Source organism: Mixophyes fleayi, chromosome 2 (genome assembly GCF_038048845.1).
Source record: "Mixophyes fleayi isolate aMixFle1 chromosome 2, aMixFle1.hap1, whole genome shotgun sequence".
NCBI lineage: Eukaryota > Metazoa > Chordata > Amphibia > Anura > Limnodynastidae > Mixophyes > Mixophyes fleayi.
The window spans coordinates 38,302,641-38,374,729 of NC_134403.1; the positions used below are offsets into that span (position 1 = coordinate 38,302,641).

At 41.0% G+C, this 72,089-nt stretch overlaps 1 protein-coding gene across 1 annotated transcript; it reads right to left on the reverse strand.

Moving 5' to 3' along the window:
- Positions 1-5,214: 5,214 nt before the first annotated feature.
- On the reverse strand, positions 5,215-51,439 carry ALKBH8 (alkB homolog 8, tRNA methyltransferase). Its single transcript, XM_075198822.1, has 12 exons — positions 51,416-51,439; positions 43,408-43,548; positions 32,797-33,037; positions 31,533-31,655; positions 31,073-31,168; positions 30,011-30,115; positions 29,336-29,406; positions 22,841-22,947; positions 18,717-18,868; positions 12,725-12,978; positions 7,319-7,468; positions 5,215-5,848 (listed from the first exon to the last, which is right to left on the reverse strand). Exons 1-12 carry the CDS (start codon positions 51,431-51,433, stop codon positions 5,384-5,386), a joined length of 1,923 nt encoding a protein of 640 aa, XP_075054923.1. The 5' UTR covers positions 51,434-51,439; the 3' UTR covers positions 5,215-5,383.
- Between the last annotated feature and the right edge of the window lie 20,650 nt (positions 51,440-72,089).

Consider the following 72,089-nt stretch of genomic DNA (forward strand, 5'->3'; position numbering starts at 1 on the left):
CAACACTTTAGTTTTTACTTCTTGCTTCAGTCTTTTTGCTTTGTGGTATTTCCATGGTAACAATTTGCTTCCCTCTTCTCTCATGAAAACTTTCTATTCCATTCAAGACTTCTCTAGAGCTGCACCCCACTTCTAGATGTCACTGCCTCTCTCCATCACTATTTCATTCTTTAAACAACCCATCAAAACTCAACCTTTTAAGAAAAAAAAAAAGCCCAATTTTCTTAGTGCTATCTAACGTGCCCCCGCATCTCTCTACGCGGTGTGCAACCCAGCTTCACTGTACAATCTTTTACTTTATTTCCCTTCACCCCTCCGCCCCCACCTTGATATTTTTCCCTTTACAGATATTTGTTTACATCATCCCATTATTGTACAACTCTGGGAAATATGATCATGCTGTATTAACTAAATAGAAATGGTAGGGTAGGTCTTCATGTTTTATTTTTTTTATATACATTTAGATTGTTTTATATACGTTTAGATTGTACGCTCCTTCGAGCAGGGCCTCCTCTCCTCCTGTTCTCCACCACCTTAACTCTCCTCTCCAGCTCTTTGTCTCCTCCGTGAGGTCCTCCTGCCCTTCTACCCCTCTAGCTACCCCGCTGGGGGCTCTCACCTCTCTTCTAGCTGTACATTGAGCTTCCGAGTTATTGTGCTTTTTGTTAACTGTTCCGTGCTGTCTCACCCTGTATCGTGTTTCTGTCTGTCCCTGTACCGTGCTACGGATACCTAGTGGCGCCTTATAAATAAAAATTAATAATAAATAATAAAAATGTATATAAATTATCATTCATGTTTTGCCTGTTCTGGTTATTCCTGCTACATTTACACTCAGTGGTGTCTTGTGTATGCCGTGAGTTTTGCAGCTTGGCTGATATGCCGAGGTAGCATCTGGAAGTAATCAAAACACCAAATACACAAAATGGGATCTTGTTTAAAAAATCCTGGAACTTAATAAGATGTTGGCTGCAGTTAGTGTGATGTGTACAGGGAGGTTGCACAGATGGAAATCACAGAAAGAAAGCATCCAGCGTTCAGTCACATCCTTAAATTATGAAGGTGGAAAGCTTTGCTGCAGCAATCAACCATGTAATGGGTTAAATGAATGGGGTATTACACGCAATAAGATCATCACTGTTCCTTACCACGGCTTACAGATGTATCGAATGGGCCTTCATTATGTAAATAAATATTACTAGGTATACCAATACATTTTTTCCACATATATTCTGTGCTACAGAGAAAAAAGATGACACAGTAAGTAAAATCTACCAACAAAAGTGGAAGCATGGTGCATAGGCAAAAGAACACAAATTGTTTTGACAGTTTCCATTGAAAAGTTATAATATTATATTAGCAAAGTTAACTCGGTACTCATTATGTTCCACCATCTTCTTAGAGGCTGGGTTACCTTCACTCATTGGGAATGAAAGTACCTTACCATTGAAAGTGCGGAGTACATGCACTCATGCTCTGCTTTTCTTCAGGATTTTGATAGGATACTTGAGTAGCCAGTCGATCTAATAGGAAGCTGCAACCAAAGATAAGAGTAGGAGTCTCATTGTGTCAGCTGTCATTGTCGCCCGAAATCACTGTGATCTCAAGCTGCGCTCAATTCTGAGTACTAAGCTTCAAGAACATCTCTGATTTTCCAACCAGGAAAAATCATTTAAAATACCCAGTATGACTCTTCTATAGGCACTCCGTGAGGAATTGGACTCCCCTCTGTATGTCCAGGTGGGTCAGTTACTGTGATTGTGTATATCAGTCTGTCAGTGTGAATATGCGTCAATTTCTGAAAAATTAAAACAGATTTAAAGTATAAATATACCCCCCAACTGTAAATTGTTATATAAATTAAAAATTACATTGGAGTTCAGTTTCTTGTATAAAGTGTCTGTTTTATATGGTCATGGAAGTCCTTGGTAACTACTAACATCCTTTTAATTTACTGTAATAACTGTAGTAACCTATTGTAAAAAAAATATTTTAATTAGCGGCACAGTGTGCCACTGTATATCATTGCAAATGTACTGAGTTTTGATATTGTGTTGTAGTTTTGTATTAGAAAAGTAGTGTTATGTTTTTTGTAACTTTTTAAAGGAAGTCCCCCATGCTAATTAGGCCTCTTCACCAACACATCCTTTAGCCTGAATGCACAGGAGGGGGTCGTTAGACTTGGTGTTAGATTTCCTATCTCTCTAAGACACAGGATGCAAGCAATTTAGGTAATCACAGATTTATGTAAATTTTGTTAAGTTTAAATTGCATTTAAATCCAAGTTTAGAGAATACATTCCATCTTGATGGTAAACATTGAGTGTAATATCTCAGACTTTGTGGTGCAGTTAAAATCAATGGACTGAGCTACCCCCTGCCAGTATATAAGCACAGCATTTTGTATTTTATCAGTATTATTCCATTTGTAACTTCTGGAGATCACTAGTACCTCAAACTAGTGTGTAACTGTCCTCATTAGGACTTCTTGAGCTAATAAACCTCACTGCTTAAGGATCCTGTTTTGATGCCTACTTACCTGCTGTAATTCCTGTGTTCCTACAGCTTAGATCAATTGAGTCTGTTATCTGGCTGTTCAGTGGTTGGGACCCAGCGTCTAGTACCAATACTCTGCCCGCTACTCTGCAGCTCTGGCCAGTGTGATAGGCCAGGGGGAACCATCCACAGCAACCCTGATCTAAAGCAAGATGTCAGGGACACCAGACACATCTACCTAAGAAAATATTTCAAAAGCATTATTTTGTTTTTTTATTTGGTGCACAGGCCATTGATGGCTTTACTAAATCATACCTCACAACTGATTTAGGCAAGACAGCCCCAATTCTGATGGACTGACCTGCCAGCAGGGGCAATTGTCGGCTGGGCAATTTCAGCCCGAGGGGCAAGATTTGGCTCAGCAACTATTTCAAAGAAAAAATTCCCAGTGTCCCAGCCCAATGTAGCAACTATGAGCCCAGCCCCCCCTCCTATAGCCAAGTCAGCCGCTGGCTCAGGAATCTTGTCTGAAGTATTGGGAGGTTTGTCTCAATCACCGCTGTTCTGCGCTGCCACCGAATGCTAGGGTGTATTTAGGGAAGGGATTGGCGGTGACCTAGTGCTTCAGAAATACTGGAAACAGTCTCGGGGGACTTTAAAACACTTATAACATGATGCCAACACACTTCCAATGTGACTTGTGACTCTTTTCCAAGTAGAATTACGCGAAACTGATCATTATTTCCAGTAGCTCACTATCAATGATATTGTACTCCATAATGTACTCCCATTCATTCTTGATCCTTGTATCATTCTCTTCAACACTGATTTTTTTCGCTCGAGAGAAAAACGCTATATTTGACCTCAGTGGTGAAGGTCTGATGAAGATTACCTGACTTTCTGTGGCACCCTCAGGGCCTGGTATATCAAGCAGTGATAATCAGAAATGAAGTGTCAATTCTGTCCTAGAAGTTTCTCTCTCTCAACATGAAAAAGGTAAAAGAGAACTATGACTGGTGTTAGCAGCTAATATTGTGATAACAGGCTATGCCCAGAGAGAGGATTGCAGTGCCCCAGGCGCTGGAAGGATCAAGAAGGGACACAGCACAGATACAGAACAGGCAAATCTTGCTTAGTTTTAACCATTTACATCCTCACTGCCTAAAATGCTCTTCCTCAACTAATTGCCAAATTATATACAAATGTACAGATAATGAAGGAGTGCTTACTGTTGTTTTACATTCCAACAATCCCATCACTATGTTTCAAAAGCAGCAACATCATCATTTATGTATTTATATAGCGCCACTAATTCCACAGCGCTGCCCAGAGAACATTTTATATGCTCATATTGATCTTACGTATCTGCACATTAATTAAAGGGACTGTAACCTCAACATTTTACAGTTGCCTAGCACAGTGAAGTGTGTATGTGTATATACTATACATAGTTTTATGTTATCTCTCTGAGCTATGAGACAGCTCAGAGGGTTCCGTCTGCCACCACATTGCTTTCTCTGACTTTTTCATTGGTCCGTTCCATACAGGGTCATGACCCCGATGATGTCCAAATACATGACATGTTCCTTTCCCATTGACCACACCTCCCCATTGAGAGAGGATTATCACACCGAGACAGAGGCACTGGCCGGTAAGCTCTTCAAGCAGACTACCAGTTGAGGAATATTTTATTACATTAATTTCCTTAATTCACATTGGACAATATAAATATAACGCTTTCCAGTCCCTTTAAACTTAACAATTTGTACTGTAATTTGGATATATTAGTAGTTGTGTTTCGAATGTAAAGGGCCATTATATTAAAAGAATGTTGGAAAAATATTATAATAAAGGTTTACTAAGCACAGTATAAGACTATGGCTCCATATCTGCTCTGTAACTGCTATGTCAAAAGGTGCAAGCACCCATAAACTAACTGAGTGTGCCCATTCCAAGAAGACAAGAACAGGAATGTCTGTACTTACACTAAAAGAAGGAAATATGCATAGAAAGAAGGGACATTTATGACAGTTGGTGCATAGGAAAAAGGTAATGTAACCGAAAGACATTGGTTTTAATATTCCAACAGGTCTAAAAATTGGTAGATAGAACCTGATTGGTTGAGTAGATTAGAAAACCTTGTTCCTGTGTACCATTTTACATAAATGCTTCCTGGCATGGGACTCCCATAATTCTGCTACCTGGGGCGGTTGGGGGGTTGACGGGGTCAGCTACAAATTATGTTTTTTTGGTGGCGTTAAGCCTCAAGCTCCCTTGCTCCATTTAGCTGCAAATAAGTCAACAAGTGAATTTAAGAAAAGGATATTAAAATCATTGTCCCTTCGAATAAAGGGTGGTCCTAAATGTCAGATATTATATGAGACAAAAATGATGACAAATTAGCAGTAAAAATGGTATTTACAAAGCTTGTGGAGGTCAAATGTGATACTTACTCTTATTTATTGATTTGGAATGTAATAGTCTCGGCTATTAACATATTATAGATATAAAATATTGCAGTTGCTATTTAATTAGGGCTACAATAATAACATATAACATTTCTAATAAATAATAATAAAATAAGGTTGGCTTTATCTGTGCCTGCCATGTACGGATGAATGTAAAAGGCTATTCTGGTACCTGTGAGTTATTTTTAGTGAGATTATGCCCCCTAGTGTGCACAGAATAATACACTCTAGAGAAATGATTGCACAATATGTTATATATTCGAATCACGAGACGCATCTCTTTATTAAATCATAAATATGTTTAAAAAATTTGAAAAATGTAAATTTTACATCAGTCAAATGTAGCCACAAAGTTTTTGAGCATGTTGGCTGGTAATTCTGTAACCTCTGGAGAGTTTCTGGTCGCCTACTTTGGATGATTCATACCTTTTGTAAAACCACGCACCAATTCCCCTGGTCGTGGTAGGAGTGCTGGACTGTGACATCACTTAGTTTTCTGCACAGTGCTTCCAGCTCCCCCTCGCAGAACACATGGTAATATCGGTGATACACTGAGCTGGGCACCAGCTGTTGGTTTTCCTCCATGAGTGTTAAGGACTCAGTGTTCCTCGCTTGACTGTTTGGCTTCAGATGCCATGGAACTAGAAGGTCCTGAGAATCAAATGCAGTTCTATTCGTGTGAATCGGTAAACTGTCAATCGAATCCTGGTTAACGTCAACGGAACTGTCCATAAGCAAAGTCTGCTTGTTAGAACTCTTGGTTTCCTTGAGATACTTTGATTTCTTTTTATTGTATTCCTGTTCCATAGCCCAGACATATATAAGAGCTTTCCCTCCTGTTTTAAGCAGACGGGTTAACTCTTGTATAGCTGACAATCTTCTTTCCTATACAAAGAAAAACATTAGACCTTTAAAATGTCTGCCCTGTTGTCTGCAAATATGTAATTAAAACAAGTTTATTAAATAAAGGAAAATTATAGTTAAAATACAGATAGTGTAGTACTTTTAGCATTTATACATTAAGTAAACATTTTGAGAACTTAGATCTGCAGAACATTTAATCCTATTGGAGGGCCTGTGGATTAACTGGGGTCCACAAGCTGCATTTATAATCAAGTCTGGGGCAACCACTACATGCACAGAGTTTTATTTGGACCTGCAGATTAGTAAGAGTAGAATGTTGTAACTCTGATTACATAAAGACACAATGAAGGTCAGACAATAGGCAGACAAGAGACAATGGTGCACGATATGGGGTGCAGGGACACAAACAGAGGCAGACACAACCCAATCTGGGTGTCTGACAAAGAAACTGAAAAGTGAAAATGTGGGACAACAAAGGGGGCAGATGGGGACAAGCAGGGGTAGGAGGCAGAAGACAAGGAAGTAGAGTATGGGCAGACAAAGGAGAAACAACAAGAGGCAAGGGGGACCCAAAAGGTCAGTAATGAAAAGATGAACAAGAGGATCAGACAAAACTGGTGGACAAAATAAAAGGTGGACAGATGTGAAATATGAAAGCATACAAGAGGGCGGATAATGGAGGCACAAGTATATTAAAAGCCTCATAATGATAGAGGTGTAGTAGCTGTTAGCAGAGTGGATGGTTGAATTGTTGCGGTCAGAGTGTGCGGGGCAGATATTTTGCACAGATGCCCAACAACCTATAGCTATGTCACTGAATAAGGCAAAAAGCTAATAAGGTGGGGTGCAGAACATGCAATAGAATATACAACATACCAAGTAATACATCAAGTGCTTCCGTTCAGCTAAGAGTGCCTGTAACTTAAAATATCTGTCTTGTCTAAGGCAAACATATATGCTAGGGTACTATTTAGTGTTCAACTACGGTATGTTACATTAATAATATGATCACAAGAAACTTAGATAGTTCCTTCATATGGAAGGAGCTAATGATTAGGGAAGAACTACACATGACTATTATAGTGGGAGCAGTGGTTGAAGTGGGGGTGTATACATAGATATGCCATACTGCCACTTCATTGTAAAACTATCAAATTCCATTCACTTACATTACTATTACCACTGAGTAGGACTATGTGATTTTAATTGCTCACTGTTGGTTACTTGACTAAAGGGTATTAATGTAGGTAGTAGTAATTGCATTGGGAGCAGAACTTGATAATTATCTGTTGCCTACGCGCAATGTGGGAAGCCATTATGTGGCCTGAACAAATATTCATGAAAATACTGCCTTTGTGCTTCGTGTGTTAGCAAGATCACTAATTCCTAGTGAACTGATAGGTTAAATATTGGGCTCAGCCCACAATATGTACAGGTAAACTTTAAGAAAATGGCCATAATTGCTCCAGTATGGACAATTATCCTGCTTACCTCTGTGGAAAAATGGTGGATCACTGCTATGGAAATACATGCATCAAATGAGCCGCTCTTGAAAGGTAATGACAATGCATCACAAATTGATGCCTCAAATTTCTTTTCTCCACAGATGTCCACAAGGTTTTTACTGCGGTCACACCCAATCTGCGTAAGGAAAATAACACTAGCATCAATAACAGAAGCAACATCAAATGCTAATATGCTAAAACGTCTCCATTTGTGGGCGACCCCGCCATGATGCCAAATGGTCTGGAAGCCATTGCCAGCTAATGAGCAGTCCTGATTCATAGTCGGTGGTCAAGTCAGTGCAACCACAAAAGAGGTGTTCAGCAGCTACATCGTTCCAAGGAGTGTGAGCCATTACAGGTGCCAGTCCTTCAGCTTGGTGGCAGTTGTAACCTTTCTACAACTGTAGACATCATGTTGGTGTGCAGTTGACACTCACAGTCAGTGAGTGGCCTGGCCAAGTGATGCCGGTAGGAGTAGTCAGTGATGAATAGTTGCTGAAAACTAAGGGAACCCAAAATGCTTGGTGGAGTAGGGTGGTGTAGTGCGTTCATCCTGTCTGTGTGAAAAGATGTGTACTGATCAACCTTAATATAGTTGGGTCTCCCCCGGGACTCTGTCCTTTATCTTAGTACAAAGGAGCACTATAAGGTTCTTAATTTCCATGTGGGAAGCCCCGTTATGATGTGTATTACACATGCTGTATTACATATGAGTTGTCTTTGTTATACCTGGCCTCATTGGTATGAGTTTCTGGAAAGAAGGATACCTAAGAGGGGCTAGGGAGGGAGAAGGGCTATTTACAAGTAATGGGATCAACTGGGGATTTGACAGTACCTCTTCCCTCTCCCTGGTACTTGCTCTGCATTGGTACGCATGCCCAACTCATTAGAGCCGATCCAAGCTGGAAGCCAAGGAGGAAATGGTATGGTCCAAGTCACTAGGGTCAATCCCCCTAAACAATCATGGACAATGACAACCCTACACTGATTTACCTGTGACTTGAACCCAGAGTCCACAAACATTTGTTACCTGTGACTCTGGGTGGGAACAACAAATAGTATAAAATCTGAAACCTGGGGAAGGGACAAGGTTCTGTGGCTGGAGACTACAGTTTCTGCTGGACTGAGGTACTGGGAGCAACACTAAGGAGTTAAGCCAAGCCAATGTAAAGGGCACAATGAGAAAGACTGGGCTAACTGCTGGTTTGGGCCCACCGAAAAGCAAGGAATACACCTGGGCTTAGCTGCTGCTTTACCTGCCAGTAGGAGACTGGAAGATGAGCTGAAGCCGATGGGAATTGAATCCAGAATTACTAAGATCACTTGTACACTTTCTTTCACTGTTTATATGTACCCATTGTATATGTCTGCTGTGACCGATGTGGCTTGCTGATTTGTTATTACATCTTGTAAGGTGGTGGCACGTGATCTCCAATAATAAATCATTGTTTTCTTTTTCCATCAAATGCTTGTTTGAGAGTACTTTCCTACCCACATCAACATACCTGGGGTATCTGTTTCCCACATAAGGGTTCAGCAGCTGGGGGTCTATTACACTAGAAGACATAAGTCCCCTGTCCTTGGTATCGTCACATTATCACAATACCATTTTCTGGATAAGAAACATTCAAGTTTATTTACAAGAAAAAGACACAAATAATTAAAGGCAATGCTAGACATTTAACAAAACTCTCATGTGGAAAATGTCCTTATAGTGTGAAGCAAGTAGGACAAGAAAAATGACCTTGAGAGTGATCTTAATACATCAAGAAATGTTAATGAATTGTAAACTAATTGAAAGGAACAAAACATATTAGTTTGTAATTTGCATCTAAATTGCATGAAATACATTTCGGCTCAGAGGCGCTTTCTGTCCTTACCTCTATTCAAATAAAAAATGATGAAGCAGGAGGTGGTGAGTTATGGGCCTCAATTACAGTTTACGAGAGTTGTTAATTATAGGTTAGTGGCTCTCATTTCCATGTCACTCATGAACTAACACAGCTTCCTCCTCTGTGGAATTTATTCACAAATGGAATTCTGAGTATGAAAGATTCTAAAAGAAATATGTATCTAACTAAACTAATGAAAATATATCTGGCAATGCCAAAAGGTGGATTCTGATGATTAGTGTAAACGATCTGAATATCACATTATGTGATGAAAAAGAGAGCAGGGAAATGGTTACCTCTAACTATCAATGATTAGTTTTCATTGTCAATGGTTACTTCTGCCTGCAAATGGTTGCTCCTGGCTGCCACAGTGCTCCTCAGTGCCACTGATGTGTCTTGGTTGTAACTGGCTTCATCTGACTGTCACTGCCATTGGTTACTTCTGATTGCCATTAGTATTTGGCTGCTCCTGACTGCCACATATTACTCTTCACAGCTACTATCTCCTCATGGTAACTAGTTACTCCTGAATATCATTGTTTGTTCCTGAAACTGCCTCTGGTTGCTCTTGACTGTCATTGGTTGCTCCTGACTGTCACTAAATGCACATTACTGAAAATGTTTCAACAGTCAGTGTTTTCTATTGACTGCCACTTGTAACTCCTGATTGTTATTGGGTACTGCTGCATCTGGTTGCCCCAGACTGCCACTGATTACTCCCGAATGTCACTGGATGCTCCTGCATCTGTGTGCCCCAGACTGCCACTGGTTAGTCCCGATTGTCATTGGGTACTCCTGCATCTGGTTGCGCCAGACTGCCACTGGTTACTCCTGGTTGTCATTGGGTACTCCGCATCTGGTTGCCCCAGACTGCCGCTGATTACTCCCGAATGTCACTGGATGCTCCTGCATCTGTGTGCCTCAGACTGCCACTGGTTACTCCTGGTTGTCATTGGGTACTCCGCATCTGGTTGCCGCAGACTGCCACTGGTTACTCCCAATTACCATTGGGTATTCCTGCATCTGGGTGCCCCAAACTGCCACTGGTTACTCCCGATTGTCATTGGATGCTCCTGCATCTGGTTGCCGCAGACTGCCACTTGTTACTCCTTATTGTCCTTGAATGCTCCTGCATATGGGTGCCCCAGACAGCCACTGGTTACTCCTGGTTGTCATTGGATGCTCCTGCATCTGGTTACCCCAGACTGCCACTGGTTAAACTGATTGTCATTGGGTACTCCGCATCTGGTTGCCCCAGACTGCCACTGATTACTCCCGAACGTCACTGGATGCTCCTGCATCTGTGTGCCCCAGACTGCCACTGGTTAGTCCCGATTGTCATTGGGTACTCCTGCATCTGGTTGCGCCAGACCGCCACTGGTTACTCCTGGTTGTCATTGGGTACTCCGCATCTGGTTGCCGCAGACTGCCACTGGTTACTCCCAATTATCATTGGGTACTCCTGCATCTGGGTGCCCCAAACTGCCACTGGTTACTCCCGATTGTCATTGGATGCTCCTGCATCTGGTTGCCGCAGACTGCCACTTGTTACTCCTTATTGTCCTTGGATGCTCCTGCATATGGGTGCCCCACACAGCAACTGGTTACTCCTGGTTGTCATTGGATGCTCCTGTATCTGGTTACCCCAGACTGCCACTGGTTAAACTGATTGTCATTGGGTACTCCTGCGTCTGGTTGCCCAGACTGCCACTGGTTACTCCCGATTGTCATTGGATGCTCCTGCATCTGGGTGCTCCAGACTGCCACTGGTTAGTCCCGATTGTTATTGGGTACTCCTGCATCTGGGTGCCCCAGACTGCCACTGGTTACTCCTGGTTGTCATTGGGTACTCCTGCGTCTGGTTGCCCCAGACTGCCACTGGTTACTCTTGGTTGTCATTGGGTACTCCTGCATCTGGGTGCCCCAGACTGCCACTGGTTACTCTTGGTTGTCATTGGGTACTCCTGCATCTGGGTGCCCTAGACTGCCACTGGTTACTCCTGATTGTCATTGGGTACTCCTGCATCTGGTTACCCCAGACTGCCACTGGCTTCTCCTGATGGTCATTGGATGCTCCTGCATCTGGTTGCCCCAGACTGCCACTAGTTACATCTGCTTGTCATTGGGTTACGTCTGCTTGTCATTGGGTACTTCTGCATCTTGTTACCCCAGACTGCCACTGGGCACTGCAAAGTGTTCTAATCAAAACACTTTAAGAGGGATTAATGGGTCAATGTAGAATTTTGATTAATAGTTCATTATTAAACATTAACTCACAGTCGGAGTCCACTACAATGATAATGTTATTACATTATAGTCCTTGCCATAGTTATCTGTCTTTAGCGTTCACATTTTTTGCATAATTTTATGCAATGCTATATATTTAAAAATTATGTCCTATAATAAAAAATACTTTTTTGCAAACCAGCAATAGTAATACAGATGATTTCATGTTTTCCAATATCTTGAGCTGCAATTCCATATTGTTCCAAGGTTAAAAGGTGGAGAAGTATCCTTGCTATATTGTTTGACACTTCAGGTTATTGCCTCCAGGAGCCTGTAGAAAACATCAGGTCGCTCCAAGCAATACAGTGACAAACACCCACAACATAAGTGACAGCTACATCAGTGTGTCACTGAGTAGATCTACACATGGTGATTTTTTTTATAAAATGGACTTTGGGTTATATTTAATGGAAAATAATCACCAACATAAGATTTATATTTGCTGTGTAAATTGTAATACATAGAAAACTGTAAAATATATTTTTGCAGAAAAGGATGCATAGATTTTTTTAAGGGTAAGTTCAGGTAAATTGTTACCCAACATCTCTCCTCCTCCCAACTAGCAGGCAGTGGGGACCCTAGTCAGAAGCCCACACAATTTGGGAAAACTTGTCCACACCGAAACCCTTCTTGTCTTAGTGTAGCAAAACAATATAGAAATAATTAGGTCAGTGACTAACGGGGCAAAGCTGCGACAATATCAATTGTTTGGAATATGTACAGAAATGTCAACAGCCAGTACAGGATGGACCGTGGCAATGCTGCCTTTGAGCAGCCCTGCTGGGAAACACCCCTAATGCATGCCAAGTGCCAGCATGGTTCAAATAGATATATGGGATAATGCCCCCTTCACTGTGAGAAATAAAGATATTAGAAGTCACTGAGCAAATTTTTGTCAAAGCAATTAAAACATTGTATTATTTCAACTACAATTATATCAAATTAGGATTTGGTGGTATACATAATTTTCGGTTCCTTGTCAGAGGATTCTGTGAAAGCTTGTCGCCTGGGAGAGGAGAATCCACCTCGGGTACAGGAACAGAGGTTGTGCAATGTGTATTATGACCAGTGTGATGTCTCGCAGAGGGATATTTGATGGAAGACGAAAACAATAAAGCACAAAAACAAAGTACTTTTAAACACTCATATATTATATTAAATATAATACATCTGGTATATAATATTAGATACTTTAAAATGAAAAATAAACTTACCATGTACAAATTTTTATTAACACCAAGATATTTTCCATTGCCGCAGCCCACGTCGGCCACAAGAGAACCTATTGGTAAACCCATGAGGAAGTCCACAATTTTGGGCCACGGAGTGTGTCTTGTGCTGCTGAAATGTCCAGCGATATCTTCATAGACCTTGTGGACATATTCTTTCTCTAGGGACTCAGCACCCAAGTCACCAACCAGAGGAGGAGAGTCCTTTTTTAGTTGGCTGTCACAGACCGATGGAAAGGCTGCAAAGATATAGAAATTATCAGCAGGTGTTTATACAAACATGTCAGTCAACAAAGCTTTGTATTTTTGTTTGCTAATGTATACCTATAGGAGGTAAGGCCTGAATGGTCTTGTAGGCAGATGCATTGTGATGGTATTTCTTCCAATGTTTATCGCAAAACTGCTAGACTTTTGCAAACATTATCCCATCCTCTGCTTTGCACAATGTAAAGATCCTTGATGGCATAATTCTGTCAAGAGCAGTAATTTTAAACCTGACAGCCATGCAGATTACATTCATGTTGACCTTAAACTTGTTGGACTAGGTGTACTCCATGTGTACCAGTATGCTGGAGGGAAACTCAATGTCCCCCATTTTCCAATTTACATTTCTTTTTATTGAGGTATATATCACAATACACAGCATTATCAGCATGTGGAAACAAGCATAGGAACATCAATGCTGTTTTTTTTATTTGAAACATGGCTATTTATTCTTCATTAATTTTAACATTCATACAGTCAATTCACGTCACTTTGCAAACCCAACTTCTGTAAGAGCGGAGTGTACTGCTCATTTGAATGTTATAGAGATATTGTGGATAGAACATAACAAGGTGGCAGAGCGGGGATGTTATTTGTTTACAGTTCAGTGTATGGTTACAATATATGATCGTTGGATACTTTAGGCAAGAGGCAGAAGGATTTGTAAAATGATTGCAAATTATGCTACAAAACAGTGCAAACAACAATATTGTATCTTAAGAGGTGTCCAACTCCATTTGCAGTATATGCGCCTAGTTTACACCAAGTCATCATCATCATCGTGCACATGCCCCGGCTCTCTAGCAGGTGCAAAAGATTTGCCTCTTAACAGGCATATACGCGTGTTTCTGCAGATCTGCATTTGTGTGAACATGCCCTATTGTACTTATCATAGATCCCCCCATTCCACCTCTCCAGTTGTAAGGAAGCGCAAGTCTGGCGCATATGCATCTGTCCTCTTCGTGAGCATGTGCAGTGTGAATCTGCACAGTTTACGCTACGCAAACTAGAGAAACTTCAACTCAGCATCAGGCTGTATATGCCTGTAAGACACAAATTAGTAACGTAATACTTGCCCTGAAACATGGTTGGGTGGGATTGGCTTGCCATGCTCCTTTTCACAATAATCAAGAGGAGTATCCATATTAGTTAAGAGAACCATATACTTAGTTACTCTCTCTTAAAATTGAAGGCAAATATATATTGTAAGTTGTAAAGTGGATGCCTGTCCGATTTTGACCCTACCACATTACATCTTCCTCAATGCCCCATAACGCCTCCCCTGACTGTGAGACAGCAGAATCCATAGCTCTGTATCTGGATGTTCCTTCTATAATTACTGCGATAAATAGACAGTTGTATGCAAAAATTTCGGGCACCCTTGGTCAAAATGCCTGTTCTTGAAGTGAAAAGTTACAGTAGCACAACCTCTGCAAGAATGTTATCTGAGATCCACAACCCACTCCCTTTAGTGAGCTTATATGAGGATTGGGTCAGTAGATATCTGGCATCATCTACATTCACTGATGATTTTTCTTACCATTCTGCAAGTAGAACACCACTCACATTATTATTCAGGGGTCATCTCCCCTACCCAACAATTTGGACCATAGTTAACAGGTTATTACTTTGTGCAGTGTGTCTTAACATCATCACACCTTTTGGCCACTACACCCATTTTGAATTATGGATCAGACATGGACAAGAAATGGGACCAGTACTTTGCTAGAACAAATCCATTGCACCCGACTTAGTCTTGTGGGGTGCCTTCCAAACATATGCAAGAGGGCTCACTTTCTATCAATACAATCAAATCTGAAGTGAACTGGAAGGAGGACATGCTGGCATACCTAGGGATGGCAAGGAATCTTATTTGGAAAATATATGGAGGTTAGCTCAGAGGGACTATCCCTCTTTTAGTGCTGCAGAAGGATAACCGGAGGCAATTTTTATTTTTTAGAAACAAAATATTTGAGCAAGGTGATGGCGTGGGCTCAGTGATAGCCTTCTGAGACAAGGAGCAGGGGACCCCCACCAGTTACTAAATATCTCTATTCCATAAGGGGAACTAGTGTAATAAGTGGATGAATTAAACTTTTTTTTATTTATTTATTATCTTCTTTTCAAATAAGAAAGCCCCTAGTCCCAATAGCCTTCAACTGGGTTTTCTAAAAAAAAAGATATCGATTGTCTGACATTTGCTTGTATGTATGAGAAAGTCTTTTCTATGCAAACGTTTCTCTCCTCAAGGACATAATCTCTAAATATTGAAGTTCCAAAGCCTGCTAAAGATCTTTCAGTTTCTGTCTCCTTTAAGCCTCTATCACTACTGATGGCTGACATAGATCCTGACATAAATCTTAGCCACCAGACAATCACATAAATAACTCCATTATACACCCCCAGACAGTTTTTTTTGCATGGTTTCCTTAGATACTGCTAAAGCATTTGACTCTGTCGAGTGGCCATAGCTTAAATCTACTTTGATCGCTTATAGATTTGGAGAAGGGTTCTTCTGATGGATATACATGCCGTACAAGAACCGCAGAGCATGTACTAATGAACGGATTCACCAGCATATTCCTTGGTACGAGGCACTACACAGGGATATTCTCTATCCTCTTTGGGATAAAGATATTGGTCCCACAGCTGACCCAGGCTGGTAATATATAGTTGTTACCTATGTGATGGTGTCCCCTTGCTTTGGTGATAAACATAACTATATATAATCCACAGTACTTACATAATGCCACTGCATATTGCCTGCTGCCATAGGAAAATCAGGTTTGAGTGCCCTAAATATTATAATCCACTTTCTCCTATACGATACTTGTATACCCTATGCTTACTGATTTTTGGAGAAAAATATCAAAGTGTATTCATTACGTCATGGACTGCCCTGTCCCTTCTGATTGAAGGATTTGCCTGCCTGGTCTCATAGATGAGTTGAACCTGTCTAGACAAGTCCCAGCATACCCTTCCAGAATAAACACACATATACACAAGGGTTACTCAGGCGCTAAGAATCATAAAAAATGGCATATAATGATGGATCGCAGCTCCCTAAAACAGATATCCAAACTGTCAATATAACATATAAAAAAAAAAGAAAAAAAAGGGGCGCAGTTTCCAACAATATTATTTATTATTCCATTGGAATGAAATATATAAAACAAATAAAATATGAGTTAATACTCTATAGATCCAACTGCACTTCAGGCGCAGTGGAAAAACTCTTAATAACAAATGTTACACACTAATTGGCATTCTCATTCTCAGAAGTTAGATTAACTAGCAATTGAATGCATCCGGAGATGGAATTAGTAGATGTAGATATCCGCTGCAGTAAGTAAGACACTGGGAATCTTATACCATAGAAAAATAACAGTCAGTCTTTTGTGTAGGCATAAAGAAATTCCCTTAAACTTTTTCAGATATTCAGCAGCCCAATCGGCATGTAAGTATACGCTGAAACAATATTAGAACAAGTGGATATCTTCTATAATGAAGCGGAAGTATGCAGTCTAATAATCAAAGGAAAAGACGCTGTCCTGGTCTTACTATGTAGTTGACGGCCAAGTGTAAATGAAATAAACGTACAGTCCAACTGCATCAGCAGTAATAGATGATTTTTGTTTAACAATCATACACTCTTCATGGCCCGTATAGACATCTGCACGGAGGCAATAGAAATATAGATCCGCTTTATCCACTTAGTCCACTTACTTGAATTGCAGCTTGATACCCCGGGGTATAGATAGAGAATGCCAGACTTAATGTGTTCGTAGAGTCAGATAGAGATATCCTTACTGCAGCGGATATCTACATCTACTAATTCCATCTCCGGATGCATTCAATTGCTAGTTAATCTAACTTCTGAGAATGAGAATGCCAATTAGTGTGTAACATTTGTTATTAAGAGTTTTTCCACTGCGCCTGAAGTGCAGTTGGATCTATAGAGTATTAACTCATATTTTATTTGTTTTATATATTTCATTCCAATGGAATAATAAATAATATTGTTGGAAACTGCGCCCCTTTTACCTTCCAGAATAAGCTGCTATATTGGCAAAGCATGCTGGAACTTGTAGTTTCACAACACCTGGAGTGTCACAGGTTAGCCAACACCAAACTAGGTCTTAGTAGGCATTAAAAGATAGAGGGCCTGAGTCATTTAGGAGAGCAAAGCAAAAACAAGAAGTAACTTTGCACCTTGGCAAAATCCTGTTGTATTAGAGGGGGAGGTAAATGTAAAATGTGGGAACAGATGTATATTTGGGGTAGGGCATGTCCTAAATGAACTTTACATTTCAGTGTAAAAATAAATCTATCAAGTGCTCGTGTGCTAGATGAAAAAACAGTCAGCATATATCTTATGTGCAACATAATAACCTGATTTGCACCCCTTGCTTTGTAATATTGTTTGCCCGGGAATAAACTTACTTTTTTTTTTTTGCTTTGCTCTCCTTACTGACTCAGGCCCATGATGTGAGCAGGGAGCAGCCTGCACCTAAACCAGCTGCTGAGTCTGTATGAAATAAATAATGTATCAGTAGGAATGAAGATATTTATGCCCTGCTGACCACTCTTCCCTATACTTCTGAAGCAAGGAGCTTTTAACTACTAAAGAGCTGTGTTGTTACCAGGTAATATAGAACACATCTGTCCACTGTAATCATGGCAGCCAGCAGCCAACAAAGACTTTTAGAAGTGATGTAAAGTAAGTATATATTGCACTGTTTTGTGTTCAGTTGAGCCTTTGATGAATGATGAATGCAAGATTTCTCTCTAGGACACACGTGCATTTCACAACAGGTGGCAATTTTGATTTCAACATATATTTCAGATAGACAGCATCCCATTCACTTGAATAAATAGAAAAATGTGCATAGCTTATAATAACAATAATAGCATGCTTGGCTGGTAAACCGTCAACACAACTACACTACACTATAACGGCAAACTACATGGCGCCATAGGAATTAAACATTCATTAAAATTGGTGCGCAGGAAAAGATGTTGTAATGCATTGTAACCAGACTTTAATTTATCCAGTAGTTTAGAAAGTGAAAGTGAATATCTGTTTCCTATATGCGACATCACATTTTCTTCTGCACCAGTTTTTATAAATGTCCACCAATATGTTTTATTTCTATGAGCTTGAATACATGTGAGTAAACCTTATAAAGGTAACATCACTCAAAAATAATATTGCCTAATTAAAATCATTATGTTTGACACTTTGACTGAATAAACACCTGATGCAGCTTGAAATTACCTGTTGATAACTCAGAAACACTGTTGCTGTCATTTTGACACAGAGGCTGTGAAGAACTCTCTTGCCTTAGCAACCTCGGCAACCAAGAAAACAAAGTGTGGGCTACACTTGTAACATGTGTTTTCAATGCAAGTCAGTTCTTCACAACCTCTGTCAAAAGCAGTGTTTCTGAGTTATCAACAGGAGATTTCATTCAGAAATCATATTTCAAGTATGAAGAGTTAATCTACTAAGCTGCAGTACCCGTCATAATGATTTTAATTAGTCAAAAATCACATTTTAATGGCGTTATCATTTAAGAGTTGCATCAGTGGATGTAGGAAACACTTCAAAAATTTATTTTTATTTAGCACAATGTGAATACAGTGCCAACCTTTTTCCATAAGTTTAATTAAATGTAATTTCAAAAAACATTAACCTATCTATAACACTTACCACATTTACACGAGCCATGTCTTATTTTTCTAAATGTAAAGGATGTCCTTACACCCCTTTTGTTTAAGGTTAACTCCTCTGTGTTCCTGCTGACTGTTCCAAATTTCTGCCCTTCTGACATTTGAACAACATCATACTTTCGCGGAGTGATGCTGAAATGAAAGAAAATAATTACACGGTATGGTGCAAGGACGAGGCTGAAATGGTTTTAGCAATAAGCAGGAAGAGTTTGAGGCAAAAGCTTTACAAATGGATTGTTGAAACTGTCTGTCAGCAGAACGGTCATTACCCAAAGGAACAAAACTGTTTTGCTATTGAAAAGTAAATGAAGTGGAAATATTTATAGAAAACTAATAAACTGCCCAGTTTATCTGCTGTTTCAGCTTACAGGAGAACCTATACTTTAGGAAGTGATAGGAACTGTAATGCACGCTGGTATTTGCAAGACCTTCTTCAGTGGTTGATTCATCTTCCTGTCATTTCATAAAGTGAGAAGAATTGTCATGGGAAGTAAAATGTTTCATTCACTGACAGAACTATGTCTAACTCATAGTTTACAGCAGACCAAGTCTCCATATTGACGAACAGATGTGCCCTGGTGACCAGATGATGTCTGCACTCATACTCCCTCTAGCTGCCACACATTGGAATTGCACTCTCCATGACAGCTCGATCTCCTTTACATTGACCAATGCCATTAGAATCCGAGTCCTTGAGGAAGATGGGAAACAAGGTACCAGGGAGAGGAAGGGTGGGAAACAAGCTACCAGGCGGAGAAAGGGTGGGAAACGAGTTACCAGGGAGAGGGAGGGTGGGAAACAAATTACCAGGGAGAGGGAGGGTCTGGAAACGAATTGCCAGGGAGAGGGGGGGGTGGGAAACGAATTGCCAGGGAGAGGGATGGTGGGAAACGAATTACCAGGGAGAGGGATGGTGGGAAACAAATTACCAGGGAGAGGGATGGTGGGAAACGAATTACCAGGGAGAGGGATGGTGGGAAACGAATTACCAGGGAGAGGGATGGTGGGAAACGAATTACCAGGGAGAGGGAGGGTGGGAAACAAATTACCAGGGAGAGGGATGGTGGGAAACGAATTGCCAGGGAGAGGGAGGGTAGGAAACGAATTACCAGGGAGAGGGAGGGTGGGAAACGAATTACCAGGGAGAGGGAGGGTGGGAAACGAATTGCCAGGGAGAGGGAGGGTGGGAAACGAATTGCCAGGGAGAGGGAGGGTGGGAAACGAATTGCCAGGGAGAGGGAGGGTGGGAAACGAATTGCCAGGGAGAGGGAGGGTGGGAAACGAGTTACCGGGGAGAGGGAGAATGGGAAACTCTTAGTATATAGGAGCGCCTTTGCGCCGTCTCCCCTGCTGCGTTGCTATGGCAACCACAGCACGATCTCAAGTTGTCTAGTGAGGGAACAGGAAGTGTTGTCACTTCATGTGAAACCAGTACAATAAAAACAGACACAGTACTGTTAGCTGTGCTCTGCATGTATTTATATGTATTATATATATATATATATATATATATATATATATATATATATATATATATATAATCATCAACATCATCAACAATTATTTATATAGCGCCAGCAAATTCTGTAGCGCTTTACAATTGGGTACAAACATTGATAAAACAATACTGGGTAATACATACAGACAGAGAGGTAAGAGAACCCTGCTCGCAAGCTTACAATCTATAGCATATATATATATATATATATATATATATATATATATATATATAAAATGCCCCTCAAAGTCTGGTAGAAGGTGACTGGAGGCTCCCCACTAGTTATATATATATAAGGGAGGAGTTTGTATGCCCCCGATAACCTGTACGGACGTCCAGAGATCCACCAAGTGCATTACCAACCTGCCTGCTTCTGTATACTGTATATACAAACATATAAGTTCAACTGTATTCAAACTGTTACTATGTTACTACTGTTGAACTACTGCTGTGCTACAAGTTACCAACAGTGAGCAGCTGCATTTATTCATCTGTTGTTATCATCTTTAATAAACAGAAACCTGTTTAAGTTACAAAAGCGTTGTGGCTTAACATCCACATTAACACCACTGAACACCTTTATTAACATCAAAAGGTATAACCAGCAGAAACAAATTACCAGGGAGAGGGAGGGTGGGAAATGAACTATGGGGCATTTAGAAAATTAGTTACATGGGAGATGGAGGGTAAGAAATGAAATACAAGGGGTGCCCACATTCAAGAACAAGATTTTGTTTTGTGAGAGAGGATATTTAAATTAAATTCAATAGCTGGAAGGGGAACCATTAACTGGGGTGTTTCCTTATTTGCAACAGAGCCTCCGCATCCCAGCAAAATTACTTGATTTTATGGGGCTATTAGGTGTCTTCATTTGCAATTAATGGAACAGATTTTGTACCATCCAGGTGCATTTGAGGAGCGTAGGCACACGTTTATTAATTATTCAAGACATGCTGTAAATTATCCTGGAATGAGCAGTATTTTAGGAGAAAATCTATATTTAACATAACTGACCGGGTGGTCCTGTAGTGATAGCAGGCAGGACATTGAGGCCACTACCAGAATGGGGCAGTGCACCCCTGTATGTAGAAGACACATTTAGGCAAATAAAAATGCACTGAAGGGTTTGCACGTTTGAAAATAACATTATACAGATCAAGTCATTTTCATATAACAAAATGTTATTGGATCTCAACAAAATTGGCAAGTAAACGACGAAAATAAAAACACCAACAAAAAAATTCTAGACACATAACACAAACAGAATTTAATGATATTCTGACCAGCAAGAGTAGAGAATCCAAAGCACAGTTAGTTTATGGGATTATCCCAGGGGAAATCAGCGAGATGGGGGTGTTATCAGCGGGATGTTGAAGACTGTGATTAATCTTAATGAATCTAATATATGAAAACATTCAATCTTGCAGCTGTGTCTCTAGCTAATGATTGCCTCCCATTAAAGAGTCTCAACAATTAATATAGTCAATTTATAAATAAAGTAACCCTTAGCACACAGTGTATCAGCAATAACTGGAGCACTTACAGACTAATCCAATGTACAGATCAAGCGCTTTTCTTTTAGATCAATAGCGTAATCCAGTAACACCTGAATTTTGGGAAAAAATGCCACATTACGCAGCAATAACCCCGCCCCCTTCATCGTATTTCTATAGTAGCAGGCGGTGTAAAATGCAAATCGAGGGATCGATAGGGTAAGAATGGCAATCAATATTGTAGTTCATTTCAAAGAAATGTGCTCCGTTGGTATAACACATATATGTAACGTAAAGTCAGCGATTTACATGTTTGCCATGATTATAGCCATATTCTGGGCAGTTATAATCATTCATTAGAATTGAGGAGTGTGCATATATCTCATATATAAACAGGAGAATCTCATTATCATCATCAGTACAGTGGTTCTAATAGATTACATGAGATCAGAGTCATGTGACCTACAGTTTACACAGCACAGCCCACAGCAATTGCTAACTTAAATAATGTCGGAATACCGTTTTATATACGATTTTCTCTAGAATGGCATGAGTTACTACCTGAAATTGCAGATAGGGTTTTATACAAGTTGTGCTATTAAAGAATTGCTCCACTTGAAACTAAAAATGTAGTTTTGGGTGGGGTTTAATGAGTTAAGATTAAAAAAAAGAATTTGCGCGTACTGTGGATATGTGCCATTTGCCTGTTCCGCTGGGGTCCCTGTAGGCTTTAGCAGTCTCAGCCCATCTGAAAAAGATTAAGTGGGAGTTGCAGCCTCTTTCCCCATCAACTTGTCCTTTACGAGAATGGAAACTTTTAGAGGAGGGGCATCAAAAACCGCTTGGCCGTGCCAATTTCCAGCAGGGGAGAGAAGAGTGTGGCATGAGACTTTACAGCCACCAAGGGCTCTAACAGATCCAACAAACTGTGCATTCACACCAAGGACTATTTCAGTTCTTATATTGAACTCCGCACACAACTACATCTTTAATATTACATTTGCAAGTACACTTTATCGGTTCCCATCCAAAAATATAATATGTAATAAAATCATTAAAGACACTAAATACTCCATACAATGGCAGAATAAATATGTTTTTATTCATACATACCCATGTGTCCACAGGTATCTAGACTCTCCACTCATTACCAGCAAACTGCGCCGCGGCAGCATAACCGGCGCACTAGAGCCGCCTGGATGCTTGAAGTCCATGACAATCTACAAATAAATATATTTAATAACACTTAGCTGATTTTCCAACGTAATATTTTGCAAATCTAAGGTCAAAATTTTAATTAGCAAAAGTACTTATTGTGTTGCATATTAGAAATTTCTGAAAATGATATAAAATTACAGAAAATTACAAATTGGACAATATACGTGGCAGTGCATCCATACATGCAAAACTGCGTCTAATTTTAAAGGTCAGGGCGCAACTATATTCATGGCCCTGTTCTGTATTCTGTCTGTTCCTCAAATGTGCACGATCAGTGCAATGTGGGGGGAGCGACGCTACGTGAGGCTCTTCCCCACTAAAAACAGCAGACTATCACATTCTGTCCACCCTAAATAGTTGTCGGACCCTCATTCCTTTTACATATCACTCCTGACAGTAAGGGAACACTGACTTTGGGGTATATTTACTAAACTTCGGGTTTGAAAAAGTGTAGATGTTGCCTATAGCAACCAATCAGATTCTAGCTTTCATTTATTTAGTGCATTCTACAAAATGACAGCTAGAATCTGATTGGTTGCCATAGGCAACATCTCCACTTTTTCAAACCCGCAGTTTAGTAAATCTACCCCTTTGTCTTTATTTTCAAATGACAAATATTTTTTATTATTTTTTTAAATATATTGGTTTACATTCACATATACAAGTGCATTGTGTGTTTCCATAGAGTAAAGGACTTTTAGATCATATTTCAAGTACTGCAGCACCAGAACATATCTGCTGGGGATACATTATGTAGGACAAGCTGAAAGCTAGAGGGAGTGGGAGGATACATGTAATTCTTCTGCATAAGCTACAAAATGTTGTATAAAATTGAAGCCTGCGGTCTCACGCTTTAATATGGTGAGAATGTTGAATCAAGGAATTATGTTTAACCAATGAATCGGTGCTAGGGGATAAGCAGAGGAGATTTTATAGTTGCATGACGTTCATAATCTCTTGTTTGATGTCTACCCAAACTGATATTTGACGTTAGTTGGGGTAAATCGATCAGATCTAGACCGGTGTGGAAAGTAGGTTCTACCGCCGTGCCAGATACAATTCCCAGTCACTGGGGGACTTGGAGGATAAGGACAATTTGATAGCGGGAAACAGGGATGTGGAAACACCTTATAAGGTCTGCAATGAAGGATTTAAGTGGCAGCTTATAATTTTGGAACATGGCTAGGAATGTGTCTTCCTGGGTATGAAACAGCGGGTCTAGTCATAAAGTATTGACTGATATTCAAGGCTGCATTTTACAAGGAGCTGATTTTAAAGCCTGAGAGTATCTGACATTAATAGAGAGTGGAGGGCAGGCAAGGATGGCGGTGATTGGCGGAAAGGAACACTTTATAGTTGTAGGATCCCTCCATTAACCCTGTAATATCTGGCGAGTCGAATCGTCAACTCATTAATAACTTCTGAATAAATAAAATACCAGAAAAAGTACTTCTTAAATGTTTTTCCCCCTTTACAAAATGTCACAGAATGTAAACTGCATTGATGTCTGTGGGAGGAGGACACTTACAAGACTTTTCACAGAAACAAATCCTGAATTATTTATTATAACTCTGTCATGAGTTTCCAATCCCCAATGCCTAAAACCCCAACGCTGGAAGATATACAAGAACAGCGGCCTCCGCAGCAAAAACATGTCTTTATTGAATTTTAGTTGCTGGATAGCAACAGATGAAGATTGGAAAATGCCTCTAGGTTCACTCTGTACTCTTGTCAGTTTGTGGCATGTAAATTTTATTATATCCACATTTCATGCTTACACAAGCTGCTCCATAGAAGGATGGCAACAGACCACGCATAAAAACAAAGAGGCTCAGAATAAAACCCAGATTAAACAATAATAATAACGCATGTCTGTCAGAGTATTATTTGAATGCTGAGTGTTCCAAAGAGAGAACGTTCTCTGGGATTTATGGAAGCAGTAACAGAGTAACTAGTGTTGTGGTTCTTTGTTGCAACAGTTACATCATCATCATTTATTTATAACACAGCACAGATTCTGTAGCGCCAGGAAATCATCTTACAGATAAGACAAACATGAGAACAATAAATATGATCAAATCTAATATAGACCAACTAAGATGTTACTAAAAAAAAATAGCTGGAAATGTATTGGAAATAATATCTAAACTGATAAATGAACATTCGATGAGAGGTAAATGCAAAAACATTTACACAAGCTACATATCAGGAAATAGTTTTGGCCAACAGAGGCACCCATAGTGCCGCGTTCCATTTCTGACTTCAACATCGCAACGGGAGTCCTTACAACGATGCCGGAGATAGCCGTGAAGCTCAACTGAATCAGCACGGAACGACATAGGAAAAGGAGTAGGTAAGAGTTCGCCTTGTGCCTTATGTGATCTGGAATGTATCTGTTATTCCACTTTTTCCACATCTTCTTCATATTCACTATTAACATTATATATATATATATTGCCTCTCAAAGGAAGTTACATATTATTACAAAAATAACATATAATAATAACAGTGACATGAATACAATTAAGCAGACGTCTCCATGGATAGTCATGAGCTAACATTAACAGCATAAGGTAGTGGAGGATTCAGCTTAAGACATGGCAACAAGGTTGTATGCGGGAGAGACAGACATGAGACGACATAAGTCGGAGAGGACATAAATTACATGACTGAGGTTGGGCTGATATATATTGTCCATACAAGGTAATACAGATAGTGGTTGTTTATGTCAGCAAGAACAAGGTATCTAGGACTACATCCCTCACCAGCCAAGATCCAGAGGTCAGCTAGGACTTCATATGAGTGTCCGAACCCTCCTGCTAGACACTGAATGTACTAAATATGAAAAGTGGTTCCCTGTATATTTCTGCCACTCTTTGGGCTTGAGTGTTTAAGGAAAGTAAGGCAAAAAAAAGGAGTGAATGTTCTCTAGAACAAACCATGTTACAATGCAAGGGGTGCAAATTAGTTTATTATTTTGTACATAAGTTAAAAACTGTCTGTATTTTCATCTAGCACACAAATACTTGATAGCTTTATTTGTACACTGAAATGTAAAAGTTGATGTAGGACATGCCCTGCCCCAACTATAAATCTGTCCACACGTTTTAAATTTACCTCCCCCTCCAATGCAACATGGTTTTGCCCAGGTGCAAAGTTACTCCTTTTTTATGCTTTGCTCTCCTTAATGACTCAGGCCCTATGAAAGCAGTGGGGAGGAATTACTTGCCCTGTAAAACAATGCGCTTTGGCAGAAATCCCAGCACACCTGCACAAATCGAGATGCACTGCGCCGCAAGAGCATTTTATCCACGTCCCATCTGTTTTTAAACTTCATAAATGATCTATAGTGGAGGCAGCCATTTTGGCGGCTGATTCAATATTCACGAGAATTCAGAACAGATTATGTCTCAAGGACCAAAGACCTTATGAACACTTGGGGACGATGAGCCTCGTAGTGGACTGATATATAGTGGCTACAATCTCAGAATTGGACGACCACACAAAAATGGCTCCAGCCGCTGTGTAGTTAACAGGTGCACTATAAATAATATCAAATCCCTGCTCTATTAAGCTTCTGTGGTAGCAACAGTTTTTGTTGGTTTCTGCTGAAAGTTAATTAGTGCACCCGATACTAAATTAGAGAAAGTGGTATTTATCTTTGCTGCCTTTCCTGAGAATTTTAGCAGTGTATTCCTTCACAATTATTTAAATTAGCAACATTAATTTTAAATTAATTTTAAATTCAAAAGTTGGTAATAAACACTGTAGCTACCGATGCATAAAAAATGAATTCAAACTTTAAACTGAGTTCAAATGATAAAGGCTAAATCTTGTTGTCAACTAAATGATTTTCATTCTCTGTCACAAATTAAACAAAAAAGAAAAAAAAACAATATATAGGCCACGGGAAAAAAATGAGAACAGAAAAAGGCATATTAATAATCATAATAATAAAAAATTGCTTTCACATTTTTTCCTTCAATAATATGAATTTGTTTTAAAAGAATAACAGCAAATGCAGCATTAAAAAAAGAGGAATAAGTAAACAGTGAACAATGAGACCATAGGATTACAAATATAGGGATTAAAAAAAAAGAAATCATAAGGGTAGTAGAGAGAAGAAAGGAGTTGTGCTAGGAACACTAACACTTTTCACTTTATGTATTTGTCTAATTTAGATATGTCATAACTATATAATAATCCTGTTGCAAGGCTTCATCTAGCTTCAACAAAGGATTTACTAACACAGCTTGCAGAGCTTCCCATACTCTAAAGCAGTGGAACTTAAACTGTTTTGTTTTTAGCTGGGACCACGTGCCAGTGTGCCATTGTTCTAGGACCCAAAAAGAGACAGTTCCTAATAGAATATACAGCATAACATTGGAGCCCAAAAAAAAAACTTATCTATATAGTCTTTATATGTTCATCTACTCCCAAAATCCTCCCGTCAATTTAATTCATGTGTGACAATGTTATCACAACACACCAGCTTTGGGATGTGGCACAATAACATGGGCAGAGACTGATGTCAACGGAAGCGGAAATGGACAAATTAAAGAAAACAGGCAAAAGAGGGGGACAACCCTAAATTTGTTTACAGAGATAACATAAAACTATGCCTATAGTGCTATATGTTCTATGTATCCATGCCGATTTTCAATGCGAGTACTTTCCAAGAAAGGTTAAACTTAATCATGTGTGGGGAAGTTCCGAGCTAGTCTGTCGCTGAGGTGGAACTTGTACACTGCAAACGCAGTGACTGTCGCAGCAGGGGTATTAGGACAGTACAGTAAATATACGCCCTCTCCCTCCCTCGCCACTACACCTCTCACGCTGACAGTCACAACGCTGCTGTGAATGCAGGAAGGAGCACAGGAGACTCGTTGTCAACCTCCACTCCATCTGCTAGCAAGGAGGTGGAGAAAAGCCTGTTTGGAGTACAATATGTAAAGTGAGCACCTCATCCCTGCCTCCCTAGGGTGATGATGCTTGAGACGAGATTCTCACCTTGCCTCATGGGAGGAACAGCCCTGATGATAAAGTTAATAGCAAACTATACCTAATTTTATTAACAATAAATATTATATATTTATTAAAAATAAATTGTTATCCCTGAATAGATGTAATGTTTAACAGATATACTGTTGCATTGAGCAGTTTTATTTTTCTCAAATGTCTTTCACCTCCATTGAAAATTCCTACCACCCTAGATGATGTCCACCAGGTAATAGGACCAGGTAATAGAACTGTACTATTTTGACTACAACTGCACTTAGACTGTGTACACACCACAGGATTTTCACCCAATTATCGTTCCAATCACATGATAAAAGACTGTTAGGTGCGATATCACATTAGTGTGTATGCTCCACAATCATGTTTTATTGTACTAAAACATGTTACTTTTGATTTGATTTTATAAACTGGCTGAAAATCACTATCAACGATGGAATGATGTCGGGAAGATTCGGCAGTGTGTATGCACGCATGACCAGCCGTGTAGGCAGATCTTCATAGAACCTACAGAGTCATGATCTTTTCAGCCGATGGTTATGACAGATGAAGATCACAGATCTGAAGGTAAATCGTGTAGATGTGTACAGATAGATCGACATGCTCATCGGGACTTTCAATCGTTGGTAAAATCATTACAGATATCTCATTGTGAGACATTTTCTGTAGTGTGCACTCAGCTTTAGCGGCTACAGTATAGCTGGGATAACTTGCCAGTGTGCTAAAACTTACACACCGATTCAAGAAAACTGCTATAATATACTGTAGCTGGATCTAGAAAAAATACAACTTGACAGATGTTTTACTAAAAAAGTTTCCAGAAAAAAATTAATTGTTCACTTGGGATTACTAAAGATACTGAATGGTTTTGCAAACAATTAAAGATAATAAATAATAATTGAGTTTAATCTGAACTAAAGTAAACAAACTTTTTGAAGAAGAACTCGTCTCCTATACATTTATTGGAAGAAATGCAAGGATCAATCCTTTTTTTTTAACTTGTATGCTGCGACAACCATACATATCCTGTGTATTTATATATAGCAATAGCAGTGTTACCATGTAATATTTCAGCTGCGTGTTTTGCACATCATACTACATTAGAGAAATGACATACATGAATTGTACGTCATGCGGGGTCGTACTATGTAGTTTGCTAAATGTTTCCCCACAATCTCACTGTAAAAAGTAACACCTGAAGCTGGTAGAGCTACATCCTTACTGCAAAAAGTCAAAGGCAGACTGCAATGCACACAAAGCACAATACAGAACCCAATCACCCATACGTAGAAAAACCATGATATTACCAGATTATAAACAGCAGGATGAATCCATTGTATGACTGTGCATTAACATAGCCCATGTCTTTCTTACCTCTGCTCCCAAGCTCAAAGCGAGAATTTCATCTTCAAATGCTGAATGCGTATCAATGTGCGGTGGGATGCCTAGCAATACCAAGAACATATCTTTATTCACAGCTTAATGACTTTATTCATGTATCTACATGACTTGCCAGGAAAAAAACTTTTGGATACATGTGAAACAGTTGTAGGAAGTGTCATCCACACAACCACTCTATTCTCTGAGGGTCATTTATGAAGTGTGAAATGCTCATACACATCGACTTGCACTGGTGCGCCTAGATTTCCTCCAAAGTGCTAAATAAGCAGACAGAAAGTGATAGCTGGGCTGATTTGCTTTGCAGATATGCACTGTGGGGATTGGTCGATTCATACAGAGGGGTGGGACCAGTGATGTCACAGCAACTCAGTCCCATATCTTTCACCTGTACCAGATCTCATTAGGGATGATGTGGGAGGAGCTTCAGCTGCTTATAGTGGAGTGAGGAGGTGTATGAGTAAGATGAGATTAGCTTGGGGGGGGGGGGGGGGGGGGGTACAATTTTATTTAAGAAGCGGTTGTTCACACTGGGCTACCACTTTAAAGTGAAATGAGGAGGGTGCGGCAGGAAGACAGCTCTCTGGTATCACACATTGGTGCAGATGTAGGAATACAGTAGTGGTTATTGTACAGTCACATCAGACTTACCTTGTCCAGGTTCATATTGGTTTATTGTTAACTGGTCAGGCCTATTCTTTATGAGTCCTTGTTGCAAGCATCTGTCCAGTAACACACTGCAGAACTCTGGAAGACCTGGGTAAACAATAAATGCATGCCTTCAAATATACAATAAGCTAAATGTACCTATTACAGTGATCCCTCTTTATACCTCTTGCTTAGAACACAGGCCAAATCTGGCATTATATCGAGGTAAGTTTAAGTGTGAGTTTTATTCATGTATCCACATGGCTTGCCAGGAAGAAACATTTGTATACATGTGAAACAGTTATAGGTAATGTCATCTGAACAACCACTCTGATCTCTGAGGGTCATTTATGAAGTGTGAAATGCTCTTTGATGATCTCATACACATTGATTTGCGCAGGTGAGTAAACATTTCCTAAACAAGCAGACAGAAAGTGATAGCTAGGTTGATTAGCTTTGCAGATATGCACTGTGGGGATTGGTTAATTCATACACAGGGCAATGTCCTAATGATGTGGGATTTGATTCTGAGATCCAGTAAAGGTCCATATAAATTTTATCATTCTTAGGTGCTTTTGTCTAGGGTCAGAACACCTTTATGTTTTCATTCTTCATCTCCCGCTCTACTATAAGTCCAACCTTTTGAGGTAGGAGGGGCTACAGAAGCCTGTGGCCAATCAGAATATTTACCAGTTGAGTGTGCTGATCTTGGGGGAGGCTGTGACCTGTCCACTCGGGTGATTATATTAGTGAGGATAGGGCTGCCTGTGAGGGTGACATGATGTGAGGAGGGGTATAGGACTAGCAGGAAGCCACAGACTGAAAGATTCATAGTGGAAGTAGCAGGGTCCTCCAGTAGTGCAGACCAGTCTTGCTGGGTCTACCTATGTAGTAGTATAACAACTCTCTGATCCGGAGGCATTAAGCATTGTTAACACTGGTTTAGGTTCTGCCACAAATACTGTATTTCCGGTACTAAACACTAAAGATTTTACATTCCCAATAAATACAGAAGATCATTTAAATAGTCAGTCCTATGGCCAAATTCTACTTGTTAAAGCTTACCTCCAGGTAAAGGCTGGTCCTTATCTATGTTGTTATTATCATATCGGAACTCATATCCATAATGTTTCACCCGCCTGTGCTTTAATGACTTCTGATCTGCAAGTAGATTTAATGAAAAATTCTGATAACCAATAACACATGCCAGAAAAATAACATCACACAAGAATGAGTTAACATAAAGTCCACCATCACCAAGGTAAGCCTTCTTGAAACATGGTGCACGGAAAGAGGTGCTGGAACTTAAAACAACCAATATAGGTTTTAATTTTCAGAAATGCTGTAGAAAAAAAAAATGGCAGCGAGAACTGAACCGATTGTGGGTTAGGTCACCTTACCCCATTCCCTGTACAGCAGTTTTCATGCATGGCCAACACAGTTTGTTCAATTATTTTGACAAGTTTCAGATGATACTTTAATACCATTTACCTCTCACACTAAAGTAGATTTATATAATACTTACTGGAGTTATCATCCTCCCAGTGAATATTTTCTAACATCACAAGTTCTTCACCAGGAGAAACAAAGTCTTCTACAATTATCAAGCCAGGGGGTAGTGGCGGCAGTAAAATCTCTTTTGCTTCTACTGTGAACACAATAAAATAAACCGGTAAAAAAAATGTAAAAAAAAATTAAGTTGAAAATAAATGTTTACAATTTTCAAATAACTTCTTTTTACTTTAGAATTTGCAGTCACAGAAAGAAAATACAGATTACTGGCCAATCACTCTATGATAAAGTTAAACAATATTATTTCCAAGATCCTAGCTAATATTAAATACAATTATACCTTTTTGCATTAATGTATCATTTAATAGCATCTACACTTTCAGAACTTGCATATTAAGAGGGTACCTGCAGCTTCAGAGAACTCCTCACCTTAATAAGTGTTCCTCATAACCCCCCACAACACAGTCAGAAGGAGAACCAATCCAGTGGACCCTCGCTGTTACGTTAAATGACAGCTTTGTGAATGCATTAAACAACCAGTGATCAATCAGGCCAGGATGATTCCATCAAGGAATGCGCCACTTCTGATTGGACAGTTTTGGCTAAAGCACTGCACGCCATTATCAGCATCCACAAAAGACTTTCAATTAAGGCGACAATGAGGATTCTAATGGAGAACTCTGACCACCACCTAAAGAGGGAACAACTTAGGGTCAGTGGTTGTCTTTGTCTTATGGAACATAATATTTACAATTAGCTTAGAGGTCAGGCATTTTCATAAAATCCCTCAGCCTTCCCCCTTGTGGACAAAACTTCTTTGTAATCACAAATATTTGTAAAAATGTATTACACAAAAACATTTCAAAAGTAGCTAAAGTATAGTAGGATCTACATTCCATATATTCAATTCCATCCTCAATCCATTCCTTACTGTGCAGTCCACCTTTCCGCCGAATTAGAAATTAGATAATATAAACTAAAAACACATTCCCAGACTCAACCGCACACAATCAATTTTTTTTTAACAAATTGGTGATTTAAAACATTTGGTTACAGGATCCATAGACTTGCTTTGTATATATAAATTCCCATGTTATTTAGTGCTGAGTACGTTGGCCCTGAAATAGCCGATATTTTTTTCTCTCTCTTAAATTACATTGAGAATAAAACATCACAGCGTGAGTTCCATCTAGCTCTACGCAACTCCTTTCAATGAGAACAGTCTGATGTAACAGAAACACCACTTACAGAAGAAAAGGCTCCCAGAAAACCAATACCTTTATCAACAAAGCTCATGTAGAGAGTGATTTTCTGTTCCGAGTCACCGGATGGGATGTCTTGACCACTGAGTGACGTGTAAGAATTGATGGCCTCCTCGGTTGATGAATAGGTGACAAATGAGTAAGGCTTGTTTGGAGGCATTAGAAGCGATTCTACCAATCCACATCTCTGCAGGACATCAAGAAGTTGTTGTCTGCTCACTCCGTTCCCCAGACCTCCATTGGCAATAACCAGGCTCTAAACAAAAGAAGCAAAAAAACCCAAAACATACCATATCGATTTCATTTATATTGTTACCATGTACCTTTTTGCTGCATTTAGGATTTCTGTTACTTTTTGCTGCACAGAGAAATAAGTATACGTGTATGGGGTTGTTTGCTGAGCAGCTTTTGGACAATATACCCCATTTATACTTTCCTCTATGACTACAGTATTGCTGAGAAGCTTAACCCTTTCATTTCCAGAGGTTCGATTCAGCAGGCCAGGACGATATTCACTATTTTATCACAGTCTTTATTTCGCCAGGAATAACTTTAAAGGTTTTTCTCCACCTAAGTAAATTTTATAGTGTTTTAAGGACATATCTGAGTTTCCTTTTGTACCTCAGTTATTTTACTTGCTCACAATAAAGGAAATATATACATTATTATGTGTGTTATAATTATTAATAATGTATATACAAAATAATGTACCGTATATACTCGAGTATAAGCTGGGCCGAATATAAGGCAAGGCACCTAATTTTACCACAAAAAACTGGGAAAACGTATTGACTCGAGTATAAGCCTAGGGTGGGAAATGCATCAGCTACTGGAATTTTTTTTAGATTTATTCATTATGACAGTGGTTCCCAAACTTTTGCAGTTCGCGGCACCCTTAGAGTCTCCATAATTTTTTCAAGGCACCTCTCCAAAATAATTACAGAGCAGTCCTGTTTTAGAAGTAGTTGGGTCAAAAAAACATAAGTAGTATTTAGGTCAGGACAGAAATACTTATTTAGTTGTATGCAAAAATAATACGCATAGATCCAAGGAAAAAATAATATTTTTATATATTTTTTTCAATTATATTTCTGTCAAAGAATAATTGACAACTAACTCACACTGTGACCTCCTTCATCTCCACACACTCTGCCCCCTCTCACGCTGCCCCTCTGCCCCCTCTCACGCTGCCCCGTCTGCCCTCTCACTCTGCCCTCTCTCAGCGCTGCCCTCTGCCCTCTCTCATGCTGCCCCTCTGCCCTCTCTCACGCTGCCTCCTCTCACACTGCCCTCTCTCACGCTGCCTCCTCTCACTCTGCCCCGCTGCTCTCTCTCACACTGCCTCCTCTCACTCTGCCCCTCTGCCCTCTCTCACGCTGCCTCCTCTCACTCTGCCCCTCTGCCCTCTCTCACGCTTCCTCCTCTCACTCTGCCCCTCTGCCCTCTCTCATGCTGCCTCCTCTCACTCTGCCCTCTCTCACTCTGCCCCGTCTGACCTCTCTCACGCTGCCCCTCTGCCCTCTCTCACGCTGGCCCTCTGCCCTCTCTCACGCTGGCCCTCTGCCCTCTCTCACGCTGGCCCTCTGCCCTCTCTCACGCTGCCTCCTCTCACTCTGCCCCTCTGCCCTCTCTCACGCTGCCTCCTCTCACTCTGCCCCTCTGCCCTCTCTCGAGCTTCCTCCTCTCACTCTGCCCCTCTGCCCTCTCTCATGCTGCCTCCTCTCACTCTGCCCTCTCTTACTCTGCCCCGTCTGCTCCCTGTCACGCTGCCCCATCTGACCTCTCTCACGCTGCCCCTCTGCCCTCTCTCACGCTGCCCCTCTGCCCTCTCTCACGCTGCCTCCTCTCACTCTGCCCCTCTGCCCTCTCTCACTCTGCCTCCTCTCACTCTGCCCCTCTGCCCTCTCTCACTCTGCCTCCTCTCACTCTGCCCCTCTGCCCTCTCTCACGCTGCCTCATCTCACTCTGCCCCTCTGCCCTTTCTCACGCTGCCTCCTCTTACTCTGCCCTCTCTCACGCTGCCCCTCTACCCTCTCTCACGCTGCCCTCTCTCTCTGCCCCTCTGCCCTCTCTCACGCTGCCCTTTCACTCTGTCCCCGCTGCCCCCTTCTCACTCTGCCCCCCCTCCCACTTTGCCCCTGCCACTCTGCCCCTGCCACTCTCTCTCACTCTGCCACTCACTCTCTGCCCCTTTCTCTATGCTTCTCTCTCACTTGGCCGCCACTCTGCCCCCCTCCGCCACTCTGACCCCCTCTTAGCCACTCTGACCCCCCCTCCGCCGCGGCCAGCCAGAGGAAGAAGAAAAAAAAAAAAAGAAAAAACACTTACCAATCCGCGCGGCGCCGGGATCCAGCATCCTTCTCTCTCCTGCAGCGCGCCCGACAATCAGTGACAAGCTGCAGGAGAGAGAAGGATGCTGGATCCCGGCGCCGCGCGGATTGGTAAGTGTTTTTTCTTTTTTTTCCTCTGGCTGGTCGCAGCACCCCAGTGGCAGCGCCGCGGCACCCTTGGGAGCTCACTTTGGGAACCGCTGCATTATGATGTTTTTTATTTACATGTGTATATGCATTTTTATTTTACACATTTTTATATCATGTGTGTTTTTGATTGATTAGCCACTAAATGATTGATTTATTTTTAATCTGACTGGTTCTTTGGACATATGCACCTTTCTTTATTAAAAAAGAATTAGTGGTATATTGCTATTTGCACAGATATACTGTTGGGCTTAAGTCTCATCTGCACAGTTCAGTGTTATTGATCTTTATGTGGAGAGAGAGAGAGGAGAGAGAGGAGAGAGGAGAGAGAGCGCAGTGGAACGCAAGTTTGCATTCCAAATGCCAAACTTCCTGTCAGTGGAACGCACATGCGTTCCACTGCGGATGTTAAGAGCTGAGGGACCGGAGAACAGGTAAGTTCACTCGTGTATAAGCCGAGGTGGGCTTTTTCAGCATAAAAAATGTGTTGAAAAAGTCGGCTTATACACAAGTTTATACGGTACATTATAATATATTATAATATTATGTATAGTATATACACATTATTATTTTTTTACTATTATTAAATAAGACGTGTTTTCTGTTCCATAGATTGTTCTGAATTTAAATAATAAGTCAACATTTGCGGCCTTTTTGTTTTCTTGTTTTTTTAAATGCAAATAGGTTTATTAGACACGACAGGGATACTTTGTACATGTCCCCATCTTTTCTCGTTCGTTAGATATTGTCTGCAATTTACCCAACTGTTTTATCTCAACTAAATGGAGGAAAGAACACAAAAATATTTAATGAGTTGCTAAAGATAAAAATACAGTATCAGAATTTTCAATGATGTTCAAAACACTAAGCACAGGATTCATATTTCAAGGAAGTACAACAATTTTCCAACTAAAAATAGTACATGTGATTTTATTATTTACTATTACAGAAGATTATTGTCAGCTATCAATGCACCAAGGGCCCTTCCCTGTCAGTTCCGACAGAGAAAAGCATGAATATAATAAGATGTCAGATGCAGAACATGTTTGTTTGTGTATCACAAGCTGTAACAGTCAGACATACATTTATATTGTAATGGAGATTTAATGTGACAATGTCCTGAGGATAGATGGATATGTCAGACACATATGTTTTAGTATTGCACATGATTATGACTTATTATTAGAGATGAGCGGCTCGGAATCAGAGAACTTCGACAGATCCCAGATTTTAGGTTCCGAGTAGATACAAAACACGACTCGATTCTACGCGCCAAAACTGGCGATTTAAAACATTTGCTTACAGAATCCATAGACTTGCTTTGTATATATAAATTCTCACGTAGAGTATGCTGCTCGGCCGCTCTGATTGTGCTAAAATACAATCAGAGCATCCGGAAAGGATTCACTGCCTGCTTGTCAACCGTGAATGCCCACTGCTGCTAGAATTTAGAATTTTAGAATTTTGTAAAGGTATGGACCGAGGACCAGGTGGCTGCCCTGCACAGCTGGTCCGCCGTGGCTCCATTACGAGCCGCCCAAGATGCCCCAACCGACCGGGTAGAATGGGCAACAATACGCTTCGGCACAGGGAGATTAATACGGACATAAGCCTCCCTGATAGTCAGGGTAAGCCATCTGGCAATAGTTTGCTTAGATGCTGGCCATCCCCGCTTGGAAAAATCAAATAATACAAATAGAGAATCTGTCTTACGTATCTTTGCAGATCTCTTAACATATATACGTAATGCCCTCACTGCGTCCAAACATTTATTTGTCTTTGTTCCAGGAGTCTGAGGCTCCTCTCTGAACACTGGAACAACTATATCCTGATTAATATGGAAACCTGAGACCACCTTAGGGAGAAATGACGGGACAGTCCTTAAAACTGCTCTATCCTCATGAAAAAACAGATAAGGTTCTTTGCAGGATAAAGCTCCCAGCTCCGAGACCCTTCTGGCCGAGGCAATAGCAAGCAGGAAGACTGTCTTCCATGTCAAGAACCGCCACTCTGCTGAGAGTAGAGGTTCAAAGGGAGGCTCCTGCAACATGCTAAGGACCAGATTAAGATCCCAAGGCTCCGCAGGATGTAAGTAGGGCGGCTGGATGTGAAGCACTCCCTGTAGAAAAGTCTTAACATCCGGATGCTCCGCCAGCCGTCTGTGGAAATACACTGACAAAGCAGATACCTGAACTTTTAAGGTTCCAAGTTTAAGCCCGGCCTCTAAACCACACTGTAAGAAGGCGAGAAATCTAGCCAGACCAAAGGTTTTAGAATTGTAAGACTTCTTCTTACACCACTTTATATATATATATGCCAGATACGGTGGTAAATTCTGGCTGAAACTGGCTTCCTGGCATTCAGCAGAGTGCCTATTACACCCCCCGAGAAACCTCTCGCTCTCCACAGACTGGATTCTAGGGCTCTGCCATTAAATTCAGCTGGTTCAGCCTCTGATGCAAGAACTGTCCCAAGGTCAGCAGATCTCTTCACAACCCTACTGGCAGTACCAGAAAGACTGGACGATCCTCCGGACTGACTCTCCACGGGACCCTGTGGGGCAGGTTTTACCTGCAGCCCCAAGGCCTTGCTAGGACGTCCACTACCAGTGGATCCCTTGTTCTTGCGCAGAACTCTGGGACCTTCCCTTTTGTTCGGTTTTTGTCCATCAACCACCAGCTGAGGACCTACCTCCTCCAATGGTACCTCGAACACTGGAATGCTCCTCTGGGGTGGAACCCTGCACAGGGTAAGGTCGCGAAAGATGTCACCATCACAGACCTGGCTACTGACAGCCTCTTGTCTGACAGGGTCCTGCCTGTCCCCTCCATCTAGGACCTCCTCTTGTCCTGTGGAGACAACATTCTGCTGCGTCGTACTAAGTCCCTCACTAGTCTCAAGAAACTCATTCTTAGACAAGAGATTCTCTGTGACCCTTTCAGACTCCAGAAGTTCGGTCATAGACTAAACGACCCGTCTGGCCTTAGCACCCCGAATGGGTGTGACTAAAACCTTTTCCCTTACTGGAAATTCTAAGCCTGTATAGCTTCATTTAAACGAAGCAAATCGACAGCCCTGAGCTCTTTCTGATTTGACAGAAGCCAGCGAGGTAACCAAAACTTGAGGTAAGCTGGCCCCATGAATCCTATCACGATATCCTGGACCTATTCGTGTACCGAGGACCTTGTCTACTGCTGGGCAAACCCAAGCAGCCGTCCTCCCACCCCACCCTCTGTAACCAGAGGCGGATGGTAGTCAAGCTGCTGGTCTATCCGGCAGCTTGGCGGAAGAAGCTCTCCGCGCCGCAGGGGCAAAGGATGACCTTCCCCTACGGGACTGTCTCCTGGATTTCACGGCCCCTTGATTGGTAGTCTGTCCTCTGCCAGACCCGCCCCCATAAGGAGGCTGTCTGAAAGAACTAAACCTAGGCCTAGCCCTAGGTCTTGGAGTATTTACAGGCAAGGACGTCTTCTTGCCCCCTGAAGCCTGTAAAATCCAAGAGTCTAATTCTGGACCAAATAACATCCCACCTGTATACGGGATGGATTCTAATGATCTTTTAGACTCTGAATCCACATTCCAAGTCCTTAACCATAACGCCCTTCTAGCTACTACAGCTGTAGCTGAAATAGACAAAGCTATGGAGGCCGAATTATGGGCCGCTTCATATACATAGCCTGCTGCCTCCATTAACTGCATGGCCAGAGGCAGTAAATCTGAATCCTGCAAGGCAGACTCTAACTGCCCTGCCCAGACTTCCATGGCCCTAGCTACCCAGGTAGAGGACAATGCTGGCCTGAGGCTAGTACCAGCGGCCAAGAAGATCGACTTCAGCAGGGATTCTAATTTTTTGTCAGTCACGTCCTGTAAGGCCGCTGACCCGGGTACAGGTAGTGTAGTCTGGCGAACCAATCTCGCCACAGGTGCATCCACCTTCGCCACCTGTTCCCAACGGGTCATATCCTCCTCCTGAAGGGGATACAATACGCCAAACTTCCTTGGCATAGAGAACCTCTTATCTGGATATTTCCAAGAGGCCTCTACAATATCCCTCAACTCAGCTGAGGGAGGGAACCTGACCACCTGCTTTGAAGCTTTCTTAAAGAGAGAGCGGTCCATGGACTTCATCTCCTCTACTTCAACAAACCCCAGGGTCTGACTAACTGCTTTTACCAGATCGTCCAAACCCTGGTGCCTAGAGTTTCCTTCGGACTCTATAATGGACACATCTGAATCGTCCAACAATTCCCCCTCCTCCTCTGAGGAACTCTCAGAGTCTGACACTGACCACAGCGCTTTAGCTGGTCTACGTCTTTTAATACTACGCTTGTGTCTGGGGTTCTCCAGTAGATGGTTAAGCCGGTCCAGGCCTTTAGCCACCGCTGACCAACCCACCTCTCCTATCTGGGAAACTCCTGGGGGGGTTGGGGAGGGAATTAACCCGACCCCTGGGGAAAATGACTCATCTGTCATTCCTACTGTTATACCCTGAGAAGCCACAGATGTAGATGGGATTTCAACTGGTTTAGATAACAGACTTACAAGGGTATTAACTCCCTGTGTTAAGGCAGCCGCCCACTCAGGAGGATCTACCGTTATGGTGGAGGTGTCTATAGGCTGTTTCATAGGAGCCACAGTGCAGGCCGCACAGAGCCCCCCCCCCCCCCCAGCCGTTCACTTGTTAATTTAACATTACATTTTGAACAGACATTATGTTTGGTACGTGTTGTTTTGCTTTTATCTGCCATCACAAGATAAGAAAAACTGAATCACGTTTCAAAATTCACAAACACTTCTCCAAATTATCAGAAAATACAGATTAGGTTATTTAACATATCATAGTATTTCTGATTTAAATAAGACAGGCTTGGAGAACTTTATAGTTTTCTTATAAACAACAGTTCTCTCAACACATCATTGTCTTATAATATACATGTCTTACACATGCACACACATACACACAGAAGAAATAAAAGTAATAATCAGCGGGGAAGATATGTGTCAACAGTGCACTTCTCTTCAAATGACTGCTGCAACTGTCCTCCTTTTGAACCTTGGCGCCAAAAGGGATCTTCCACTCGCTCACTCAGCGGGAGGGGGAAGCGGTGTTCCTCAAACACATTCCCCTTCCACTGGCTCTCCTTCTGTGTTATTTACTTTAACAGCGTTTTGCCCTTTCTGTTATCTTAAAAGAAAACCTGTTAGAATGTGTTCCCCGCTAGCGCTATCATTAGCGCGCCATCCTCAAGAATTCACTGCCATCCCATGGGAGGAGGAACTTGGTATACTCCAGCTGGCTTCCGGGGAACCTCAGCAGTAAAGGCGCTTTCTGCCTAATGGCAGCGCCCGTCCTGCATCAGCGTGGAGAGTCTCTTGCTGACTGCTTCCCGCTGTGAGAAGCGTTTCACTCTCCTGCTCTGTCAGCTGGGCCGCCCCCCCTGACCAGCGCTTCTCCCACGAGTCAGCTCCATTGTACACGGAGCCTCTCGCTGCTATCAAAAGAAAAAAACTTGCAAAAGAAAAGGATAAAACCTATTACCAGTGAACCCTGTCTCTTTTGGAGCTCTTCAGCTGCGACCTTCTTCCAAGGGCACCCAATTCAAATTGAGGTATGTGGGGAATTGGCGGGGGTGATATGCTGTCAGCTGAAAAAAGTTAACTCTTTGGGTGCCAGACTCCTCCCCCCGACTCAACCCCCATGGTTAAGGAGTGTCCCCCAGATGGATGTAAGAGAAAACATACTGGTAGGTTAATTGGCTGCTATCAAATTGACCCTAGTCTGTGTCTGTCTGTGTGTGTGTGTGTGTGTGTGTGTGTATGTGTATATGTGTGTGTGTGTGTGTGTGTGTGTGTATTAGGGAATTTAGAGTGTAAGCCCCAAAGGGGCAGGGACTGATGTGAATGAGTTCTCTGTACAGAGCTGCGGAATTAGTGGCGCTATACAAATAAATGGTGATGATGATGATGATGATGAGTGCCTCATAGAGAATACAAGGGTGCCATTGCCTCATATATTTTGCAATGATATGTAGACTATCACCATGAACTACAGCTAAAGACACTCTGGGATTGCCTAAGAAGTCCGGTAACTACATGTTTTTTTTTAACTTATGTCTTTTCTGTTGTTCTATGTGAATGTCTTGACAAACGTCCAAATGTAGGACACGTTGACTTATAAAGTGATATATGGAATTGAATTAAAAGAAAATTAAGGCAGGAATGGTGATTGCATCTTTTAGTAAACTTCCATGTAGTTTTGTCGCTACTCTGTCACTAATTTTAAACAGACAGATGGCTGCAGACTGTGGCCAAAATTAGTGAAAATTTGGACAGTTGTGAAGAGATCATTAGAAAATAGACTGCAAGTAACTATAAATGCTATAAATAGTATTATAGGAGCAAAAACAGCTCAAAGTCACATCATTTTACATATTTTCACATTTTTTAATTACATCCAGATCCAAAACCAAACCTTTCAGGATTTTTGGGCAAAACCTGTAACAAAACCCAAACACGATCACTTTTTAGAACCAAAACCACATCCAAAACCAAAACATGGTGGTCAGGTTGCTTCTCAAACATAAAGCATAATATATTTGTTTAGGTTTTACATCTCATGAAATGATATTTACTGTACAAACAAACCATGCTTGTCACATGTACTTCTATAAACAGCCTTGTGCATAAAGACTAATGTACCAGCTGAAACATGTTGCAAAGTTCTGGGAGGTGTGTGATGCAGAGTGGGAAATGAGACAAGATATTGCTAATGTTCCCAAAGCAGTTTGTTGAATTTGCCCAAATTATTTTTTAAAATAGATGTAAAAAATTGATCTAAATTTAAGAAAGGCTTCAACATGTTTGATACAATTTAAGGGTTTTAATTGGGTACACTGGACCTGGAACTGCTGAATTTAAACTTCAAACGCCACAATGTTCTCCGTTCAAGTAATAAAAAAAGTTAAAATACATAATTTAGACTATCTAAATAGAATTTAAAAAGAAACTGCAAATAGCGAACGCTGAACACCAGCTGCAAATTTCAAATTAGTTTGAATCACTGTGTATTGGCCATTGTACCATCAGCATCTCTAGCCATAGGATTCATCAGATATAAACACATGCAGCAATTTAATCTCGCAATTGAAAATCTCTTCTATAGCCCAGAAATAGAAGGGAAGGAACAAAGTAGAACCCATCCTCACATTTCCCAGTTGTTCTCCCTTCACCTTACCATCATTTGATTGCATTACAGAAGAAGTGAACTCCGATCTTCCTCAGAATCTATGTGTGACCTTCACCCCATTCTCTCCTATCCATTGAAATTGGGTTCTTCAAATCACTCATCCTTTTCTAGTCTTCACACTGCACATTCACCACACCTATACGCGGCAGAGGAAGTCATTTTGTGGGCTGGACCAATACTCACGAGCAGTGCGGTGTCTGATACAGCGACATTCCTGCCACTACCCGCGGCTTGTGTATGATTTAATAAACAGCGAGGGAGTGGGAAGAAATAATTACACGGGTATGACACAGCAGCAGCTCTCGAGAGCAAAGTGTGGTGTTTTATTAGTCTGGACATTCCTGTTATTTTATGCCCTTTTATTCTTTTGCTGTATTTTTGTCCTGAACCAAATCAATACTACCTTATCAACTGTCACCCAGTTCATTCAGTCTGGTTTTTACATGCAGAACTTGTTTTACAATTGCCTGAAATAGTTGCCCCCAATAATTCTCAGATTTGAGCCATCATTATACTCTCATTACAATAAAAACAACAAACAAAAAACAACAACTTCTTTAAATAAGCAGCATTTTTTTTTCCTAAGTATATTAATTGTTATTTGAATCGGTTTTGCATCTATACTATACAAGGTATAGACTGGTATAGTCAGCGCCAGGTTTTTCTGCCCACTTGGGTTTAGAATTGGAGGAATCTCATTACAATACTCTGAGTACAGGTTCTTTATACCCAAGTGCATTATTTTACACCTAGAAGAATTAAACAACAGATTGCGCCATGTTGTCCACTCCTCAACAACAGATAAATCTTCTAGTAATACATCAAGATAAATAATATGAGCATTACAGGGAAGGGTAAGACACAAAGACACCACCAAGGAACAGACAAGGAACATTGAGTCACCTTTGTTGGACGTGATACAGTCTCAATGCCTTCATGTCTCATCAGAATATTCTTGGCCTTCGCTTGCTTTTTAATCAGTTTTTTCTCCTCTTTGCTCAGCTTTGGTCTTGTGTTACCGGCCGGCTCAAACGTTTGCTCTGACTGTGAGGACAACAGCATAAAATACACACATATATTATTACTAATGAATACTTTAACTACTCAGCTGACTAAGGGTTAACTCATCTGTGAGGTCTAAGGAGGAAATTAACAGATATTATTTTAAGATAAAATTATCCTCTTATTGTGCATGATCTGTTAATTCATTGAATTGAGTCACAAGGAACCTAATGTGATCTAATAACAATAAATGTATTTCCTGTGACATGTAATAAACATCCGGGATTCAGGCGCTTTCCGTCTGTACCAGAACTTAGAACTCACTTCCTGACTGAATTCACCTGGACTCAATTAATTAACTGAGCTAAAAGGCATGTTTTATATCAGTTAATAAATTGAGCCTGTCATCATCCTCTATTTATATAGCGCCACTTATTCTGCAGCGCTGTACAGAGAGCTGACTTACATCAGTCCCTGCCCCATTGGAGATTACAGTCTAAATTCCCTAACACACACACACACAGACAGAGACAGACAGACAGACTAGGGTCAATTTGTTAGCAGCCAATTAACCTACCAGTATTTTTTTGGAGTATGGGAGGAAACCGGAGCACCCAGAGGAAACCCACGCAAACACAGGGAGAACATACAAACTCCTCACAGATAAGGCCATGGCCGGGAATTGAACTCATGACCCCAGTGCTGTAAGGCAGAAGTGCTAACCACTACGCCACCGTGCTGCCCCTAATATACACACACACAGAGATAGAGAGACTAAGATCAATTTAATAGCAGCCAATTAACCTACTAGTACGTTCTTGGAGTGTTGGAGGAAACTGGAGCAAACACAGGGAGAATCGAATTCATAACCCCAGTGCTGTGAGGCAGAAGTGCTAACCACTAAGCCACTGTGCTGCCCATAGAAGATAGACTAACAAGGACAATAGTTGCTTATAATACTTGCCAATTATACATATTATACTCTCCTATATACTGCAGTTTGTGATTCCCTGTATGATACTAGCAGGAGTGGTGACATACAGGTAAATCAGGGCACACCAGGGAGAGGTATAGCCATAAAAGGGGGTGGTTTTGGCTGCTAGATCAGATATCCATGCCAGATTGGTAACGATGGATGAATGAATGAATGATGTCGGCTTAATTTAGTCATCAAGTCAGTCCTAAGAGCCCTAGATGAAACGAGGATGACAACTCTACATAGGTGCAGACATCAAATGATTTTAGGAACAACATAATTTGCTCCAATCTTTTAATTCTGTTTATTGCCACTTGGGGGTGTTGTAAAACCAGATATAATAAAGTCCCTGCAGGATTATACCTCTACCTATACAGTGTTCTCTGCATGAAGTATTTAAAGGAAAAATAGCTGCAGGATTTATCTCACATTTTGTATCTGTGTGTGAATCATTGCTCCTTAGCTGTATGAGAGCATGAGAATGTGTTATTTTTCAAAGCTGGTTCCTATACCTCAAAATGTAGTTTTGTTTTTATATAAGAAGAACAAAGATAAAACACATTGTTCAGTTTTTCTATTACTGCCAGATGCAGAAATGTTAATATGTTATGGGTATATATATATATACTTCATCATATACAGATATAGCCACCACCAGTTTTCAGACAATCACACTATTACGCTTGCTGTGATATCACTTGCAATGCCGAAGCATTTGTGTTATTGAGGACACTAAGAAAACAACAACACAAGGTCTTCTTATCTACTGCACAGAATGATGCAAGATAGAGAAGCATCATGGGCAGCACAGTGGTTAGCATTGCAGTCTCATGGAGCTGTGTTCGATTCCTACCATGGCCCTATCTGTGTGGAGTTTGTTATTCTCTCTGTAATTGATGGGTTTCCTCTGGGTACTCTGGTTAATGACTGCTGACTAATATGGACTGTAAGCTCCAGTGGAGCAGGGATAGATGTGAATGATAAATGTTCTCTGTACAGAGCTGCATAATATGTTAGTGCTATATATATATATATATATATATATATATATATATATATATATATATATATACAAGTCATAATAATAATCCTCTTACGTGTTTTAAAAAGAAAACATACAGCACTAGGCTGCTTTTACCATACAACCTACCGTCATTGTATTTGCCCATGTAAGTTTTATGGCTATTTCTCCAATGAATATTATTATTTTCAGTATTCCCCACTGAGGTTATGTTTGTTTAAACTTACTTATAGATGTTTTTATGTTATATGGCTGACAATTATAAGATATCATTTTATGTTTAATCAGGAGCCTATGTTTATTTTGCCAGATTAGTTTATTTAAGAGGTCTTATGATTTGAGTAGATTGGTGCTCCTTATTACTATTCTAGAGGTGTTTGCTTAGGACAGCATCACATGTGTAATATTTGCATAGGACATAGTGTTGTTTTTAAAAATGTAGCACAAATTTCCCCCAATATCAGACAACACATACAATTTCATCAGTCTCACTGGTATTAACAAGATTGCTCTTTTAATTTGGGTCAGTGAGTCAGTTTTAGATCTAAACTATTACGGGTGTTTTTTTCCCCTGTCCGCCAGCTTTACTAAACTTTGCTACAAAAGTTAAGGAATATTGAATCTCTCCCTCTATTTTCAACCTCAGTGCAGTCCGTTAGGTGCAATCTGGCAACTATAGAGTTTATTGATACATAATTCCAGTTGTGTATAACTAGGAGGGTTTACAATCCCTTTAACTTCTGCAATATACAAGGTAAGAATATATATACACTGAGAACTTCATTCACCAATCAAAACAATAAACAATTGTGTTGGGCAGCTGGTAATATAATAGAGAAAAGGAACCAGATAAATCTGCAAAACCTAGGAATGTCAGAGACAGGTGGAAAGTGCTGCAATAAGCTGAATAACAAATGTAAATACGTTATTCTGGATGCCTGTGATTTAATGGAGCCCCATTACTATTATTATTAATATTTATGTATGTTGCGCCATCATACACCACATTGTATACTATTGGGAACAAACACCATAATAAAATAAGACTGGGGCTTAACAAACATATATAGAACAATGTGTAAAACCTATTAAAACACAGTTTAAAAAAAAAAGTAAACACTGAGGAGAAACAGTCAAAAGTGCCCGGTTAAGTCTGAAATATGAAAAATAAATAAAAACTAAATATACAGCACAAACTACATGGTAAAAGTACAGTACAAGCTTTCACAAATCTGGTAATGAAAGTTTCACCCTGCGTAAGCGACGCCATGGAATCAGGTCGAATTTTAAATGCTATTTATTATTATATCAGACAATATAAGGGACACCACAGGTGGCTACTCTTCCTTTGTAGTGGGATAATTGCCAGAAGAACGCTAATTGTCTGGAACACCATTGTACCTCCCAAACCAGGGATGGCCCGACTAGCGCACACAACTTAAATGTGCCTGGGGCCAAAAGGTAGGCAGAGGATCCTCCCTGGTTTTAAACACAATTGGAGAAGCTGGGTAGCATCTCACCCGCCAGGCACAGACATGGGGGTGCGGGCTCACAGTTACTGGGTATAACAGTGTCTCTGATTGGTGAATGACTGGAAGTCTACACCATTCAGAGTGCAGGATGCTGTCACATGGCCCATACAACACGCTGAGAGACAGCAAGGAACCACAGGAGGGTTAATTTAATTAGATTACCCCCACAGATCTGGAGCCTGTTTTTTACACCAACAAAGATTAGGAAGGGGACAGGACTCTATTATATTGCCATCAGAGATCTGGGTGTAAATGTATTAAGCAGCAGATATATCAAATCGTCGATATTCGGCGATTGTGACGGCCATATTTAAAACGACAATTTTATTAAAACTCGCCGGGTTTTACCTTTAATAAAATTGCTGTTTTAAATATGGCCACCGCAATCTGACAGACACACTGATTAATACATTTACCCCCTGGTCTTATTTTTTACAACAACAGAGATTAAGGAGGGTCTCTTCTAAACCACCCCCCCACCCCCATTAAAAGAAAAGTCTACATCTGCACATGTCCCAAACTGCCACATGGCATACGCGCGTGTGCACACGTAATGACACGACGTTGCACGAGTCTGGACTAACACAGGTGCATGAGCCAGTATATCAGGGAACAGCAAGAAGAATGAAGATCTTCGTGGCTCAAGTGAGCCAGCACAAGACTTGTGATACACGTCAATTTTTATTAAGTAATTTATTAGAAGTCTAAAATATATTGGTTAAAGTTTGATACAGAGATTTTTTTTATAGTACAAATTGCAGGGCCTATTTTTTAAGCCCTATCAACGCTATAAAACTTTAATTGCAGCTATAAGGTTTTTTTTTTTTTGCTTTGTTCTATTTATTGACCCCATTGTCACAAGTGATTGGGCCCACATGTTTCTGTAAGGGAGATCTTATTAAGTATCTAGCAGTGTGGCTGTAATTGGCTGCTTGGTTATCGTTGGTGTTTCCATAAATTTTATTCAGCCTCTGGCAAAGTGCCACCCATATACAAACTCCATCAGGTGACATGCTACACACAGTACATTTAGTTCCACCTGCATGCTGGACACGTTCCTGGATGGCATTAGATATGCCCAACTCACGGCGCCTAATCGCACAATCTCCCTGAAAATATTTTACAAAAGTAGGGAAGTATCACAAATACTTATTGGCAAATACGCCTATCATGATCACTTTTGAAAATGTAACGTACATAATTGAGATAGAAAACGGGGCTCAGGTTCCAGCTGTGGTGGAGTCTCTTGATGCAGAAAAGGCATTCGACAGGGTCTCGTGGCCTTTTATGAGAGCTACTCTGGCTGCAATGGGATTTAGAGGTCGATTTTTATGCGGGCTGGCATCTCTTTATTACAATCCCTCAGCTTCGGTCTTAGCAAACGGCGCCGCATCGTCCTCGTTTCTTATTACAAATGGTACCCAACAAGGCTGCCCACTCTCCCCTTTACTATTTGGTCTTACGGTGGAACCACTAGCGTCCCGTATTTGCAACAACTTGACAATCTCTGTAATTCAACCAGGAATAACTGACTACAAGATTTCGATGTATGCAGAAGATATTCTACTTACAATTACCAACCCCCTCACCTCCCTCCCATCTCTTCAAAGAGAACTCAGCGAATATGGTGCAGTATCTAATTTCAAGATCATTGTGGACAAATCGGAAATTCTCCCTCTCAATCTACCTTCCCACCTATTAGATAGCCTGGAGCGCCAATCAAATTTCCGATGGCAACTGGATAAGCTCAAATACTTGGGGACGTATCTAGCGGGTTATTATAACCAACTATACGCAGGCAACTTTCCCCAGCTCTTGGACTCACTTAAACATGACCTCGAGAAGTGGGATGGACTATATATTTCCTGGCTTGGCCGCATAACAGCGTTAAAAATGAATCTATTGCCACAAATCCTCTATTTGTTTCAGACCTTACCTGTCCGAGTACTCTCCCTTATGCATCAGACCCTTCAGAAGCAAATTGTGAGATTTATTTGGGCGGGCGGGCAGACAACCCCGTGTGCGAGCTTGTACGCTCTACCGGTGAAACTCGGAAGGAGGTTTAGGCCTTCCAAACATCTCCAAATACTATATTGCCGCACATCTGACTCAGTCAGTCCTCTTTTACTCCCCATCTTCCACAATATTATGGGTGGACATTGAGGCCAATCTACTACACCTACTCTCGCTCTACACACTATTGTGGATATCAATCAAACATAGACCGCCACTCTCTCTACTCCCACCCACCACATATCAATCAAACATAGACCGCCAGTCTCTCTACTCCCACCCACCACTCGTTTATGGGATTACAGTACCCGTACATTCCAACTACTGAAAAATCCGGAAGTTATGTTCCCACTGTGGAACAACCCAGCCTTTCCACCTGGGTAACAACACTCCTGGTCCCGATGAGGTCTCAGATTTATTACTAACATAGCGCCTATGCGGATATTCCCTGAATTTGTAGACTTACAACGATGTTATAACATTCCTCATGACCGTTTCTACCAATATCTTCAATTAAGACACCTATACCAATCAATTCCAGCACACAAGCTTATATACCAACTTACACCTTTAAAAACTTTTTGTAGAAATGAGTCCCTCCTCACTGGCTTAATTTCCACTTTTTACAATATCTTGGTACCATTTTGTCAACCTGTCAAAGACCGCTACGAACCGAAGTGGGAAGAAGACCTCGATATGGAACTAGAGGTGGATGAATGGGCTAAGATCAGGACACGAGTCGCCAAGAGCTCTATCTGTGTAAGAACTAAAAAGAACTCATATAAACTACTACATAGATGGTATTTGGCCATATATCCTGATTCCTCTAGCTTATGCTGGAGATCCTGTGGACAAGAGGGCTCATTTCATCATATTTGGTGGTCCTGCCCCAGGGCCGTGGGATTGTGGCAGAGAATTCACAGTCTAATCTATAGAGTCACCTCAATACAACTTCCTCCTTTTTCCCCTCCTACTCTTTACTACACAGACCCGTGCCAGAAACTAATAAATATACAATGGCACTTGTGAGCCACATACACAAAGCTGCCAAATGCGCATTAGTGGCAAGCTGGAAACAACCAGAACCCCCTACGCTACCCGAAGTGATTAATAGAATATGGCAGACCTACCACTGTGAACATATCACAAGCACTATCAACAGCCACCCCAACAAATTTCGAACACCCTGTAACCCTTGGCTATCCTCCTATGGAGCAGACACACCAAGACCCGATTAATGCTGAAACTGACGCTTTTAATATCAGTTACACACCGCATACGGAGTACTTATTGCACACCTAGATGCCAGGCCAGGTGCCCTTCTTCTTCCTCCCCCCTTTTTTCCATGCTAACATGCCTTTTTTTCCTCTCCCCTTTTACCGAGACTTCCTTCTCTTCTCCCTAACTGTCCCTTGCTTTTCTTTTCCTTGTCTCTGCCTTCATTGTTCTTTTTTTTATTGATTTTCTTAATCGCACTATACTTGTTGTTTGATCAATGCAATTTAATCTGTATATTATTTAAATGTTGAAAAATTCCCTAAGAAAATATGTTAAAAAAAAATAAATAAAAAAAAATGCTGGCAATAAATAAATGACTAAATAAAAGAAAAGAAAATGTAATGTATAATATAGTCTACATCACCTGATCACGGGCAGCCATTTCTGAAAGGTGTGTCTAAAACCTAGTGTTTCTAGCATGTATAACTCCATAATGTAGAACATGTTTTATGCCAATTATCTTTTTAAGTGGGGGATTTAATTGTGTACGAAGTGTCTCCGCGCCCGGAGACATTTCGCACGTAATTTTTCAGACAAATCTCATAGAGGTGCGTGGAAAAACGAGCAGATTTTTTACCGTACTTACTGTAAAAATGCTAGGAAGCCATTCAGCATTATGGCGTCACGTTAATTTGAATGTCTAGCGCTGTGTATGACTCCTACCTAATCTGAAAATACTCTTCTCCATGTGGTCAATTTAGGTCTATGCAGTTGGTATCACATTTGCTCCTACACATGCAGTATGCATGATACAAACAAGATGTATGCAACCTGTGACTGTGTAGATGCTGGGGAACTGCAGGTCCCAGCATGCCCTGCCAGCCATGCTGGGGCTTGCATTTTTCCAGAAGCTGCTTTTGCACACAAGAGCTGGAAAACCAGGTTACTTCCACCTATTATATAGATCACAGCTAAAGTATAGAATCACTCAGCAGACAATGTAAATGTCTGACTGGCCACACATGAATAATCAGACTTAATACCAGGACCACCGTCTGTCTGTACACCTAACACTACAGGGTATGCTCTATGACCAATAACCCCATTGTTGTGAGACAAGAGTCTGCTTGCACTATAACTGCACGTTACCTTACTGCAGGAAGCCATGGCCAGGAAGTGAGTCTAAAAACTACAATTCCCAGCATGCAGCAGAGTTCTGATTGCCTACACAGCAGCTGAGTGAATGTCTCCGGGATAATGCTGTGCAATATGTTCTGTTTCATTATATTTACTTTTATCTTGGAGGAGATGTAGTCCTGTTTTTCTACTTTCATTCGCTTTTACAGATTTATCTGTTTGCATTTCGATTATTTATTTACGTTATATGGTAAAGTGAATAAATCCCAGCAAAACACATTGTTCACGCCACTGCATACATGTAAATCAATAGGAAACGTTCGTAGTAAGTAAAATGTTACCCCTGTGCACTTGCCAATACATTTAAGGGGGATTTATTAAAAGGATGATCACAGAAAGGGATGATCAGGAGGATTTCCTGCAGTTCACAGGACGTACTAAAAGGAATGACAGCTTGTCTGCTAAAATCAATGCCAATAGACTTCTATGATAGCAAATTGAAATTTTATGTATATTTTAGAAAATCTTATACTTCTTAAATATATCTTCCACACACTTATTGCTAAGGTACCAGGGGCGCACGGAGGATTTTTCAGGGAGGGTTTCCTCCACCCCTGAAAAAAAACAAAAACCCTAGAGAGCTGCCGCGCATGCGCTGCTCCGTTTCGGCTGCACTGTACTATACAGCAGCCGCAGCGCTGTCGAAGCGTCCGCTGCGTATACAATACAGCACCGCCGCGGACTCTTCTTTGACATCGCCGCGGCTGCTGTATAGTACAGTGCCTATATGTAGGGCACTTTTTTAGCGGAGGGGGGTACTGCGTGCGCCACTGGGTTCTTGGTCATGTTTTACTTGTGGAATGACATGTAATGACATCCGATTACTATGGAATGACAGCTGTTTTATACGCCATGTCAATGCAGAAATATCAGTAAAAACTTGCATTTCTCCCAAAAAAACACCCATATTTCTCCCATATCCCCTAACCCCACACACTAATCCCTTTGCATATGCGCTCTCCCACACCTGTACCCCACCACACAAGTCTCATAACGTGGAATGATGGACGATTACTATGGAATGACAGCTGTTTTATACGCCATGTCAATGCAGAAATATCAGTAAAAACTTGCATTTCTCCCCAAAAAAACACCCCTATTTCTCCATCATCCATTCTGGGGGACACTGCTACCTTGGGGTTGTCTGAGGACGTTGGAGTTGGCATTTAAACAGTTAAGAACTAAACTTGCTGCTGACTCCTCCCCTCTGCAACCCCATCCACCTCAGTTATGTCTAAGTGCCCAAGGAGCTGGGCTGTGTTTGGTACTGCTTAGCAGTACTTACTGTTTAGTGTTAGATTTTATTATTTTTTATTAGTTTTCAAATGAGTGTAGGTGAGGTTTTAATGTTATTAACATTTTTTTCCTCATAGATATTTATAATGGAACAAAGTTCCGTTCCTTTAAGAAGAAAGAAGGTGGGTTTTTTTAAAAAAAGAAAAAGAAACTACACGATTTGTGTGGTCTTTAGTGAGCGGTGACAGCGCTAAGCGCCTGTCATCACTCTGCCCCAACGGGTCCGGCACTGCAATAAGGCAGAGAGTGTTGCACTCCGTCTGAGGGCCGGACAGGTTGGGAGATACCAAGTCCCCCGCTGAGGCGGAGGGGGGGCTTGGATCTCTATAGCCGCAGGAGGTGTTGTGGATGCGGAAGGAGTCCCGAGTGAGCGATAGGAGAGGCACAATATATGCTCACAGGACTGAACTGTCCGAGGTTTAATTTATGACAAAGAAGACAGCCGGGGGTAGTTTAAGACTGCCGGCTGCTCAGTGGAAGATCCCGAGGAGGGAGATTTTCCCGCCTTTTTCTACCTGACAGGACTGGGCAGCGACTCGATCAGACACAGACTGCTTGACAGGGCTCTGCTGACTTCTCCCCTCAGGATCCCCTTCAGATTCCTCTTTTGTTAAAAACGCTAAGTACCCCATAGGGGAGATATCTACTATATAAATGCCTAGTGGCGTGTGTGAAAAAAAAAAACAAGCTTCAGCGCCACCTACTGGGCAGAGTTATACACTGACCTATATATTTCTTGAAGGAGAAGTGACAGTTGGGAGTGGTTGGTGGTTGCCGGGGGTGACAGTGGGGAGTTTTTAACACCTTAAGTAGCTTGATGAAGGATGTGGCGATGAAGATGAAGAATGAGGTGATGGAGAAAAATGATGAGGTGGTGACATGTGTACAAAACCACGTTAAAAAAGGGCGCATGCATCGGGAAGTAACGCTCTTCCCCTGAGGAGGCCTGGGCTAGGCCCAAATGCATGACAAGAACCTTTTTAACACCTTAAGTAGCTTGATTTGACTAGAATGCATGAGTATCATGCACAGGTTAACTTATATATATATATATATATATATATATATATATATATATATTTATACATATTTTTATATACAGTATATGTAGGTATAGTCTATATACAGCAGAGTGGCCTAGTGGTTAGCACTTCTGCCTCACAGCACTGGGGTCATGAGCAGGGCCATCTTAACAACATTATGGGCCCCCGGGCAAAGCAGTGCACCGGGGCCCCTAGATATAGATATATAGATGTATACAGATATAGATATAGATATATAGAGATAGAGATAGATGTACTTGCTCAGTGACCCTTGCAGGTTTTTTTCTTTTGCAGGATTATTTATTCTCATTAAGAGCCGTGCCTATGGGGCCCCCTTGCCCATGGGGCCCCCGGGCAGCTGCCCGTCGTGCCCATTGGAAAAGATGGCCCTGGTCATGAGTTCGATTCCCGACCATGGCTTTATCTGTGTGGAGTTTGTATGTTCTCCCCATGTCTGCGTGGGTTTCCTCCAGGTGCTCCGGTTTCCTCCCACACTCCAAAAAAAACCCCCATACTGGTAGGTTAATTGGCTGCTTTCAAAAAATTGACCCTAGTCTCTGTCTCTCTGTCTGTCTGTGTCGGTGTGTGAGTGTGTGTCTATATTAGGGCATTTAGACTGTAAGCTCCAATGGGGCAGGGACTGATGTGAATGAGTTCTCTCTACAGCGCTGCGGAATTAGTGGCGCTATATATAAATAAATGATGATGATGATGATATATATATATATATATATATATATATATATATATATATATATATATATATATATATATATGTATATGTATATTTTCTGAGTTCACAACCTGTTTCCCTTTCCCCACCCTTACCCTATTGAAATAAGGGCTGGTAACCTATTTTTTTTAGTGTGCACAAGTTAAATATATTTGCTAAAAGCTATTTTTTTCTAAAAAAAAAAAAAAAAGAGCACAGGAAATTTATATTTAATTTGTGAGAGGAATTATATATATAAAATGTCTGACAAAGGAAAGAGTGTCAGCGTTAAATATTTTTCTTGTTCTAAATGTTCTGCTAAACTACCAGTAGGACAAGTGGACAAAGGGGCTATGTGTGCAAAGTGTGATTCGGGAGCACAGGGCGGTCAAACCCAGGGTGGCCCTTCCGCCGTGGTGGAGGAACCGGTATGGGTTTCCTCTTTGGCGCAGTCTGTTTCTATGCTCAACCAGCTTATCAATAGACAGGCAGAGACAAATTCCACTGTAATTGGAGTGGATTCTGGCTCTGCTTCTGCAAATTCTAGCGAAATAATTAAGACTGGGACCTCAGGCGGTTTTGTGCATGACTTGTCTCAGGTACAGCCCTCTACATCTCAATCTGAACCCGCATGGTCATCCGCCTTGGGAAAGCATTTGGACCGATTGAATAGTTTCTTAGACTCTTCTACACGTTTAGCTCCCAGAGCAAAGCGCCCTCGCCCTTCTCATCCTTTGTTACTTTCTGATTCTGACGGTTCATCTGGAGAGGAAGGCGAGGTAGGAGAGGATTCAGATTCTGTACAATTAGGTGACTGGGATGATAATTCCAGAAACCAGGGGATTCAGGATTTGGTGTTAGCGGTGTGTTAGACCCTTGATCGCATGCAAGAGGATTTAGTTCTTCCCGTCCAGGGTGTATTTAAGCCAGTAGACCTAAAACTATTTGCTTTCCTACTTCCCCTGAACTTACAGAAATTGCTGAATCTGCCTGGAAACATCCAGATAACAAGTTGTCAGTGCCTCATAGATATGCTATGCTTTATCCTCTAGAGGAACAGGATGTATCTCGCTGGGAATAGCTACCCAAGGTAGATACTCCGGTGGCTAGGCTGGCACGTCATACCACCTTGCAAGTTTCAGGCGCAGTGGTTTTCCAGGATTCTACTGATCGTAGATTAGAAGGGTTCCTAAAAAAATATTTTTCTTGGGGCAGGCTCTTCTTTTAGACCCTTGTTTGCATCCGCGTGGGTGGCTAGAGCTATGGAGTCCTGGGCTGACCAATTAGTAGCAAGTTTACAGGATACGGAATTCCTTCCTTTAGCCCTTCATTTAAAAGAGGCTTCTGGTTATCTCTATGAGGCAGCCCAGAATGCGGCTTCAATTTCTTCCATGGTCTCTGATTCAGCAGTGGCAGCTAGAAGAACGCTTTGGCTTCGTTCATGGAATGCGGACTTGGAATCTAAAAGATCTTTGGAGGCGTTACCTTTTTCAGGGTCCGTCCTATTCGGTTCTGAATTAGATGATATGATCAGTCAGACTACTGGAGGTTAAATAACTTTCCTACCAGTTAATTCTTCTAAACCCAGAATTCCACGGTTCAGTTCCTTTCGGCAGCCCTTTCGTGGTAGCTCAATTTCAAGAGGACAGTCCTCCATTAGGGGTAAGCCAATCGCTCTTAAATATCAATCACCAGAAAGGAAGGGGTTCTTACTCTAAGAGGCGTCCATCGTCCAAGACATCAGATATGCCTTCCGCATGAAGTGCGGGGGTGGGGGGGGGTCGACTTCAATTATTCAAAGATCAGTGGACAGCTTCCACCAAGGATGTTTGGATATTGGGAATAATTTCCAGAGGTTATTTCCTAGACATTATTGGCCCTACCCCCGAACGTTTTTTCCAGACTTAGTTGCCTCAAGATTGCATCAAAGAAATGCGATGTTACAATCGATCGCTTCTCTTCTTTCCGCCGGTGTTATTTGCAAGGTTCCGGTAAGTCAAACAGGCAAGGTGTTTTACTCAAACAAATTCTTAGTTCCAAATCAAGACGGTTCGTTTCGGCCGATTCTGAACCTCACAAATCGAAATCTTCACCTTCGGGTAACCAAATTCCGTATGGAATCAATCCGCTCGGTGATAAACGGTTTGGAACCTCTGGAGTTTCTTGCATCGATAGACATTCAAGACACATACCTACATGTCCCTATTTGGGAGGGACATCAATCTCTTCTTTGTTTTTCGATAGGGAGTTCTCATTTTCAATTTCTGGCTCTTCCCTTCGGTCTTTCCAACGCCCCCAGGGTTTTCACAAAAATTATGTCAGTAGTGGCGGTGGGGTTACGTGCTCAAGGAATAAACGTCATCCCATATATGGACGATTTGCTAATAACAACTCCATCGTATCAGCTCCTGTCTCAACATCTTACCTTGTCCCTGACTTTTCTGCAACAACACGGATACATAATCAATTATGAAAAGTTTCATCTACAGCCCTCTCAGAATGGTCTTCCTGGGACTTTTGATGGACACGTCTCTTCAAGGTTTTTCTTCCAGAGCAAAGGATTTGCTCAATTAAGAACTCTGTTTAGCTACTCCTGAACCATCCTCGCCCTTCAATGAAATTGGGCATGCGGATTCTAGGATTGATGGTGTCAGCATTCGAAACTCTTCCCTACGGTCGATTCCACTCTCAGGCCTTCCAGTGGAATCTTTTGGGTCAGTGGTCAGGATCACACCTACATCTGGAATCTCAGAGAATTCATCTTTCCAAAAAGATTTGCGATTCTCTGGGTTGGTGGCTTGTTCGGGATCATCTAAGGATAGGCAGATCCTTTGTCCTATTAAACTGGGTCATAGTCACTACAGATGCAAGTCTGCAAGGATGGGGAGCAGTAGTTCTCCATCTCCGACTACAAGGACTTTGGTCCAGCAGGGAGGCTCTTCTTCCAATCAACATTCTGGAATTACGAGCCATGTTAATAGGCCTTCAAGGAGCGCAATCCTTCCTTCAAGGAAAATCGGCCCTTTTACAGTCGGACAATGCCACGGCAGTGGCATATGTAAATCATCAGGGAGGACCAAAAACTGCCGGAGCAATGCATGTGGCGGAACAGATCTTGTCTTGGGCAGAGATCTTGGTTCCAGCGATTTCCGCAGTCTTCATTCCAGGAGTGGAAAACTGGGAAGTGGGTTATCTGAGCAGGCATGTAATCCTTCCTGGGGAATGGTCTCTACATCCACAGGTGTTTCAGCAACTAGTTCAAAGGTGGGGTCTTCCAGATCTGGATTTGATGGCATCGAGATACAACCATCAGGTTCCAAGATTTTGCGTAAGAACCAGAGATTCTTTAGCAGTAGCAGTGGATGTAATGTCAATGAATTGGGATTTCAAACTGGGATATCTTTTTCCCCCAATTCCGATGAATTCACGAGTACTGCGAAGAGTAAGAATGGGAGTGCATCCAGTAATTCTATTAGCACCAAATTGGCCAAGACGAGTTTGTTTTATAGACATCTTGAAGATGGCAGAAGGTCAGAGTTGGGCTCTTCCCCTCAGATCCAATCTGCTAATTCAAGGTCCATTTCATTATCTGGACTTAACTTTTTTGGCTTTAATGGGGTGGCTATTGAAGCCAATCTCTGGAGCTCCAGAGGTTTCTCATCTAGCGTAGTGAATACCCTAATGAAAGCTCGTAAACCAGTATCAGCAAAGATTTACCATAGAATATGGAAGATTTACGTACAATGGTGTGAAAGTAATAGTCATGATCCTGTGTCTTTTAGTCGAACTCAGTTTCTGGCGTTTCTCCAGGATGGGTTTGAGAAGGGTCTTAGATTAAGCTCCCTGAAAGTTCAGGTCTCTGCACTGTCTATTTTCTTTCAACGCCGCTTGGCCTCCATGTCAGATATTCATACTTTTCTTCAGGGGGCTCTGCATTTGCAGCCTCCCCATACTCCTCTGTTGGCCCCATGAGATTTAAATTTAGTTCTGAACATTCTACAACATCCTCCTTTCGAGCCCCTGGAATCGGCTGACATCAGATTTGCGACATGGAAAGTTGTTTTTCTCTTAGCCATCGCTTCAGCTAGAAGAGTATCTGAATTAGGAGCATTATCTTGTAGAGTTCCTTACTTAATTTTCCATGAGGACAGAGCGGTCCTCAGGACAATTCTGTCTTTTTTGCCAAAGGTGGTTTCAAGTTTCCATATGAACCAAGAAATAATGGTTCCAGCTTTTAAGTAAGAAGAGTCCTCTCCTGGGTCCTCTCCTCCGTCTTTGTCAATAAGTCTGGATGGGGTCAGAGCTTTAAAAGTATACATGGAAAGGACTTCTGTTTGTTGAAGAACTGATTCTCTTTTCGTGCTTTACGACTCCTCAAAGAGAGGATGACCAGCTTCCAAACAGACAATTGCTTGCTGGATTAAGTCTGTCATTAGGCATGCCTATATGAATGTGAACCAGCCTGTTCCTAGAGTTGTCACGGCACACTCTACACGTGCAGTGGGGGCATCTTGGGCTGCTCGTCATGGGGCTTCTGCGGATCAACTGTGTAGGGCAGCTACCTGGGGGTAAATGTATGAACCTCCGGATTCTTCAACTCCGGTGAGCTCAGCGTCTTCAGCGCTTAAATTTAAAGCGGCGCTGCCTTGTAAAGGGAAACTTCCCTTTACAAGGCAGCGCCGCTTTAAATTTAAGCGCTGAAGACGCTAAACTCGCCGGAGTTGAAGAATCCTGAGGTTCATACATTTACCCCCTGGTCTTCTGTCCATACTTTTACTCGGTTTTACAAATTCAACATTTTTGCGTCTTCGGACGCCAATTTTAGCAAAAATGTATTACAAGCAGGTAGACCAATTAATTCCCACCCTTAGAGGGGCTACTTTAGAAGGTCCCCAAGGTAGCAGTGTCCCCCAGTATGGATGATAGAGAAAAGAGGATCTTTGTACTTACGTTAAATCTCCCTGCTGTTGTTTTAGTTAGTTAGACCTGCCCAATTTTTTCTTGGGACTTTAGTATTAACTGAGATAGATAGGATTGCAGAGGGGAGGAGTCAGCAGCAAGTTTAGTTCTTAACTGTTTAAGTGCCAACTCCAACGTCCTCAGACAACCCCAATGTAGCAGTGTCCCCCAGATGGACTCGGAGAAAGAGATTTAACATAAGTACAAAAATCTTCTTTTCTCCCATATTCCCTAATCCCACACACTAATCCCTTTGCATATGCGCTCCCCCATACCTGTACCCCACTACACAAGTCTCATAATGTGGAAAGCGCCAAGCATCGGAAGGTTCGTTGAAACCGCCGCTTATTAAATATACCCCTGAGAGAGGGGTGTGGGAGGAGAGTGGTAGGAGAGAGATAGAGAGAAGGGAGAGCTATTGTGTGTGTATGCAGATATAGAAATACACAAATATATATGCAAAGGAGTACTACACACACGCAAAATAGTGAAAGCATATATTATCTTTAATACTTTGTTAGAGCTGGATCATACTTTAACAGGAGTGAGCATTAAGACAGACTTTAAAAGCTGCATCATTCTAACTGAGGAGAGATTCTGTGTCCCCATGCACCCAATTGTGTTATATAAGATAGAACTGCAATGAACATACTGTTGTGAGGTAGTGCAGACTGTATCAAGTTACTCTATACCATTGCATTGTGGAACGTAATATTTTTTGGGTAGCTGTTACAAATATAAAGCACTAAATGCAGAACAATGTGTTTGGCTCCCAATCTATATTTGTGTTTAGGGTCCTAGATCCAAAGAAAATTTGGCAAGCCCTGTTGAAAGCTATCACAACTAATCTGATTTTCTCTATGACCTATATGGTTATTAAAGCCCAGATCTACTTGTAGAATGATGTAAGGGGACATTTCACAAATAAAATTATTTATATCAATAATAAATTATCTCTAAAACTATTTTTTAAGAAGACATGTTTTTCCTTTTTGCATCGTAGCCATATTTTATATGTTGGTGATCTCCCGTTCTTTGATTCTCATTTTTGATGATAGCACTATCAGCACACCACGCCAAAAGATTGTTTTCATTCATGGCTATTATCTAGAAAACAATGACTTGATGAGCACATTGTCCAACCTTTGGCACTGCCGTAGTGGGATGCAAAATTGAATACCATTGTCAGGTTTTGCCTCTGGCTGCAGTTCAGTATTTCCTCCCTAAATGCTGCTGTGCCTTCATCTTTTCCTGCTAGCAAGGGGTTAAACCTCCATCATTTGTTCTGATCCTAATCACCTGTCTCTGGCCTTTAAGGTGGGCCTGTTCGTCAATTGTCTTTTCTGTGTTCACTGTGTAACTCCTGTGATCTGATCCTGACTTACTTCCTGGTATTATTTTGGATCTCATGGCTTCTGACCTCTGGCTTGCCTGACTCTCCTTGTGTTATGTTTTTGCCCTTAGATTTGCCCTCATTCAAGATGGCCGTGATTGCCTCATGAAGTTTCCATCTTGGATCTCTGATATGAACTTGCCCTTACAATAGCCCTTATCCAAGATGGCCAGAACTGTCTCAGGAAGATTCCATCTTGGATCTCATTTCCTGTTTGGGCCTAGAAAAGGCACTTCCTGTTATGCAGCCTTTGCTCGAGTATTGTGTTTGTGTCTGAACCAGATGCTTCCACAGAACCTTGCTCCCTTGTGATTTGGAATACAATTACTTGGTACCTCTACAGGATATTTATCCTGTTGATACTTTGGACTTGCTTGCTGGACATTTAAGATTTATTTCTGTATCAAAATAAATCCTGTTTACTACAGTACTACCTGGCTATTGGGTTCCATTTGTAATACCAGAAGTGTGACACCTTGTGCATGCACTTCATCTGTTATCCCCGGATTCCAGTATCTCCTTTGTCCTGGCTAAACCTGGTAATCCAGTCTCTTTGTTCCTGCATTTCATCAGTTATACCTGGACACCAGTATTTCCTGCTTCAGTGGCTAAATCTGGTAATCCGGTCTCCTTATACCTGTGATATGGATAATCAATGCATACAAAATGGAAGTTGAATAAACAGATTATGCTTCAGGATTAGGACCTTAAGAGTTAACAACATGTTGATAAATAAAAACGTTCTTGATTAGCAGAAGTTGCTTAAATATTATATGTAGCAATCTATGAACTGGAAGGTAATCTCAGAAGTTATTCAACAAAATGTGCCCATCTATGAAGGGAAACAGAGAACTTGTGGTAATGGCTATTTTTTAAAGAAATTAAGGTTTCGGCCTCCATGCCGATAAGCAAGTTATCAAATGGAGGTGGTATTATTTGGTTATTCGTCTTAAATGATGCATTTATCTACATATTAAACAGCGTGGTTTAAGCTTATAAAAGATATGTAAAATTGCTAAATAATCACCATTGCTCATTTTTTAATTGAATGGTCTTTTTTTGTACTTACAAAATAAACAAGCATTTACTGAAAATGATGGTAGTCATATTTGCGATGCTTGAAAAGCTGACACCAGAGATACAGACACGACAATAGCTATTGCCGAAATGCAGACGCGACATATATGCCGAAAACTGAAATGCACACAGTATTTAATCAGAGACAGTGATACATCCTGACACATATAATCCCATCACATATAATCCCATCACATGTAAAACACCTATGCAAAACATACCGACACAATAAAATCCCGAAATGTTAATAAAGATGACTTACATAAAACGCGACACATATAATGCCTACAACACTAAAAAATTGACACATTAATGAAATTAAAGTTCCGACAGAAACGTAAAAATGACATAGATAAAATCCCGAAATATAAAATTCCGACGCAGTTAAAACATCAACACTGATACTTTACACTTTAGTGTTTTTACGACAAACATTTAATGATGCAGGGAATCGCCACATCTTCAATATTAACTAATATACATTCAGTGATCGCACTCCAATTTCTGATGTGTACCCCCCATTCTAAACTTGATTATTGAATGTATATCCTTTCAATGGTCTATAATTTCTATTAGTGTACCCTCAGTTGCGACTTCTAAAGTTTTAACAGTATGCAGATGGGTCACATCAGCCAAGACAAACATTGCAGCCATTTTTACACCCTCAATTTTTTTTAATGATATCAAATAAATAACATGCAATTAATATGAGACCCACATAAAATTCTCAACATATAACTATACTATATTTTATAACTTGTCATCTAGCTTAAATTTAATCGGTTAATTTTAATTAAAAATGTTTTCTAAAACACTACATACAATTGTCATTTTAATAAAGTCAGAATTGTTCAAATAAATGACCAAGTAGTTGTAGTCCGAACACACTGGTGATGTCACAGAAATATGAATATATTAATGTCATCCTATCAGATGTTAACAATTACCATAATTATTCGTGCCTCAGAACCACTACTACAAAAATGTTTGATGCGAATATGCACGTAGCCATTTCTGCGATTGTACCGAGCTTGTTGGTTATTGGGGTGGATCTGGCTTTACTGACCCAGTTCCTGGTTCTTGAATTTGTGTTCCCCTACTGCAGAGTCTTCATTTTGTCCTTGATTCGCGGCCGGATTCTGAACACCAACAACTTTTTAAAAAGCAAAACTTATTTTTTTCTTTACCTGTTTATCATACAGTATGTCTAGGGAGCATAGGAGGTATGTTTCTTCAGAGGAGCCGACTGAGGAAGAGCGACGAGTTCCGGAATCCAGTGAAGAAGAGGTCCACACAGCTATTGCACCAGAATTCGGTCCAGCTGCAGCAACAGCCGGCATTCCTGAGGAAGAAGAGGAACAGGACATGGGTGACCAGGATTCCACCGAAGAAGATGATCTTGGAGAGGGACCCAGCACATCTACCCAAGATCATTTGCCAAGATTGAAAATAAAGTTTTGGTTTCACAGGTAAGTTCTTTTTTTTCTTTATCTCCCACTGTTATCAATGTTCATAGCAAATGTCATATTTATTATAAAAATTATACTTGCAAAACCTATACTTGCAGTCACTTTAGTATGAATGCACACATATCAATAGTTTCATTATAGTCTCATGGCCATGTACACTGTACATGAAAATGATAGTTACTGCTTATTTATTGAAAACACAGTGTAATATGTATTGCAGCTCTGTCATACGCTATTTTTTTTACTCCATATTTATTATATTTGTAATTTCACACATTTTAAATAGCAATCCTTAATAAAGATTGACACCTTTGTAAATTGTTCATTGTTTTTTTTGTTCTTTTGTTATGTCACCATAGTTAAACATTAACTGAATTGCAAAGGTTTTTTTTTTTATGTTAAGATGTTAATCAAATTAATGGAAAAAAAAGACGTTGGAGGTGACATACATTTGTTTAGTCTGGTTATTATAAATTCAAGCTGTGCTAGCTGACTTTTATTGCTTTTAATCTATGTTTACAATAGCCTTTTTTGCCATCTATAATCTGTTAAACAATGTAGTGTCTATTGACTCCATGTCTATCTACTTAATTGTGTGTGTTTGAACTTTCTATTTTCCTATGTAAACCCATAAATTATCTTGTTAGATGTTGCTAAATCCCCCCAAAAAAGGCATTAAGTCATTAAGTCTCATCAACAATGTGAAAATCAAGATAAATCTTTTGTAAAAATGTATAATCCTATATGTATTATTTTTTTTTTTTTAGAATATTTTCATTTTTTTCTAGGTCTTGCGAATCAAGGACAAGATCCTTGGAAAAGAGGGTATGAAGACCAGCTACCACGTGAGGACCAAGATCTGGAGTTCCTATTGCCAAAGCGTTTTTTGCAGTCCATGGCACCACTAGAAGCAAGGAAACTTGAAGAGGTTCCGTGATTGCCGGAAAAGTATTAAGTTGAAGATGCAAAGACAACCCGACTGTTCGTTGGTAAGAAGAAACACAAGGTCCACTTCAACCAATGGCAGGAGAACTTGTGTTGTGACCTCAACACATCTGATGAAGATTTGTTGCCAGTGAATACTCCCAAAAGAAAACACAAGCCTCATGGTAAGCTTTTTAATATATATATTTAAAGTGCTAAACATACTTTCCCTTAGTCGTTAGGAAAAGGTATGTAAAAAAATATGTACGATTTATTCCTGAAACCACATTTTACAAAGCAAGTGTTGCAAAATACTTTTTGATTATGCACATATGGTAAATTTGAATTTTTTTCTTAGAGTACAAAAATACTTTTTAAAATAGCTCTATTTAAACGCTCACTTTTCCAGTTGATCTAGGACATGCCTTAACCCAACTACAAATCTATCCACCTTTTAAAGTAACTTTCTACTGAAATGCAACCTAATTTTGTCAAGCTGCAAACTCTGGCTGTAGAATATACAACCCTTCCTAATAAACATTCTACAGCCACCTGGTCCTTCCATTGCCCCCTTAACAGCAAAAATGTAACTGTCGCTCTTGAAAGTGACATTCATCTTTGTGCCGGTATGTTAACCTACTGCTATTGTTGCTTGTCAGTTTTTCAAGGAGTCTGTCAGTTTTTCAGTATATCGCCAATGACACAGTCGCGATTACCATGTCGGGGTAAGTGTTATCGGAAATAACTACTTCGCCCTATCGTATCCTACCCGTATCCGAAGGTAACCTCTTCAACTCACAAGATACAGACAGCAGACAAGTCAATTAATCACAAGGTATATATGTAAGTATATAAAAATTCTAATTGTTCTTGTCATTGTTATTACAAATAATTTTGTACTCATGTCATTTTTCAAAAACGTATTTGTTTTGATCGTACAATAATAATATAATATAATTGTATTTTCTTACATTTGTGTCTCAGCCCTGCTACAATCTTTTGCTACAGCTTTATAAGAAATGTATTACGTACTACATTTTATTTTTAAATCCATTCTTATAGATGTTAAAGATTATTTGCAAGGTTCCGGAAACTCAAAGAGGCAAGGGGTTTTACTCAAACTTATTCTTGGTTCCAAAACAAGACGATTCGTTTCGGCCGATTCTGAACCTCAAAAATCTAAATCTTCACCTTCGGGTAAACAAATTCCGTATGAAATCAATCCGCTCGGTGATAAACGGTTTGGAACCTCTGGAGTTTCTTGCATCGATAGACATTCAAGACACATACCTACATGTCCCTATTTGGGAGGGACATCAGTCTCTTCTTTCTTTTTCGCTAGGGAGCTCTCATTTTCAATTTCGGGCTCTTCCCTTCGGTCTTTCCAACGCCCCCAGGGTTTTCACAAAAATTATGTCAGTAATGGCGGTGGGGTTACGTGCTCAAGGAATAAATCCCATATCTGGACGATTTGCTAATAAAGACTCCATCGTATCAGCTCCTGTCTCAGCATCTTACCTTGTCCCTGACTTTTCTGCAACGACTCGGATAGATAATCAATGTCACGGGCACTAGGAGTCTTTACCCAGGGATCACCAGGTGATGGACTTACCAGAGCAGTATAGATGGTAATATGGTACTCTGGTAGCGGGGTGATCACGGAACAGGAGACAGCAGATGGTAGAGAATGCTCGTGGAAAGTCTATGACTAGCAGCACTGGTAATATATAGGTAGTAGTACACGAGGAACTGAATGGACAAAGGAAACGTGAGGGTAGTCAGTGGTCTGCGGTAGCAAGTTGTACCACTGCTATAGTGAGGAGGAATGTCCAGAAGCAACGAGGAGGTGATGAGAGTCAGCGGTCTGCGTTTAGCAAGTTGTACCGCTGTCTAGGTGAAGGAATGGAATCCAGGTGGAGGTATCCGGGAAGTCAGTGGTCTGCGTTAGCAAGTTGTACCACTGCTATGTGAAAGGACACTGGAAACAAGTGACTCAGGAAACAGGGAACAGTGGTCTGCCTCTAGCAAGTTGTACCACTGAATATATATGTGAGTAGGAGCACGGGGAGAGAAATGCAATACAGAGTATACACGGGCACACTGAACTTGATCCCACGATGATATGCACAATATAGAAATGACTGAACAGCACTGCACAATAATACAAAGTCACAGGAACTATCCGGGCAAAAGGTAACACAGTCAAATGATGGCAATAGTCTCAGCGGATAGTAAACTCCAGAGGAGAACAACTCAGTCCAGCAAGATATGCAATACACCAGCACAGTCAATGAGAAGTATGCATACCGTGGTTCAGGAGCAGGCTGTCAGACAGGAGTGCAGAGATACCTGAACGGCTGGAGACCGGCAGGATGCGAAGTCCCAGGAGGGTGGAAGCGGTAATCAGCGCACAGGTAGGTAGACCAGCAGGGATAGAAACAAATACTCAGGAAGCAGTAGTATATAGAACTGGACACCTGGAGAACCCTGAAGAGTAGAGATGGTCTAGACGAGATGAAAGCAGCGAGGCGTTGATCCGATGCAGACTGGCAAGTTGACACAGGCAGGAACACTGTAGAAGCACGGAGAGCGGATCAGCTGCTGCAGACACGAGTAGAACTGAAGGGTAGCGGCAAGCAGGAGACTGCAGGTACACGGAGGTAGCGGATAGGAATCAGCAGGTGCAGTCACGATGAATCACGAGAGAGTTGAGATGAGCTGGAACTGTTGAGCACGGAGGCAGCAGATAGGAATCAGCTGGTGCAGTCTCGATGAAACACAGGAGAGTAGAAGTGAGCTGATAACTGTAGTGCACGGAGGCAGCGGATAGGAATCAGCTAATACAGTCACGATGAAACACAGGAGAGTTGAAGTGAGTTGATAACCGTAGTGCACGGAGGCAGCGGATAGGAATCAGCTAATACAGTCACGATGAAGCACAGAAAAGTTGAAGTAGTCTGGAAACCACAGGAGAGTTGAAGTGGTCTGGAAACCACATGAGAGTTGAAGTGGTCTGGAAACCACAGGAGAGTTGAAGTGGTCTGGAAACCACAGGAATCAGCTGGGCTGAATACACGAGGAAACACAGGAACACCTTCAAAAGGCTCATGAGGAATGAGACTCCAAGATCAGGCAACGTGGTATTGACCACAGGTGCTTAATATAGGGAGTGTTGCCTGATCAACCAATTAACTAAAAGGAACAGGTACTGAAGGTTTGAAAGGGCTGCGCATGCGCAGACCCTCAGGATGGTGGACGGCCACGGTTCCTAAACACACGGGAGGAAGCACTCACAGTCTGGTGAGTGACAATCAATTATGAAAAGTCTCATCTACAGCCCTCTCAGAGAATGGTCTTCCTGGGACTTTTGATGGACACGTTTCTTCAAAAGGTTTTTCTTCCAGAGCAAAAGATTTGCTCAATTCAGAACTCTTTTCAGCTACTCCTGAACCATCCTCACCCTTCAATGAAATTGGGCATGCGGATTCTAGGATTGATGGTGTCAGCATTGGAAACTCTTCCCTACGGTCGATTCCACTCTCAGGCCTTCCAGTGAAATCTTTTGGGTTAGTGGTCCGGATCACTCCTACATCTGGAATCTCAGGCAATTCATCTTTCCAAAAAGATTCGCGATTCTCTGGGTTGGAGGCTTGTTCGGGATCATCTAAGGATAGGCAGATCCTTTGTTCTATTAAACTGGGTGATTGTGACTACAGATGCAAGTCTGCAAGGATGGGGAGCAGTAGTTCTCCATCTCCGACTACAAGGACTTTGGTCCAGCAGGGAGGCTCTTCTTCCAATCAACATTCTGGAATTCCGAGCCATGTCAATAGGCCTTCAAGGAGCGCAATCCTTCCTTCAAGGAAAATCGGCCCGTCTACAGTCAGACAATGCCACGGCAGTGGCATATGTAAATCGTCAGGGAGGAACAAAAAGTGCAGGAGCAATGCATGTGGCGGAACAGATCTTGTCTTGGGCAGAGATCTTGGTTCCAGCGATTTCCACAGTCTTCATTCCAGGAGTGGAAAACTGGGAAGTGGGTTATCTGAGCAGGCATGTAATCCTTCCTGGGGAATGGTCTCTACATCCACAGGTGTTTCAGCAACTAGTTCAAAGGTGGGGTCTTCCAGATCTGGATTTGATGGCATCGAGATACAACCATCAGGTTCCAAGATTTTGCGTAAGAACCAGAGATTCTTTAGCAGTAGCAGTGGATGTAATGTCAATGAATTGGGATTTCAAACTGGGATATCTTTTTCCCCCAATTCCGATGAATTCACGAGTACTGCGAAGAGTAATAATGGGAGTGCATCCAGTAATTCTATTAGCACCAAATTGGCCAAGACGAGTTTGTTTTATAGACATCTTGAAGATGGCAGAAGGTCATGGTTGGGCTCTTCCCCTCAGATCCAATCTGCTAATTCAAGGTCCAGTTCATTATCTGGACTTAACTCGTTTGGCTTTAATGGCGTGGCTATGGAAGCCAAACTCTGGAGCTCCAGAGGTTTCTCATCTAGCGTAGTGGATACCCTGATGAAAGCTCGTAAACCAGTATCAGCAAAGATTTACCATGGAATAGAGTGGTCCTCAGGACAATTCCGTCATTTTTGCCAAAGGTGGTTTCAAGCTTCCATATGAATCAATAAATAGTGGTTCCATCTTTTAAGGAAGAAAAGTCCTCTCCTGGATCCTCTTCTCCGTCTTTGTCAATAAGTCTGGATGTGGTCAGAGCTTTAAAAGTATACGTGGAAAGGACTTCTGTTTGTCGAAGAACTGATTCTCTTTTCGTGTTTTACGACTCCTCAAAGAGAGGATGGCCAGCTTCCAAACAGACAATTGCTCGCTGGATTAAGTCTGTCATTAGGCATGCCTATATGAGTGTGAACCAGCCTGTGCCTAGAGTTGTCACGGCACACTCTACCCGTGCAGTGGGGGCATCTTGGGCTGCTCGTCATGGGACTTCTGCAGATCAACTGTTTAGGGCAGCTACCAGGTCTTCTGTCCATACCTTTACTCGGTTTTACAAATTCAAAATTTTTGCGTCTTCGGACGCCATTTTTGGCAAAAATGTATTACAAGCAGGTAGACCAATTAATTCCCACCCTTAGAGGGGCTACTTTAGAAGGTCCCCAAGGTAGCAGTGTCCCCCAAAATGGATGATGGAGAAAAGAGGATTTTTGTATTTACGTTAAATCTCTTTCTCCATGTCCATCTGGGGGACACTGAGTTCCCCCCCTTTTGCTGTTATTTTAGTTAGCTAGACTTGCCCAATTTTTTCTTGGGACTTTAGTATTAACTGAGGTGGATGGGATTGCAGAGGGGAGGAGTCAGCAGCAAGTTTAATTCTTAACTGTTTAAGTGCCAACTCCAACACCCTCAGACAACCCCAAGGTAGCAGTGTCCCCCAGATGGACTCGGAGAAAGAGATTTAACGTAAGTACAAAAATCCTCTTTTCTCCCATATCCCCATATCCCACACACTAATCCCTTTGCATATGCGCTCCCCCATACCTGTACCCCACTACACAAGTCTCATAATGTGGAAAGCGCCAAGCATCGAAAGGTTCGTTGAAACCACCGCTTATTAAATATACCCCTAAGAGAGGGGTGTGGGAGGAGAGTGGTAGGAGAGAGATAGAGAGAAGGGAGAGCTATTGTGTGTGTATGCAGATATAGATATACACAAATATATATGCAAAGGAGTACTACACACGCAAAATAGTGAAAGCATATATTATCTTTAATACTTTGTTTGAGCTGGATCATACTATAACAGGAGTGAGCATTAAGACAGACTTTAAAAGCCGCATCATTCTAACTGAGATGAGATTCTGTGTCCCCATGCACCCAATTGTGTTATATAAGATAGAACTGCAATGAACATACTGTTGTGAGGTAGTGCAGACTGTATCAAATTACTATATACCATTGCATTGTGGACCATGATATTTTTTGGGTAGCTGTTACAAATATAAAGCACTAAATGCAGAACAATGTGTTTGGCTCCCAATCTATATTTGTGTTTAGGGTCCTAGATCCAAAGAAAATTTGGCAAGCCCTGTTGAAAGCTTTCACAACTAATGGGATTTTCTCTATGACCTAAATGGTTATTAAAGCCCAGATCTACTTGTAAAATGATGTAAGGGGACATTTCACAAATAAAATTATTTATATCAATAATAAATTATCTCTAAAACTATTTTTTAAGAAGACATGTTTTTCCTTTTTGCATCATAGCCATATTTTATATGTTGGTGATCTCCCGTTCTTTGATTCTCATTTTTGATGATACCACTATCAGCACACTACGCCAAAAAATTGTTTTCATTCATGGCTATTATCTAGAAAACAATGACTTGATGAGCACATTGTCCAAACTTTGGCACTGCCGTAGTGGGATGCAAAATTGAATACCATTGTCAGGTTTTGCCTCTGGCTGCAGTTCAGTATTTCCTCCCTAAATGCTGCTGTGCCTTCATCTTTTCCTGCTAGCAAGGGGTTAAACCTCCATCATTTGTTCTGATCCTAATCACCTGTCTCTGGCCTTTAAGATGGGCCTGTTCATCAATTGTCTTTTCTGTGTTCACTGTGTAACTCCTGTGATCTGATCCTGACTTACTTCCTGGTATTATTTTGGATCTCATGGCTTCTGACCTCTGGCTTGCCTGACTCTCCTTGTGCATGCACTTCATCTGTTATACCCGGATTCCAGTATCTCCTTTGTCCTGGCTAAACCTGGTAATCCAGTCTCTTTGTTCCTGCATTTCATCAGTTATACCTGGACACCAGTATTTCCTGCTTCAGTGGCTAAACCTGGTAATCCGGTCTCCTTATACCTGTGATATGGATATTCAATGCATACAAAATGGATGTTGAATGAACAGATAATGCTTCAGGATTAGGACCTTAAGAGTTAACAACATGTTGATAAATAAAAACGTTCTTGATTAGCAGAAGTTGCTTAAATATTATATGTAGCAATCTATGAACTGGAAGGTAATCTCAGAAGTTATCTAACAAAATGTGCCCATCTATGAAGGGAAACAGAGAACTTTTGGTAATGGCTATTTTTTTCAAAGAAATTAAGGTTTCGACCTGCATGCCGATAAGCAAGTTATCAAATGGAGGTGATATTATTTGGTTATTCGTCTTAAATGATGCATTTATCTACATATTAAACAGCGTGATTTAAGCTTAAAAAAGATATGTAAAATTGCTAAATAATCGTCATTGCTCATTTTTTAATTGAATGGTCTTTTTTTGTACTTACAAAATAAATAAGCATATACTGAAAATGGTGGTAGTCATATTTGCGACGCTTGAAAAGCTGAAACCAGAGATACAGACACGACAATAGCTATTGCCGAATTGTGACGCAACATATATGCAGAAAACTGAAATGCACACAGTATTTAATCAGAGACAGTGATACATCCTGACACATATAATCCCATCACATATAATCCCATCACATGTAAAACACCTATGCAAAACATACCGACACTATAAAATCCCGAAATGTTAATAAAGATGACTTACATAAAACGCGACACATATAATGCCTACAAACACTAAAAAATCGACACATTAATGAAATTAAAATTCCGACAGAAATGTAAAGATGACATAGATAAAATCCCAAAATATAAAACTCTGACACAGTTAAAACATCAACACTGATACTTTACACTTTAGTGTTTTTACGACAAACATTTAATGATGTAGGGAATGGCCACATCTTCAATATTACCTC

Bases quoted from the DNA above. Each gene is read 5' to 3' on its own strand.
- ALKBH8 (XM_075198822.1), bottom strand. The intron at 7,469-12,724 runs GTAAGTTTATTT...TTCCTTACGCAG, and splicing joins TTAATAAAAATTTGTACATG to ATTGGGTGTGACCGCAGTAA. The intron at 5,849-7,318 runs GTAAGCAGGATA...TTCTTTGTATAG, and splicing joins TCCACCATTTTTCCACAGAG to GAAAGAAGATTGTCAGCTAT.